General features: G+C 33.9%; 1 protein-coding gene across 2 annotated transcripts; it reads left to right on the forward strand.

Moving 5' to 3' along the window:
- Window positions 1-1,928: 1,928 nt before the first annotated feature.
- On the forward strand, window positions 1,929-32,652 carry LOC132734008 (uncharacterized). Of its 2 annotated transcripts, XM_060720711.1 has the most exons (9): window positions 1,929-2,176; window positions 14,251-15,470; window positions 15,531-15,728; window positions 16,063-16,120; window positions 18,132-18,275; window positions 19,754-19,813; window positions 20,400-20,494; window positions 26,424-26,538; window positions 27,166-32,652. In XM_060720711.1, exons 1-9 carry the CDS (start codon window positions 1,960-1,962, stop codon window positions 27,228-27,230), a joined length of 2,172 nt encoding a protein of 723 aa, XP_060576694.1. In that variant the 5' UTR covers window positions 1,929-1,959; the 3' UTR covers window positions 27,231-32,652. The 2 variants fall into 2 exon arrangements, with proteins under 2 accessions (XP_060576694.1, XP_060576693.1); XM_060720710.1 differs by having other exon boundaries at window positions 14,251-15,728.
- Window positions 32,653-58,568: the final 25,916 nt, after the last annotated feature.

The following is a 58,568-nucleotide window of genomic DNA, read 5'->3' on the forward strand; positions in this document are numbered from 1 at the left end:
GCCTTTTTCTTTACTTAAAAATTTTTACCTTTTAATCAAGGCACTAAGAATAGTCGAGCATTGCTGTCCTACCGACAGCTCTTGTTAGAAAATGTAAAAACAGTGTGATTATGTTGAAAAAAAAAAACAGACACAAAATCAAGTCTAAAATTTTCCCCATTGCTGTATGGACAAATGCATATCTACCAAGCAGCGTCTAACAAGACACTTTAGGAAGATATATCTCAATCGGTAGATGTGCAGTGCAAAAGAACCATAACTTTGCCTTCCCTAATTTTGGACTTATTGCCCTTTTTTCATTTTTATATGCCCGAAAGAATTTCGAATGTCGGGCATATTATGTTATACCCCCTGGCGTTCGTCTGTCCATCTGTCTATCCATCCCGACGAACATTTGATATTTATGAGTCCGTCCATCCCTTATCAATTTGGTTTTCAGAGCATAACTTAAGTTTCATTTGGCCTACAATATTCAAACTTCATAGGATGATTGTCCATATTAGGTAGAAGACCCCTATTGAATTTGGGGTCACAAGGTCAAAGGTCAAGGTCACTATCACCTTAAAACTGAAAACAGTTTCCAGGGCATAACTTAAGTTCTGTTTGGCCCAGTGTTTAAACTTCATAGGATGATTGTCCATATTGGGTAGAATACCCCTATTGACTTTTGGGTCACAAGGTCAAAGGTCAAGGTCACTATTACTTTAAAACTGAAAACAGTATCCTGTGCTTTACTTAAGGTCTATTTGTCCAACAATATTCAAATTTCATAGAATGATTGTCCATATTTGGTAGAAGACCCCTATTTATTTTGGGGTCACAAGGTCCAAGGTCAAGGTCACTATTACCTTAAAACTGAAAACAGTTTCCGGAGCATAACTTAAGTTCCATTTGGCCCACAATGTTCAAACTTCATAGGATGATTGTCCATATTAGGTAGAAGACCCCTATTGATTTTGGGTCAAAGGTGAAGGTCACTATTACTTTAAAACTGAAAACAGTTTCTGGGGCATTACTAAAGGTTTATTTGTCCCACAATATTCAAACTTCATAGGATGATTGTCCATATTGGGTAGTAGACCCCTATTGATTTTGGGTCAAAGGTCAAAGTCACTATTACTTTTAAACTGAAAACAGTTTCCGGAGCATAACTTAAGGTTCATTTGGCCCACAGTATTCAAACTTCATAGGATGATTTTTCATATTGGAAAGAAGACCCCTATTGATTTTGGGGTCACAAGGTCAAAGTTAAAGGTCACTAGTACTTTAAAACTGAAAACAGTTTCCAGAACATAACTTAATTTCTATTTGGCCCGTAGTGTTCAAACTTCATACAATGTAGGATGATTGTCCGTATTTGATAGGAGACCCCTATTGATTTTGGGGTCACAAGGACTAAGTTCAAGGTCGCTATTACTTTAAAACTGAAAACAGTTTGCAGAGCATACCTTAAGTTCAATTTGGCCCACAATATTCAAACTTTATAGGAGGATTGCTATTTTAAGGAGGTAATACTTTATCTAATTTATGTAATGTCTTCATCCTTACTAAAAAAAACACTTTCAGGCATATAATGCTCCGCCTAGTGGTGCTCTTGTTACACTTTGAACTTTGTCCGGGGCATAACTCTGACAATACAAGAGGTATTCTTTTGTGTGTCCAAAACCTTTTCGGGGAGCATTGACCCGTTCAGCCGGTTCTTGTTTTCATTTGTTTATCAAATTATAATGTATTCAGATTGCACTTTTGTTGTAGCATAAGCTGGAAAGGTGGTAATCTACATTTCTCAATACAAGCATACAATAATTTCCATTGGTCAGTTTGCAACAAGACATTCAACCACTCAACCACTGGTCACTCTAACTCATGCGGCTTATTCAGTTATAACTTGTAGACAAAACTTTATTTTCAAGATTTGTATATTTTTCAGGTGAAACAAAGATCACTGCTACAGTTCTTATGGAGAAGGTTTTAGAGGTTGAGGAATCAGAGGATTGCTCACAGACTGCACCACAAGCTACTGCTACAACAACAAGCTCAGCAACAGCAGCACAAGCCAACACTGAAACAGATAAAGAAGTGACAAAGCCTGAAGAAAGTAAAGAAGCTACAACTAAGAGTAAGGCAGAACAGAAGACAGGGAAATTTGATACATCTAAAGGAAACAAAAGCAAAGGTATTGTTTGTTTGAACAAAATTTTAAGGAGACATATTGTTTTTGACTTCGCCATCTGTCCGTTCTTTTCTTCTACATTAGGCTTGTCCTGCTTTCATATGTCAAACTACTGGTGGGATTTCAAACAAACTTTACAGGAGTGATCAGTACCATCCCTAGTTGTGCACGCCACCGGCAGGTTCTGCATCGCTGCACAATATGGCCCCAGAGCTAAAAATAGAAAAATCTTGTCTGGCTTTAACAGGTCAAACTTATGTTGGGATTTTAACCAAACTTTACAGGAGTGATCAGTACCATCCATAGTTGTGCACACCACCGGCACGTTCCGCTTCAATGCTCAAAATGGATGCCAGAGCTAGAAATAGAAAAATCTTGTTCGACTTTCTGGCTTTACAGGAGTGATCAGTATCATCCCTAGTTGTGCACCTACGTTATACATATTTTTAGCTCACCTGTCACAAAGTGACAGGGTGAGCTTTTGTGATCGCTTTTCGTCCGGCGCCTGTTCGTCCGTCTGTCGTCCATAAACTTTTACTTTAACCTTTTCCCTTATAGAAGCGAGAATCGCCGTCTTTTACCATTCCCTGATAGAAGCGAGAATCGACGGCTTTATCGATTACCGCATGTAAGCGAGAATCGCCGACATGCGTGATCTCAATGGAAGCGACTTTCGCCGACTTCAATATTTACCTGTCCAAAAATCAACAATTTTCCCGGAAAATAGACCTGTAAATTGTGTTATCGTAAAGATCAACATTTCATGAGGGGATTCCGTGCATAAAATTATGGTGTTACTATTTAAAGTTTTTGTATAATTAGCGACCAACCAGGTGAGGGGTTTTCCTTACGTCACGCAGTTAATGAGTGCGCGGGTCAATGAAATAAATATAGAACGTATCGTAAGACAGGAACAAAAGTGTCTAAAAATAGCATCTAATGAATAAATAGTATTTATATGATCACGGGTCGTTCACGTGCCAGGCATGGTATAATGGATTTGATGTTTGTTTTGGTTTATGATAGCTGACATGTGTATATACACGGATTAATTAACGTCCTGACTAGGGGTATCTCTCTGGCCCCTGCAATAAAATATTTCCGGTAGCAGCGGCGATTTTTTTAAGAAAATGACCGACAAAGAAATGTTTAATAGTTTAAATTCTTTCATGTGCGCTATTGTTTTCATAACAGACACAGCATGGGGCCGTGTATTATACGACATGATAAAATCATATCCCATATATCATCTTTGATGTCGGCAACATGAAAATGCCGAAAAGGCCGTGGAACTCGAGGATGTCTTTCCTTTATCATCATTTGATCTAAATTAGATCGATAAATGATAAAATTTAATTAAATTAATAATTCATGAAGAAAATATATGACCATGACAGCAGAAATTCTGAAATGTTTCATTCAACAGTTATATACATGTATTACAGAAATGACAGTTACTACAGTATTATGAAATAAATTATAAAAAAAACTGATAAAATAAATAAAAAAAAACAAAGTGAGATTTCTTTTTACTGGTATTAAAAAGGTAAAAAAAGAACTTGTTGTTATTTATTTCACTAAAAATGAATGCTGCATAAACCAAAAAAATTAATAATAAATTAGCCATATTTCCCTAATGAGAGAAAAATTATACATCATTTTATTGTTTATAACTACTGTAATTATACTGTTATAAAGCCCACAAATATAAAATTTATACCAATGGAAAGATAATTCAAATCTCTACAAATCTTACATTGACATATATATTGTCAAACTTGTAATTAAACCATTAAACATTAGTTAAAACACATAAGTAGCCTAATTTATCTGAAACGATGGAGAAAAAAACACCATCAAGTATATAGTTTATTACTTTATAACTCATGTAGACATATTTGTATAAACCCAACAAATATGATATTTATACCATTGGAAAGGTATTTCAATTCTCTACAAACTTTTTATTGATACAAAAATTGTCAAAACACAACTTAATACTTTATTTTCCAGTTAAAGTATATAGGTATCTAATTTGCCAATTTTTACCTATAATTTATCATACCCTATATGGAGATAGTGTGTGACTCCTTATCAGTAGGATATTGATTATTGATTATCTATCTGGCTACTGTATTATGGGGTGTAAAGCAGTAAATTAAGGGGGCTGTATCAGGGAAAAGGTTAAATGACATCTCCTCATAAACCACTAGGCCAGTTTCATCCAAACTTCACAGGAATGTTCCTTTGGTGGTCACCTTTAAAATTGTTCAAAGAATTTTATTCCATGCAGAACTGTGGTTGCCATGGCAACCGAAAGAAAAAAACTTTAAATATCTTCTTTTAAAAAACCCAAAGAGCTAGAGCTTAGATATTTGACATGAAACATCTTCTAGTGAGTGTCTACCAAGTTTATTCAAATAAAATCCCTGGGGTCAAAATTGGCCCCGCCCCAGGGGGTCATTGATTCTCCCTATATGCATATAGTAAAAACTTAAAAAATCTTCTTATAAAGAACCCAAAGAGCTAGAGCTAAGATGTTTAGTCAGGATGGTTGTTTTGATGATTTCTAGGTCAAGTTTGAAGATGGGTCATATCCGGTCAAAAACTAGGTCACAGGAGCTAAAAATAGAAAAAGGTTGTTAACACTCTAGTTGCTGCAGTTTTGATGCAAATATTCTGAAAATTTGTCAGGAAGGTAGTTTTGATGATTTCTAGGTCAAGTTCGAAGATGTGTCATCTTCAGTCAGAAACCAGGTCACAGAAGCTAAAAATAGAAAAATCTTTTTTATACTCTAGTGGCTGCAGTTTTGATCCAAATATCCTGGAAATTTGTCAGGAAGGTTTTTTTGATGATTTCTAGATAAAGTTTTAATATGGGTCGTCTCCAGTCAAAAATTAGGTCACATTGCCCAAATATGGAAAACCCTTTTAACACACTAGAGGTCACATTTTTTACTCAACTGTCATCAAAATTGGCCAGGATGCTTGTCTAAGACATTGGTTGGATGCGGTTGATGGGTCAGGGGAGCGATCCAGGGCCATCATGGCCCTCTTGTTTTAATTATTGCCCTTAAGCGGCGTTTATAAATAACCTATATTTAAGAAGAAAATGCCCAAGTGACAGCTTGGCTGTTCACAATGCAACACATCCGACTCGCGGAGTTCTAGTTCATTTGATGGAATATATAGTGAACAATTCTTTCTGTGTACAACTTCTCTTTTCACTCTCAAGGGAATAAGATATTTTAATTAAACTTAATGTATAGCAAGCATATGAAAAGACCTTACTTTGGATTGCTATTGGACCCCTAAGGGTCAAGGTCATTGTTACTAAAAAATAGAAAATCAGTTTCAGGTCAATAACTTGAGTTTGAAATGAAATATTTCAATAAAACTTTGTGTATAGCGAGGTGATGTAAAGACCTCGCTTACGGTTGCTTTTGGGTTTCTGGTTCAAGGTCAAGATCATTGTTACAAAGAATAGGAAATCAGTTTTGGTTCAATAACTAGAGTTTGAACTGAACTATTTCGATGAAATTTGGTGTTAAGCAAGGTTATGTAAAGACATCGCTTACAATTGCTTTTGGGTCTCCTTGGTCAAGCTCATTGTCACTAAAAATAGAAAATAAGTTTCTGGACTTTGTGTCCAGTCATGAATTACAGGATTTAAAAAATGCATTGGTAGACATGACCTTGTAAACTTTTCATTAGATATTTAAACCATTGCACCTTTCATATGTGACTCAGTGACCTATATTCTGTATTGTAAATATTACCTTTCTAGTAAATGGATCAATAGATGAGTGATTTAGGCTGATCATGACCTTTTTCTTTCAGTTATTGATCATGCTCCATCTGATACAAGTAAAAAGATACACAAAGAAGGTTAAAATCAAATTATTGTTTTATGAGAAAAAAGTGTCTTGTCAGTTATTTTTTGATCGTTGTTGAATCTTTGTTAAGATTGTTTAAGAAATTTGTATTTTAAGAAAGATATCTTCAAGGATGTGACTCTATTTTCATAAAAGTGTTCTACTTTCTCACAGTAAATCCTTTGGTATTATAGGTCATCTTAACCCATTACTTCATGAGCATTTTGTGAAAAATGGCTGTTTTCATTGAAAAGTCTCTTGTTACAAGTTCAAATTGCTATAAAACTATAAAAACTGCTTCAATACTAATGAAACATGGCACAAATGTTGACTGGACTATTGCCTTTGTAACAACATGCTCAGTAGAGTTGGGTACCGCCAGAAAGAAAATACCACGGTATACCACGTTTTTTTCCTAAAAACCACGGTATAAACTGCGGTAGATCACGTATTTTTATTGTACGCTATAGGTTAATTTTTGGCCGGGTTGCACATGTGCAAACCTGGGTTATAGTATGGTGAATGTTGGGCGGCGGGCAGTTTTCTCAGCAACTACTTATCACAGCCTTTTAATATTTTGTATTCAGCATCAACACATGGTCCCATACTGTGGGATTTGATTTCAGGTCTGTCGCACATCTACTTCCTGTTTGCTGACCTAGTTAAATTTTCAACATTAATGGTCAATAGCAGGAAATTTTCGTAACAGTTTTCTCAGCAACTACTTATCACAGCCTCTTGATATTTGGCATACAGCATAGACACATGGTCCCATACGGTGGGATTTAGTTTCAGGTCTGTTGCTCATCCACTTCCTGTTTATCCACTTAGTTAAATTAGTAAGATTTTTCGACATTGATGGTCAATGGTAGGAAATTTTTGTAAGAGTTTTCTCAGCAACTACTTATCACAGCCTCTTGATATTTGGCATGTAGCATTGACACATGGTCTCATACCGTGGGAATTGATTTCAGGTCTGTCGCTCATCCACTTCCTGTTTATTCACTTAGTTAAATTAGTTAAATTTTTTGACAATAATGGTCAATGGTAGGAATTTTTTTTAAAAGTTTTCTCAGCAACTACTTATCACAGCCTCTTGATATTTGGCAAACAGCATTGACACATGGTCCCATACTGTGGGATTTGATTTCAGGTCTGTCGCTCATCCACTTCCTGTTTATCCACTTAGTTATATTAGTTAAAATTTTCGACATTAATGGTCAATGGTAGGAAATTTTCGTAACAGTTTTCTCAGCAACTACTTATCACAGCCTCTTGATATTTGGCATGCAGCATTTACACATGGTCCCATACCGTGGGATTTGATTTCAGGTCTGTTGGTCATCCACTTCCTGTTCACATTAATGGTCAATGGTAGGAAATTTTCGTTACATTTTTCTCAAAAACTACTAATCACAGCCTCTTGATATTTTGCATACAGCATTGACACATGGTCCCATACAGTGGGATTCGATTTTAGATGTGTAGCTAAACCACTTCCTGTTTACCCACTGAATTAAATTTTCAACATTAATGGGTCAATGGTAAATTCTTTTTGTAACATCACAGCCTCATGATATTTGGTGTACAAATTCAACCCGGCCTTTTCTGTCTTTGACCCATTTTTATCTCTAAAATAAGTATCAAGGTAGGCTGGTATAGAATTTCAAATATTAAATTTAAGCAGATCTATAAAATACAGATTAATCAAAGCATCATTTAACTTTTTTTCAATCAGGTACTTTCGCATGTTGACAATCATAAATTAATTGATGGATCAGTTCTTGTTTTGTTAACCAGGTTTTCAACGAAAACCGGGTTATTGTAATGCCGAAGTCGGCGGGCGGGCGGGCGTCAACTTTTGGTTTCCGCTCAATAACTTTAGTTTGCTTTGGCCTATTGACACCAAACTTGGTGTATGGATAGCTTATATCAAGAGGCAGCTTGGATTGCTACCCAGGTGTCTGTGATCAAGGTCAAGGTCACTGTTACTAAAAATAGAAATTCAGTTCCGCTCAATAACTTTAGTTTGCTTTGACCTATTGACACCAAAAACTTGTGTATGGATAGCTTATATCAAGAGGCAGCTTGGGATTGCTACCCAGGTGTCTGTGATCAAGGTCAAGGTCACTGTTACTAAAAATAGAAATTCAGTTTCCGCTCAATAACTTGAGTTTGCTTTGGCCTATTGACACCAAACTTGGTGTATGGATAGCTTATATCAAGAGGCAACTTGGGATTGCTATCCAGGTGTCTGTGATTAAGGTGCTTACAATAGAATTTTCAGCTTCTACTCATTAACTTCAGTGTACTTTGACCTATTGATTGCTGTCACATCAAAATTTGGTCGTTGAAAACCTGGTTTTCGTCGCATTGCGGCGCTTCTTGTTTTTTTATTATTATGCCCCCCTTCGAAGAAGAGGGGGTATATTGTTTTGCTAATGTCGCTCTGTCTGTCGGTCTGTCCGTCGGTAGACCACATGGTGTCCGCTGATTATCTTGAAAAGTATTTATCACAAAGTCTTCATATTTCACATAGTGATTGGTCATAACTAGTAGATGACCCCTATTGATTTTGGGGTCACTAGGTCAAAGGTCAAGGTCACAGGGACCTTAAAATGTCAAAATGGTTTCCACTGATTATCTTGAAAAGTATTTATCACAAAGTCTTCATATTTCACATAGTGATTGGTCATAACTGGTAGACGACCCCTATTGATATTGGGGTCACTAGGTCAAAGGTCAAGGTCACAGGGACCTTAAAATGTCAAAATGGTTTCCACTGATTATCTTGAAAAGTATTTATCACAAAGTCTTCATATTTCACATAGTGATTGGTCATAACTGGTAGATGACCCCTATTGATTTTGGGGTCACTAGGTCTAAGGTCAAGGTCACAGGGACCTTAAATGTCAAAATGGTTTCTGCTGATTATCTTGAAAAGTATGTATCACAAAGTCTTCATATTTCACACAAAGATTGGTCATCACTAGTTGATGACTTCTATTGATTTTGGGGTCACTATGTCAAAGGTCAAGGTCACAGGGGCCTTAAATGTCAAAATGGTTTCTGCTGATTATCTTGAAAAGTATGTATCACAAAGTCTTCATATTTCACAAAGTGATTGGTCATCACTAGTAGATGACCCCTATTGATTTTGGGGTCACTAGGTCAAAGGTCAAGGCCACAGGGACCTTTAAATGTCAAAATGGTTTCTACTGATTATCTTGAAAAGTATTTATCACAAAGTCTTCATATTTCACATAGTGATTGGTCATAACTAGTAGATGACACCTATTGATTTTGGGGTCACTAGGTCAAAGGTCAAGGTCACAGGGACCTTAAATGTCAAAATAATTTCCGCTGATTATCTTGAAAAGTATGTATCACAAAGTCTTCATATTTCACACAAAGATTGGTCATCACTAGTAGATGACCCCTATTGATTTTGGGGTCACTATGTCAAAGGTCAAGGTCACAGGGGCCTAAAATGTCAAAATGGTTTCCGCTGATTATCTTGAAAAGTGTGTATCACAAAGTCTTCATATTTCACATAGTGATTGGTCATAACAAGTAAATGACCCCTATTCATTTTGGGGTCACTAGGTCAAAGGTCAAGGTCACAGGGGCCTTAAATGTCAAAAGGGTTTTCGTTGATTTTTATGCCCCCGCCATGTAATGGCCGGGGCATATAGTGTTACCCTGTTCCGTCATTCCATCCTTCCGTCCTTCCATCCTTCCGTCATTCTGTCATTCCGTCATCATCAGTTTCTGTTCATTATCTTATGAACGGTTGCACACAATCCAACTCAAATTTGACATATGGATATGTCATGAGAAAATACAGGTCAAGTTCGAGTTTGGTCATGGTTCGATGATTTTTGGTAGAGTTATGCCCCTTTTACTTTGAAAATAATATGAAATTTCAGTTTCCGTTCATTATCTCCCCAACGGTACAACACATTCAACTCAAACTTGACATATGGATATGTCATGAGAAAATACAGGTCAAGTTCGAATTTGGTCATGGTTCGATGATTTTTGGCAGAGTTATGCCCCTTTTACTTTGAAAATAATATGAAATTTTCAGTTTCCGTTCATTATCTCCCCAACGGTACAACACATTCAACTCAAACTTAACACATGGATATATCCTGAGAAAATACAGGTCAAGTTCGAATTTGGTCATGGTTCGATGATTTTTGGCAGAGTTATGCCTCTTTTACTTTGAAAATAATATGAAATTTTCAGTTTCCATTCATTATCTCCCCAAAGGTACAACACATTCAACTCAAACTTGACATATGGATGCGTCAAAGGAATGCGCAGGTCAAGTTCAAATTTGGTTATGGTTCAATGACTTTTGGCAGAGTTATGCCCCTTTCACTTTGAAAACAATATGAAATTTACAGTTTCTGTTCATTATCTACCCAATTAAACATCACATTCAACTCAAATTTGACATATGGATATGTTTTTGGAATGCCCAGGCCAAGTTCGAATTTGGTCATGGTTCAATGATTTTTGGCAGAGTAATGCCCCTTTCACTTTGAAAATAATATGAAATTTACAGTTTCTGTTCATTATCTACCCAACAGTGTTACATATTCAACTTAAATTTGACATATGGATATCTCAAAGGAATGGGCAGGTCAAGTTGGAATTTGGTCATGGTTTGATGATTTTTTGGCAGAGTTATGTCCCTTTCACTTTGAAAATATTATAGATACATCTTAGGAATAAGCAGTTTAAGTTTGAATTTGGTCGTGGTTCAATGGTTTTAGACAAACTTATCTTTCCTGAATGTTGGAAAAATTTTGAACTTTCAGTTTCAGCACTCGTACTTTAAGCCATTATTTTGGCTACAAATATGCAATATGCTATTTTTAAAAGGTTAAGACTTAATAATTTCAGTGCCTTGAACATTGTATGAAAATGGTTTGTGTTAACATTGAAAAGTTTTAAGGGCTTTGAACTAAAATGAAAAAAATAATTAATGCACCATCTGAAATTTTGGCTTCATGCGGGGGCATCCAGGGCATGATGACACATTTCTAGTTCCATATTTGAACACTTCCATGTACCCATTTTTGGCAAGTTTCTGTAATAAAATTACCAATTATGTGAGTCAATGGCTAGAAAGTGGGGTATATGTGTCGTTCGACATTCTTGTTTCATATTGGTCTCTTTCAACATTTAACAACTGTTTTATAAATTGCATAGTTAAAATGGAAAAATAAATTTTTTTTATTGCTTATTGATTAATAAAATAATAGGTCAAATGCACATTAGCCGATGACATATATTTATTTGTCGGTTAATTTTATAACAGAATCCCAGCTGCTATTGAAATTTTTTATTGCAAGAGCTAAGTATTTAATTAATCTGTGTCAGAAACCAAAACAAACATGTACCCCAAAAGCAAATTTAAATCATCACATAGAAAACAGCTGACTATACTGCTTAATTAATATTCATTAGTTGAACGAACATTACTTTTAATCCAGTTTCTACGCCGTTCTATAATTAGTTAATTGCCATGCGCATGCAGTAAGTGTGTGACGTAAGGAAAACCACTAGCCTGATTGGTCGCTATTTATATAACTACTTAAAATAGTAACACCCTAATTTTATGCAAGGAATGCCCTCATGAATGATCAATATTTACGATTAGTTTTCGTATCAAATAAGCGATATTTGGAAAAGTAAATGTAAGTCGACAATTCTTGCTTCTTCAACTGAGATCATGCAAGTCGACAATTCTGGCTTACACGCGGTAATCGATAAAGCATTCAATTTTTCGCTAAGAACTATCGAAGAATGATAACAGTCGGCAAAAGTTGTTTACAAAAAGGTTAATTCAAAGAAATATTGACATATACAACAGGAAAAGTTATTTAATTTAGTACATTTTACGGATCTGTAATTGCTTTAAATTAGAGCTAAAAGTACCAGTTTTCCAGGTCTGTACCGCGGTACGTACCACAGATGTCTTGGACCATGGTTTACCGGTATACAAGTTAAACCGCGCACCTCTAATGCTCAAGCTTAAATTTCCTGTTACCATGCAACAAGGGGACATCTCAAAATAGCCTTAAATCACTATTTTGCGTTGATTTTTGTGCCCCCACGTTAGTGGCGGGCATTTAGATTTACCATTATCCAGCCGTCCATCTTTGAATCCGTCCATCCGTTCTTTTTTGTGTCGCACGTAACTCAAAAAGTATTTGGCCTAGAGTCATGAAACTTTACAGGAATGTTGATCAGCATGTGTAGTAGTGCACCTGGGTATTTTCTTCTGGATTTATTTAGTATTTTTAGAGTTATTGCCCTTGACTTAGTAAAATTTTGCAATTTTCAACTTGTGTCGCATGTAACTCAAAACGTATTTGACATAGAGTCATGAAACTTTACCTTATTAGCCTCTCACAAGTCAAAAATTTTCCTAGGGATGAGGGGGACTGCCGCCTCCTTCAAACCCCCAAACAGAATGGGGCGCAACCCCCTGATGTATTTTTTGGTTGGGGGGCTGTGCCTAAAAAGTGGTAACTTTTTAGCTAACCTGTCACAAAGTGACAGGGTGAGCTTTTGTAATCGCTTTTTGTCCGGCGTCCGTAAACTTTTACTTTAAATGACATCTCCTCATAAACCACTTAGCCAATTTCATCCAAACTTCACAGGAATGTTCCTTTGGTGGTCACCTTTGAAAATTGTGCAAAGAATTTAATTCTATGCAGAACTCTGGTTGCCATGGCAACCAAAAGAAAAAACTTTAAATATCTTCTTCTAAAAAACCCGTTGAGCTAGAGCTAAGATTTTTGGCATGAAACATCTTCTAGTGAGTGTCTACCAAATCTGTTCACCTAAAAGCCCTTGGGTCAAAATTGGCACCGCCCCAGGGGGTCATTGATTTTCCCTATATGCATATAGTTAAAACTTAAAAAATCTTCTTTTAAAGAACCCAAAGAGCTAGAGCTAAGATACTTAGCATGAAACATCTTCTAATGGGTGTCTACCAAGTTTGTTCAAATAAAAGCCCTGGGGTCAAAATTGGCCCCGCCCCAGGGGGTCATTGATTTTCCCTATATGCAAATAATAAAAACTTAAAAATCTTCTATTCAAAATCTCAAAGAGCTAGAGCTAAGATATTTAGCATGAAACATCTTCTAATCGGTGTCTACCAAGTTTGTTCAAATAAAAGCCCCAGGGTCAAAATTGGCCCCGCCCTAGGGGGTCATTGATTTTCCCTATATGCATATAGTAAAAACTTAAAAACTTCTTTTAAAGAACCCAAAGAGCTAGAGCTAAGATATTTAGCATGAAACATGTTCTAATGAATGTCTACCAAGTTTGTTCAAATAAGAGCCCTGGGGTCAAAATTGGCCCTGACCTTGGGGTCATTGATTTTTCTTATATGTGTATAGCAAAAACTTAAAAAACTTCTTTGGAAAAAAACAAATAGCTAGAGTTTAGATACTAAGCATGAAACATCTTCTAGTGAGTGTCTACCAAGTTTGCTCAAATAAAAGCCCTGGGGTCAAAATTGGCCCCGCCCCGGGGGACATTGATTTTCCTTATATGTGTATAGCAAAAACTTAAAAATCTTGTTTGAAAAAACCCGAATAGCTAGAGTTTAGATATTAAGCATGAAACATTTTCTAGTAAGTGTCTACAAAGATTGTTCAAATAAAAGCCCTTGGGTTAAAACTGGCCCTGCGCCAGGTGTGTCATTGTTTTTAACTATATGTGTAAAAAAAACTTTAAAAAATCTTCTTTGAAAAACCCAACGAGCTAGACCTTAGATGTTTGGCATGAAACATCATCTAATGGGTGTTTGCCAAGTTTGTTCAAATAAAAGCCCCGGGGTTTAAACTGGTCCGCTCCGGGGGCCTATATACAGGTGAGCGACTTCAGGGCCATCATGGCCCTCTTGTTTTAACAACATTTCTCAAACGAAAACATGTGTTTGGGGCCCAAACAGGACATTTTTTTCAAATTTTGAGGCTTAAAAGGGGGGGGGGGGGTCGAAAGTGCATTGTTTCGTGTATATATGAGGTAAAGGGTTATTAATGAAAATATTTCAAATACAAATTACAACAGACTGTACAATGATTAATTTTTCTTTATCATTTTTCTTGTAATTAAATATTCATTGAAATGTAGAAGTTTCCTTTTTATGTAGTGATAATAACTTTATTCCAGCTCATGTTGAAGGAAAAGTTAAACTTGGTGATACAGAGATGGAACCTGAACCTGATGAAAATTTGATTATGCAGTGTCAAAAATGCCAACAGGTTGATACTTTGGAAGCACTTTTAGACGACGATACTGAGAAAGATTCTTTCCTAGATCAGCCTACTGTATGTTTGGAACACCCAGACACTAAAGAATCCATGGAGCATTTAAAAATCATTGAAGAAGATGTAGAAGATCCAGTTATAGAAACTATAGAGAATATACAAAGTATCTTGAATGAATTAACTGAAAATTTAAATAAAAATGTGTGTGCAGAAGCTAAAATCCAGAGCAATTTGAATGAATTAGAAACATCTTTAAAGGTTTCTCCTGGTTTGAAGATGATAACACCACAAGAAAAAACTTGGTTAAACTTAAACAATTTAGGATGTTTCTTTAGAAAGCAATTGAACTCATTTTTTGAACATTTTCTAAAATACCAAAAATATGTTTTTAATCCAGTTCATTTGAGACCAGAGAAACCAGTGTTATTTGTGTGTCCATATATATATAATGGTCCTGTGTTGGTAATTCCTTGGTGTATGATGAATGAGATTTACAGACTTCTTAGTCTCAGAAATGCAAACATTGAGTCTGAACATCCCATTACAACACGGCTAGCTAGCGATGGATTTTTTAGTGATAATAGTGGGATTGTTTCTTGTGTTTTCTGTGGCAGTATCATATGTGATAACCTTTTTTTGTCACAATCCCATGAAGAACTTACCACTTTCTTGGACAGTCATTGTATACAGTGCATGCTTTTAAGAAGAAATAATATACCATTGGACAATTATGGTAGTCATTTTAATTTGGCAGATCTAATGGCCTCAAGCGATATGCAGTTGATTTATTTAGTGCCTTCTGGAAGCTCGCATCCTGCACATGGAGCCAGGTATACTTGTCCAATGGCTAGATGGTTTCATGATCATTTTCAAGAAATAGTGCCTTCTGGGAGGCGTCTTCCTCAAGCATCATCAGCTGGACTACCACAACCTGATCTTACTCAAGCTGTGATTGTTCAACAAGGACCAATACCTAGTGATGGACAGTCTGTAACCAGTGGAAACATCCCGGCTGTATCACCTTCAACGGTTGAGCAAGCTGTTGTACCTGCCAGTAGAACAATTGCCTCAGCTGTAATACCAAGGAGTTATGTTAATCCTCCCCCTCAGTCATGTCACATGGCTGAGGGGGAGTCACCGCAACAGATGGAGGAAATAAATGGTGACATGGCTGAGGGGGAGTCACAGCAACAGATGGAGGAAATCAGTGAGGAGCAACCCCTAAATGGTATAGGAACTGGGGCTGGAGAAGAAATTATTAGAGGAGAGTTATCTAGCAATAGTGATGCGCATGTTGGAGTGGAGGACAACACTCGTGTTGATGTTGGAAGACAGTTACCTGAACCAAGAGTGGAAGGAAATTTTGATTTTGCAGAAAAGGTATGATATTATTTTCCAATAACTCATTGTTGTAACTAGTTTTCTGTGCTGCTGCTTAATTTATTTTCAATTCATTTTAAATACAATATATTCTAATATTTTTCATTTAGATTTAATGTATGTTGATTTAATACTTTATCTGATATATAGTGTAGCAATTTTATTTAAAGTTATTGTAGTTTAATCATGTGGCAAAATATTTAAATTCTCCTCTAAATTGTAAGTGTTTACATACACATTGATTCAATAAATATAATTTTTCTCTCTTTTTTTTCTCCCAATCATGTAGGACTTGATTATTTGATTACTGTTTCCCTTTCATGTACTGATGCAGACAGGAACAAACAGGGCTGAGGAAGACAATCGGATCATAACTGACATTTGTAGAGATCGTAAGATAATTCTTTGTTATCACAATGTTAACAACGACAAAATTACAAAAACTTTAGAAATTGAGAGTCTTGATATTCTTCATTTTTAGAGACTGGATATTTTAAAATTTGATCTCTAATTTTACTATTCTTAGCAAATTTTGCTGCTTGAACCAGATTTTTCTACTTTTAGTTGAAACTGACAGTTGTTGATGCATTTTTTAGCTCATCTGTCACAAAGTGACAGGGTGAGCTTTTGTGATCGCTTTTCGTCCGGCGTCCGTCCGTCCGTTAACTTTTACTTTCACCTTTAAATATTGTTCAAAGAATTTAATTCCATGCAGAACTCTGGTTGCCATGGCAACCGAAAGAAAAAACTTTAAATATCTTCTTTTAAAAAACCATAAGAGCTAGAGCTTAGATATTTGGCATGAAACATCTTCTAGTGAGTGTCTACCAAGTTTGTTCAAATAAAAGCCCTGGGGTCAAAATTGGCCCCGCCTTGGGGGGTCATTGATTTTCCCTATATGCATATAGTAAAAACTTAAAAAATCTTCTTTTAAAGAACCCAAAGAGCTAGAGCTAAGATATTTAGCATGAAATATGTTCTAATGGGTGTCTACCAAGTTTGTTCAAATGAAAGCCCTGGGGTCAAAATTGGCCCTGCCCCGGGGGGGTCATTGATTTTCCCTATATGCATATAGTAAAAACTTAAAAAATCTTCTTTTAAAGAACTCAAAGAGCTATGGCTAAGATATTGAGCATCAAACATGTTCTAATAGGTGTCTACCAAGTTTGTTCAAATAAAGCCCTGGGGTCAAAATTGGCCCCTCCCCAGGGGGTCATTGATTTTCCCTATATGCATATAGTAAAAACTTAAAAAATCTTCTTTTAAAAAACCAACAGAGTTAGAGCTAAGATATTTAGCATGAAACATGTTCTAATAAGTGTCTACCAAGTTTGTTCAAATAAAAGGCCTGGGGTCAAAATTGGCCCGCCCTGGGGGTCATTGATTTTCCCTTTATGCATATAGTAAAACCTTAAAAAATCTTCTTTTAAAGAACTCAAAGAGCTATGGCTAAGATATTGAGCATCAAACATGTTCTTATAGGTGTCTACCAAGTTTGTTCAAATAAAGCCCTGGGGTCAAAATTGGCCCCGCCCCAGGGAGTCATTGATTTTCCCTATATGCATATAGTAAAAACTAAAAAAATCTTCTTTGAAAAAACCCAAATAGCTAGAGTTAAGATATTAAGCATGACACATCTTTTAGTGAGTGTCTACAAAGTTTGTTCAAATAAAAGACCTGGGGTCAAAATTGGCCCCGCTCCGGGGGTCATTGATTTTCTTTATATGTGTTTAGCAAAAACTTAAAATCTTCTTTGAAAAAACCCAAATAGCTAGAGTTTAGATATTAAGCATGAAACATCTTCTAGTAAGTGTCTACAAAGTTTGTTCAAATAAAAGCCCTGGCCCGGCCCCAGGGGTGTCATTGTTTTTAACTATATGTGTATAGTAAAAACTTTAAAAAAATCTTCTTTTAAAAAGCCCCATGAGCTAGAGCTTAGATGTTTAGCATAAAACATCTTCTTATGGGTGTCTACCAAGTTTGTGCAAATAAAAGCCCTTGGGTTAAATTGGCCCTGCAACGTTTGGGGGGGGATGGGTTGGGGGGGGGGGGCTATATACAGGTGAGCGATCTAGGGCCATCATGGCCCTCTTGTTAAAATATATTTCAGGCTTTATTTTGTGAATATCAAGACTTCTTTAGGTGCTGTGACTGTAGAAATACATCCCATAAATTGTAAAAGCACATGTGCAAAAGTCCAGTAAATTTTAACTTGACCTATTGTATGAAAAAATTAGAGCTTTTGCTACAGTTAGGTTGTCATTCCTTTGCCATTGCCGTCCAAAAATTTTAAAATTGGCCATTAATATTTTGTTTCTTAATGGATGGTATTCATACTTGTCCACAACAACCTGTTGACAAGACCTTCAATTAGACCAGACAAAACTTGAAAAATATTTTCAGATGGTACTGGCGCTGAAGCTACAGCTAGGATAAGGGTTCCTGAGATGAGTGACTTTGATGCGAGAATGGCTTCATTTATTCCATGTCGTCACCAGTTTAACCAGACACCACAGGCGTTCACTATAGCTGGTCTCTTTTATACAGGTAAGTATATAGATTATAGACATATCATGGTACAGTCTTATCCATGCTGACTAAATGTAGACATAAGAGGCTTTGGTAACAATAGGTTACAGATGCTGTTAATGCCATTCATCCTATAGTGTTAGAAAATTGTATTACTTGACTAAATAGACATTTGGTGGAGAACAAGGAAGTAACTATTTAAGTACCTGTCTGTCTGTTCCTAAAGTCAAGGTCACCTTTTAATGTCAAGTGCCACTCAATTGCTTGTTCACTGCCAATTGGAGACTTTACTTCAATCTTGGCCCAACTGTTCATATCAGCAAGATGATGTGCTGAACCCTGCACTGTTGCTTCAAGGTCAAAGGGACACTTGAAGGTCAAATTTCATATTAGCTCCATAGATCTTACACCACTGAAAGGCTTTACAAACATAGATCAGATATTTACCACAACAAGGTGATGTGCAGAACCCGTGCCTCTGCTATGTTAGCTAAAGGTCAAGGTCACCTATTAGTGTCAAATGTCAGAAATGTCATATTGGCACTATAAATTCTATATTCCTTGAAAGACTTCCCTCACACTTTGCTCATAATATTATGTTCACCTTCAAAAATAACGATAAATGGACCTACATAAAGTTGTTGGTCATACTGATAGTGGCGGTATTTGTCACCCAAGTGACAGCTTTGGCTTTTGAAATATTTTCAGTCTCTTACGCTGAAAAATGAAAATAAAATGTTTTATAGTTTCTTTAAAAAATAATTTTGATTTAAGGGCAGATAACTTTAAAACATGATGGATGACCCTATCTTCATTTTACTTAAAATGTCTTGTTATCATGTTCTGAGATAATGCAAAGTTTAATTAGATTCTTATACAATAAAATATGTATATATTATCTGATTGTGAATAATGTATTTGTCTTATTATGTCCATAAATATGTCTTCCTTGTAGTACAATGTTTATAAAAATCTGTACACCTTTAATTGACATAACATTATAAAGATTGTCTGAAACTGCATGCATTGAGCTTACATATTCTAATGGATTTCTACAAAATTTATAGAAATCATATCATATGGATCATAATAATATGGATCTGCCTTTGGGTCAGTGTTGTTGTGTCTACCAGCTGAGTTCAATAGGGAGAACATCATTTTTGCTTTCTAGGGGTCTTTGGTTCTTAGGGCACAACAAAATTTCTCTGGAACAATTTCTGAGACATCAAGACCAATGGTCATTTGTCTTGCACTGCGGATTTCATGTTTAAATCATGTGGAATTAGTAGTCAGTCACTTACAGAGAAATTGCTATTTACTGGTTAGTAATCCAGGAAAGCTGATTAGGCAGGCCAACCACTGAAATATGACCAACAATATGTTAAAATTTGCATAAAGACCAGACAAACACACAAGTTTAATAGTAAAAAATGATACATTACTTTACCAAGAGCTTAGATAATTGATGATTAAAAGGATATAAAATTTGATTTCAGGTGACAGAGATCAAGTCAGATGTTTCATGTGTGGTGGTTGTTTAGACCAATGGGAAGAAAGTAATTTTGTCTTTTTAATTGTGCTATTTACATATTTGTAACTATTGTAATTCAATTGTGATTAGATCATGGAATTTGAAATAACTTGACACATTTGTTTATTAGGAATGTGCTGTGTACCTTGTATAAGAAATTAAGTGTGTTGCTTTAACTCTAGCTGAAAACTGCTCATCTTCACCACTACATAATAATAAAAGCTTGACATTGGTATAAAAACAAAAGATGATTATGGTCATATTTTGGCATTACTTGAATTATTTGTAATTTCATTGTTAACTCATTACTGTACAAGCATTTTTTTGAAAAATGGCTGTTCTTAGTAATGTCGACAAAATCATAATCTTTTATTACTGGTGACATGCTACAGTATTTAAATTACAACACATTCAGCTTACGGAACGTCGGCGGTTCTACTCAGGTGCCCGTTTAAGTGCCTGAAATAATGCACGGAAAGGCACCTGAGGTCTTCCTCCACCAGTAAAGCTGGAACGTCCCGATATGACCTATACTGTGTCGATGTGACGCAAAACCCAAAAAACAAACAAACAACACATTCAGCCATTTTACTCTTTTCTTTCTGTTATAGTGGATAATCCATTTTTGGAGCATGTGAGACATTATCCTCAGTGTGAGTTTATCTGGAACTTTGTCATTGACTTACAGATGCACAATGATCCTTTGGTGAGTTTTATCTTTACCTTTTATAGCATGTTACTGTACTATTGATGATTGGTCACAAATTTAAAACCTTCAAATTTTATTTACTTTGATTGGTTGTCCAAATTTTCTGTACTTTGAAAAGTTGCTCAAATTTTCATTGGTTTGTTACATTACTCTTTTAAAGCATATAAAGCAATATATCTGCTGTTGGTAATTTCTAGCTCACCTAACCACAAAGTGGTCAAGGTGAGATATAGTGATGTAGTTGTGTGTTGTCAACAATTTGGGTTGTTAACACTTTAGCATCATAATCATAATCAAACTTTGTCAGAATGTTTGTGTCAATGAAATACAGGTCAAGTTCGAATATGGGTCATCTCGGGTCAAAAACAAGGTCACAGGAGCTAAAAATAAAAAAAGATTGTTAACACTCTTGTGGTCCAAATATTCTGGAACTTTGTCAAAAAGGTTGTTTTGATGATTTCTAGATCAATTTGAATAGGGGTCGTCTCCGGTCAAAAACTAGGTCACAGGAGCTAAAAATAGAAAAATCTTGTTAACACTCTAGTGGCTGCAGTTTTGATTCAAATGTCCTGCTGGAAATCAGAAAGATTATTTTGATGATATCTAGGTCAAGTTCAAATATGGGTCATCTCAGATCAAAAACTAGGTCACAGGAGCTATAAATAGAAAAAGCTTGTCAACACTAGTGGCTGCAGTTTTGATTGAAATATCCTGGACATTGGTCAGGAAGGTTGTTTTGATGATTTCTGGATCAATTTCAATATGGCTCGTCTCAGATCAAAAACTAGGTCACAGGAGCTAAAAATAGAAAATTCTTGATAACACTCTAGTGGCTGCAGTTTTGTTTCAAATTTCCTGGAAATTAATCAGAAAGATTGTTTTGATGATATCTAGGTCATGTTCGAATATGGGTCACCTCGGGTCAAAAACTAGATCACAGGAGCTAAAGATAAAAAAGCTTGTTAACACCCTAGTGGCTACAGTTTTTATCCAAATATCCTGGAAATTTGTCAGGAAGGTTGTTTTGATGATTTCTAGGTCAAGTTTAAATATCAAACATCCTGGTCAAAAACTAGGTCACAGGAGCTAAAAATAGAAAAATCTTGTTAACACTCTAAGTGGCTGCAGTTTTGATCCAGATATTCTGGAAATTTGTCAGGAAGGTTGTTTTGATGATTTCTAGTTCAAGTTTGCATATGGGTTGTCTCTGGTCAAAAACTAGGCAACAGGAGCTTAAAATAGAAAAAGTTTGTTAACACTCTTTTGGCTGCGTTTTTGTACCAAATATCCTGGAAATTGATCAGGAAGGTTGTTTTGATGATTTCTAGGTCAAGTTCGAATATCGATAATCTCAGGTCAAAAACTAGGTTACAGGAGCTAAAAATAGAAAAATCTTGTAAACATTAGTGGCTGCAGTTTTGATCGATTCAGAGTCAACTCGTCCCCTGGTCAACTCGTCCTCTGGTCAACTCGTCACCTTTTTGGTCAACTCGTCCCTTGGACAACTCGTCCCCTGGTCAACTCGTCCCCAACTCGTCCCCTATATTTTATTATTATTTGTTTTTCATATATTTCATAAATTATTATAGACTGTTAAAATAATATATTATAAAATTACTGAATTGGACATATTTTGACGCTTTTTGTATGCGAATATTTGGAGTTTTTTAGCTCACCTGTCACAAAGTGACAGGGTGAGCTTTTGTGATCGCTTTTCGTCCGGCGTCCGTCCGTCGTCCGTCCGTCCGTAAACTTTTGCTTTAAATGACATATCCTCATAAACCACTGAGCCAATTTCATCCAAACTTCACAGGAATGTTCCTTTGGTGGTCACCTTTAAAAATTGTTCAAAGAATTTAATTCCATGCAGAACTCTGGTTGCCATGGCAACCGAAAGAAAAATCTTTAAATATCTTCTTTTAAACAACCCTAAGAGCTAGAGCTTAGATATTTGGCATGAAACATCTTCTAGTGAGTGTCTACCAAGTTTGTTCAAATAAAATCCCTGGGGTCAAAATTGGCCCCGCCCCAGGGGGTCATTGATTTTCCCTATATGCATATAGTAAAAACTTAAAAAATCTTCTTTTAAAGAACCCAAAGAGCTAGAGCTAAGATATTTAGCATGAAACATCTCCTAATGAGTTTCTACCAAGTTTGTTCAAATAAAAGCCCTGGGGTCAAAATTGGCCTCGCCCCAGGGGGTCATTGATTTTCCCTATATGCATATAGTAAAAACTTAAAAAATCTTCTTTTAAAGAACCCAAAGAGCTAGAGCTAAGATGTTTGGCATGAAACATCTTCTAGTGAGTGTCTACCAAGTTTGTTCAAATAAAAGCCCTGGGGTTAAAATTGGCCCCGCCCCAGGGGGTCATTGATTTTCCCTATATGCATATAGTAAAAACTTAAAAAATCTTCTTTTAAAGAACCGTAATGGCTAGAGCTAAGATATTTGGCATGAAACATCTTCTAGTGAATGTCTACCAAGTTTGTTCAAATAAAAGCCCTGCGGTCAAAATTGGCCCGCCCCAGGGGGTCATTGATTTTCCCTATATGCATATAGTAAAACTTAAAATATCTTCTTTTAAAGAACCCAAAGAGCTAGAGCTAAGATATTTGGCATGAAACATCTTCTAGTGAGTGTTTACCAAGTTTGTTCAAATAAAAGCCCTGGGGTCAAAATTGGCCCGGCCCCGGGGGTCATTGATTTTCCCTATATGCATATAGTAAAAAACTTAAAAAATCTTCTTTTAAAGAACCGTAAGAGCTAGAGCTTAGATATTTGGCATGAAACATCTTCTAGTGAATGTCTACCAAGTTTGTTCAAATAAAAGCTCTGGGGTCAAAATTGGCCCCGCCCCCAGGGGGTCATTGATTTTCCCTTTATGCATATAGTAAAAACTTAAGATATCTTCTTTAAAAGAACCATAAGAGCTAGAGCTTAGATATTTGGCATGAAACGTCTTCTAGTGAATGTCTACCAAGTTTGTTCAAATAAAAGCCCTGGGGTCAAAATTGACCCCGCCCCAGGGGGTCATAGATTTTCCCTATATGCATATAGTAAGAACTTAAAAAATCTTCTTTTAAAAAACCGTAAGAGCTAGAGCTAAGATATTTAGCATGAAACATCTCCTAATGAGTTTCTACCAAGTTTGTTCAAATAAAAGCCCTGGGGTCAAAATTGGCCCCGCTCCAGGGGGTCATTGATTTTCCCTATATGCACATAGTAAAATCTTAAAAAATCTTCTTTTAAAGAACCCAAAGAGGTAGAGCTAAGATATTTGGCATGAAACATCTTCTAGTGAGTGTCTACCAAGTTTGTTCAAATAAAAGCCCTGGGGTCAAAATTGGCCCCGCCCCAGGGGGTCATTGATTTTCCCTATATGCATATAGTAAAAACTTAAAAAATCTTCTTTTAAAGAACCGTAAGAGCTAGAGCTTAGATATTTGGCATGAAACATCTTCTAGTGAATGTCTACCAAGTTTGTTCAAATAAAAGCCCTGGGGTCAAAATTGGCCCTGCCCCAGGGGGTCATTGATTTTCCCTATATGCCTATAGTAAAAACTTAAAAAATCTTCTTTTAAAGAACCCAAAGAGCTGGAGCTAAGATATTAAGCATGAAACATCTTCTAGTGAGTGTCTACAAAGTTTGTTCAAATTTAAGCCCTGGGATCAAAATTGGCCACGCCCCAGGGGGTCATTGATTTTCCCTATATGCATTTAGTAAAAACTTAAAAAATCTTCTTTTAAAGAACCATTAGAGCTAGAGCTTAGATATTTGGCATGAAGTCTTCTAGTGAATGTCTACCAAGTTTGTTCAAATAAAAGCCCTGGGGTCAAAATTGGCCCCGCCCCAGGGGGTCATTGATTTTCCCTATATGCATATAGTAAAAACTTAAAAAATCTTCTTTTAAAGAACTCAAAGAGCTAGAGCTAAGATATTTAGCATGAAACATGTTCTAATGGGTGTCTACCAAGTATGTTCAAATAAAAGCCCTGGGGTCAAAACTGGCCCCGCCAAGGGGGGGGGGGGGTCATTGATTTTCCTTTTATGTGTATAGCAAAAACTTAAAAATCTTCTTTGAAAAAACCCAAATAGCTAGAGTTTAATTGAGATATTGAGCATGAAACTTCTTTAAGTAAATATCTACAAAGTTTGTTCAAATAAAAGCCTGGGGGTCAAAACTGGCCCTGCCCCAGGGGTGTCATTGTTTTTAACTATATGTGTATAGTAAAAACTTTAAAAATCTTCTTTTAAAAAACCCAATGAGCTAGAACTTAGATGTTTAGCATAAAACATCTTCTTATGGGTGTCTACCAAGTTTGTTCAAAGAAACAAATAAAAGCCCTTGGGTAAAAATTGTCCCGGGGGTGGGGGGGCCTATATACAGGTGAGCGACCTCAGGGCCATCATGGCCCTCTTGTTTTATCTAATAATAAGTATATATATGCATAATTCTGATTAAATTACATACAGAAAAAAACCGACACGAAGACAATCAATAGCAATAACATATAATGTATTTATCAGGGCAACTTTTATATTGACAATTTCACAAGAAACAATTATCATATTTTTAATTGACACGATCCTTCTGTTAATCTGTCGTCAGTCTTTAATCCATTCAGGGAGGCGGTAAAAATCAAAGAGTTGGATTAATTATCATTAAAACTCCGATTAATTAAACACTAATTGAATGTTTGCAAACTTACCTGTCTTTGTAGTTTTCATCAAAGCTATGCACGTGCGCTTAGATAAAGATCATTAAAATTTAACGTAAAAAAGACGTTATTTTATTAATATTTCGATATCAATCAAATTCATTATTAATTTTACATAAAAGAACTATTTAAAGACATTGATTTACAACATAATAGTGACGAATAGATAGAAAGTAGGAGACGAGTTGACCATATTAGGGACGAGTTGACTCTTTCAGGACGAGTTGACCAAAAGTAGAGGACGAGTTGACCAAAAAGGTGACGAGTTGACCAGGGGACGAGTTGACCAGGGGACGAGTTGACCGGATTGCGTTTTGATCAGAATATCCTTGAAGTTAATCATGAAAATTGTTTAGATGATTTCTAGATCCAAGTTCAAATATGGGTTGTTTCCGGTCAAAAACTAGGTCACAGGAGCTAAAAATAGAAAAATCTTGTTAACACTCTAATGGCTGCAGTTTTGATCCAAATGTTCTGGAAATTGTTGATGATTTCTAGGTAAAGTTCAAATAAAGGTCACCTTGGGTCAAAAACCAGGTCACACTGCCCAAAAATGGATAACTCTTATAAACACTCTAGAGGTCACAGTTTTTATCAATTGTCTTCAAACTTGGTCAGGATGCTTGTCTAAGACATTGTTCGGATGAGGTTGATGGGTCAGGGTAGCGATTTTGAAAATAGAGTAAAAAATTGCAAAATGCCTTTATGAAAGAAATATATTTGCATTTTTGTATTTATGATTGAATAATGGTGCATGCAAAAAATATTGCTAAAAGGTAAAAAAACTACTAGAAATAGATGCATAATATATTGTTCCAGAACATTTTATTCTGTGTAAATGCAATATTAATGTTTGTTAAATGTCAAAGACATTTTATCTTAGAACTCTTCCAAAAAATACATTTACCATTATGAGTTTTATAAAGATTTAAGATTTTTCATGAGTTATAGCTTTATAATCTTTACATTATTAGTTATTGAGGTTTTTTGACAGGTTAAATGGCCCCATATAAATGGTTCTTTGTTCAAACAGCCATTTATATATATGGCCATTAACCTCTTAAAATTCTTAACTTCCTTTTTTAGAGAAAGAAAAAATGTATCTCTTCATAAATTAAGAGCAGCTCTGCTGTGTATATAAAACCATATAAAACTCACTATTACCTACAAATGTGCAGTATTGTAAATGTTTATTGTTTACTTCAGTTGCCACATGTGATAGATGCGTTTGTTATGTCAAGTGCTGGATCGGCAGCTGCAGCAGATGGTTATACACATCGGCAAATATATAATGCTGTGGATCGTCTTATTGTCAACAGAGGTAAAACTAAAATTAAGTTTTTGTATTATTGTATTGTTACTCAAAAGGAATGAAGTATTGAAAATAGCAAGCTTATATGGAGACATTGCTTGGGATGAATTTTGGAAATCCTAGGTCACTGCTTTTTAATCCAGTCAATAACTAAGTTTGGAATTAGATATTGTAATTAAACTTGGTGTATAGCTTATGTGGAGACCTTTTGTAGTTTGGGATTGCTATATAGTACCCAGGGTAATATTTTGGAAATCAATCAAATTATTATTTATTGAAGGATGTGATTGATACTTTGACAAAATGGACATAACCATCATACTGAGTATTAATTCAAATACATGTATGACCTTGATTTTGAATTAACTTAACCCAATAAAACATAAAGTACTGAAGGTGCAGCCCCATTTATCATGACTCTTGTTGCAAATATTGTTTCATGGTACTGCCATGTTCCTTGTTAAAAAACTAAATCTGATTTTTAAATTGCATGCGTAAGTATTTCAGGATTATTTCTGTTTTTAAGACTCGTTACAGCCCTTATCCTCTATATATACTTTGAAATAATATGCTTTATTTGGTATGTCTGATGTTTTTAAAACATTATAGAACAATTTAAATTTGTTTTATTTTCAGACTTCATCACATATGAGAATATAATTGGGATGCTCAGAGACATGGGCGAGTCACCAAGGCGTTAGTTTGTGTGATAATTTAGCGGATGAGAAGTTTAAGAGTAGAACATTTTGAACATTTCCTAAAGAGAACGAAGAGAATTTTTATCAAGCACTTCTACAAGTGGAACAAAAACTTTGAAGGATTGAGAAAAAGAAGACAGATTATAATTGTATACATAAATAATAAAGGAAATTATTCACAAACATTATAAGTGTAACTTCTGATAGCATGATTGTATGGCTTGTGTATTTTAACGTAAAGAAAAGCTTATCTATAGGAAAATGGATAAACTTGAGAATATTCATAATTATAGCCCCCCTGGGCAATTTATTTTGTTAAATTTCTTCTAAAATAGATTATTAGAAATTTAAGTGATTGGTTACAGTTATAAAGATTCACAATACCAAAGTTATTCAAACATTGTTATGATCTATGGTTATTGGAGATTTTTTTTTCTGAGATTATGTTTTTTTATTACAGCTGTTTTTATTTATTTTATTTATTTTTTTATTTATTTATTATTAATTTTAGGCATCAGGACATAAATTAAAATCAATTTTAATCATGGAAATAGCATTCTTTATCTGATTTTTTTTAAGATGAGTTTAAAATACTCACAAATTGAGATTAGATTTTAGCTTATGGCAGCATGCCTTTAGGTTCATGCTTTTCCTCATGTAAATTTTGAAAATGTATTTAAAAGTAAAAATATTGTAAAGTGAACAAGGAAGTTATTTACATTTTGCAAACAGCATTTACATTCCACATTAATCTCCAAAATGAGGTCAAAATATGCAAAAATAGCCTTGATTGCATTAGTCCTGCAGTAGAAAAATTGTGATGAATACTGTGATATAGCAATATGCTAACACCAAGAAACTAAAACCAATAATTTTGTTTAAGATTTTTATTCCAAACACATGACTGTGATCTTGAAAAAATAAATTGTGATATAAGTGTTAGTTCACTATAATATAGTGCTCTTTTAATCTATTTATTTTTATCATCTTTTACCAACAGCTATGAATTGTTGGCTTTTAAACTTCAAATGTGTCTGGTTTTTAAAAAGGGCTTTTGTTGTTGATATATAAGTTATGTTTATGTTTAACATAAATGCTATTTATACATTAATATTCTTATTTAAAATTTAAATAAAACAGTTTGTAAATAGACATAACTTTTTAAACTGTGAATTTGATATTATAGCTTAAGAGACAGTAATAACATACAAGGTAAAGTGTATTACTTGAAGTTATAAGTGTAACCTTGATTAATGTAGACAGTGTTTTACAGTAATACATTTTACTTATAATGTATATTAATTAGTGATAATGATTAAGTGCCATATGGTATTTTATCCCACCCGGGACTTTGGTTTCTTTCATGTTGCCATATGACCTTTACATTGTTGGTGCGACATAAAACCCAACCTGAAAAAATGTTTGTGACACTGGTTGTTATATCAGACCATGTTTTTGTTTATGAGCTGATAATGTATGTGTTTATTCATTAATAAGAGAAAGTGCTATTTTATCTTTGATACACAAAGACATCAAAATGTATTATGTCTGTGCTTGGTTAACATTGTTTCATATATGGTTATATTCTCTTTTATCATGGATATCAGTCATTTTTTTTTTCTAAATGATCAGAATTTATCTAAATAGTTTGTTAAACCATTAATAAATATTTTGCTTTTTTCTTATTCCAATAGAATTGTATATAATGATTTGATAGTATATTGATGATTAGAGATGTAAAGATTAATGATGTAATCATTGCGTTGGGATTTTCCTTATCCGCACATAATGTATACAGCAGAAAAAAATGGCAAATCATCACTATGTTATACATACAGAATTCACGTTGTATCTATATAATTATAGCAATACACAATCAATTTTTTTTTCTGATAAGAATAATGTGATGAATACAACCATTGTCATAGATAGTAGGAAACTTGACTTTTGGGTATTTTGATGTTGTTGTTTTTTTTGCTGTTGTATTTTTTACTGTCATACTGTCATAATGATAGTTTATTTTATATCTTAAAGCAGTTAGCCTGCTTAGCTCAATAGAGAAAGCATGAATGTATAATCCAGTGGTCGCTGGTTTGATTCTCCAGTGAGAAGGAAATTTGTCCATGAAAATTGATCCCAGACCTTGTGTCTAATGGCCATTTGTCTCTCACCTCTGATTCAGAAATCATGTGGGATTAGTAGTCTGTCGCTTGCAGAGAAATTGGTCATTACTGGTTAGTTATCCAGGAAAACCTGCTAGATGAAATTAATGCGTTAAAGTAAGCGTAAAATTGAGAGAAAAAATATAAAAAAAATTTAAAATTAAAAAAAAAAAAAATTATTACCAGTACATGTAGATGTGCTTTAATCTATGTTAAACTACATTGAGTGTAGAAATGTTTGCATAAATGCCATGAATACCATGACATTTGTTTTATAAAAAAGAAAGATGAGAGACAAATATATATGCTATAAGTATGTTCAAACAAGGAACCATGTTTTGTGCTCAGCACCAATGTGATAGTTTCAGAATTATTAAGTCATTGTACCTCCTGCTCAACACAGTAGGAAGGTGAGGGTTACATGCTGGAATCAGCTTGCATGTCCCACTGCTAATCTGTCTGACATTTGTTTTTGTTTGTCTTGCAGATATCATGTCAAATCATGTTAAGATTTTAGCTCGACTTTTCAGTAGTGGGACTGACCTTCTCATTAATGCATCTTGGTGAAACTTTGGTTAATGTTTTCCCTGCATATTTTTGTACTTCTTATTTCATGCTTTCCAGTGTTTTATTGTAATATATCAGATGATTATATTCTGATAAACCACTAGTGAAATTTATAAAATATAATTATCACAGTAGCCGGACTATATCTGAATGCGGATGAATAGAAAATCATAAAGAAATGGAATAAAAGGCAGAAATAAATGCTGTCATGCGTAAATTTTGATCCTTTAGGAAAAGAAAGTCGATGTCACGATACATCATATTAAAAATGTAACAAAATTAGACAAAATTTAACAGAACTATATTTCAAAATTAATGATGTGACGTCATGATGTGATGACATCACAAAGGAGAATGCGCGACGTTACGCGGCAAAATAGGTAAAAAATACTTAAAATCACTTAAAAAGCATGAAATAAAAAGAAAATATATTTGTTTTACATATAAGATTGAAATATATTTCATTCGTGAACACCAGCTATTATATTTTCACTCGTGGCTACGCCACTCGTGAAAATATTTCATCTGATGTTTACTCAGTGAAATTATATTTCAGTCTTACATGCAAAACAAACAAATATCCTCTATATATATATCATGAAGCCTATCGTATAGTACATTGTATTATCTAGGCTGAAAGATGGTTTTTTTTCCTCTTATAAAGAGGTGTACATGATGTAATTTGTAAGTAAACAAATTTAAGATTATAGTTTAAGAGGTCACTATTAGTGTCAAGGTAGTGGACTAGAATTAGAACCGACCTTGTACTAATTGTAAGTTTGTTACTTAAATTGGTTATACCAAAGACAATTTTAAAGTTGTAGTTTGATCTATGACCGGTATCAGTATAATTAGACTGGTTTGAGAGTTATGTCAATGTGTCTATGACGTGACTTCAGAGCAGTACTGTAAACAGGGTTCATACAGACATGGAAATATGGAAAATTACACTAAATATGGAAAATTACTCTTTGCATGGAATTATCATGAAAAATCATACTTAGCATGGAATTATCATGAGTTTTATAGAGTGAAAGTTAATTATGGATCTTTTAAATTTATATATGCATGTAATATTAAACTAAAATTTCCTGAATTTCATATAATCATAAAAATTCAATTTCAAAAGATGTTTGTTCATTACCAATGGTGTATTTTCTTCTGGTACAAATTTTGAAGATGAAATAGATTAAAATGAACATTACACAATTTTCACTGTTATATTATTACTACAGGTACCTTTGTGGAAAATATTGTATTATGAATATGTAATTTTGTGTCTTAGAGGTCATGGAAAATTAATGGACATCATAGAATTTGAATTATTACATGTCTGTATGAACCCCTGTTTAACACTGTTTGCCTATATGAGAATAGAAAATGCTGTCATCTCTTCTACTCAATCATTTGATGCACAGATGTCTTCACTTTGTAAATGTGCTTGTTTATGATATATTTTTAACTCTTTAAGATAAGATACGTAAATATTTATTGAAAAACTTAACGGAGAAAAAATAATTTTATTTATTAGAATTTTGATATGTTGAAATAAGGAAGAGGTCATTATATGTTTATAGAAAAGGTAGCTGCATTTTCGGCAAGATTTGAGAAAATATTTAAAAAAAAAATAATTGGTTATTTGTTACTTAATATTATTGTTTGGTTTTTTATTAAAGTATTGTCTTTCAATTCAATATTGTGAACAAGCATGTATTGCCTGAATTAAACAAGCATTTTTTTTTCTTTTTGTATGGTCAAAACAGGCATTTGAAGTTAGGTTTAGAGTAACTCTTATTCTTTCTTGATATTTTAGAGTGATATGAATGTACATAACAGCTTGTCTTTCTGCATAATTTAATAAAAACAGGAGTGAAAGATCTAGGAATGGAGAAAAAACTAACAGCAAAACTAAAACTGAATTGGTGTTTTTAATTTCCTGAGCTTTGAATTTTGAACAGTCCATATGAAAACTCATTGAATTCAATATCAAAATACAAAACTTGAGCTCCAACTTAAAAAAAAGTTCCTTGGCCTCGTCAGATTGCATGAATGTGTGGACTGACGACGCTCTTTACTGGTGACAAAGGATGTTAACTTTCAGTTTGAGAAGTGTAACAATTAGAAATAAAACTGACATCTTGTCTGTGATATGCAGGCTTCATAGCCTCTGATCCTCTTTCAAAATTCCATTTTATTTAGTTCCGCCCATTGTTTTCTCGTTTAGGGCACACGCATTCTATTACTTAGGGACCATACACCTCTTTTCATGGAATAGTACAAATGTGTCACATTGAAGGTTTCATGAATATGAAAACATCTCCAGATGTTTCTAAATTCAAAATTTCACCATTTTCGTGTTTAAATGTTGAATTCTGCTTAAGTCTTTGCTAGGGGGCGTGGACGGTAACTTGCACTTTCCAGTACTGTCCATGAACAGGCTCAATCAAACCGAGCCTGCAATATTTTCAATTTTGCAGTGTTGGGCTTTCTTTAGGGATTCTGTTTTTCTCTATTGTAACATAAAGCAATGTTTAGCTATATTAGTTGATTGTCAAAGAAGTGTTGTTCATGAAAGTGGTCATACAAGAGTTTTAGAATGTTTTAAGTAAAAAAAAATTCCTTTGTCATTTTATCATATCAAATGATGAAGCTGATTAAAGCTAGATATGTTTTGATAAATTTGTTAGTTTTTTATCTTAATAATATAAAGTGACATTATGCTCATATTTTGATACTCAAGTTGAGCTGAATTGACTTTTTATTTCAAAACATTGACTGTTAAAATGGTGTTTGACAAACAGTTTATTTTGGAAAATGTTTAAGGTAAAATTTAAAATCTGCCTTAAATATAAAAAGACTGCCCCACTCTTTTTATAAACTGAACGTTTCATGGAAGTTCTAATTGAAATTTACGAACATTCAGTTTACGATCCAGGGGTTATTTATTGTTTATGTAAAGTAGATTATTAAATTAAAATGAATTATTGCAATATAAAAACTTATTTTGACTTTCACCTGTTAACTCGCTGTACATACCCTTTAACTCCCTGTACATACCCTAAATGGGCATAATGTCACTTTAAGTAAATAAAAAATCAATTTGTTTTTATATACATTGTGTTTATATATAGAGAGAAATTTTTGATCTTTGTATCTTATCTTAAGTAAAACATAAAAAATGTGTTTTAATATAGAGATTTCTTTCTTTGTTTTTTTATTTTCAATTGCTGCTTTATAGAAATCAAGACTACCTTTTATTTGCACAAAGAGACGCTATTATGGTAAAGAATGATTTTACTTTCCTTGCATGCAAGATTTTAGTATTTTATATTGTACATCTTTTTTATAATTTTAATTTTTGATACTTATGTAAGCCATTGAACAAAAGTTACCAAATCAAAATTATTAAAATAACTTTCAGAGTCTTGATGATTAAAAAAATGAATGGATTCTTAGCTCAACCTTTTCGAAGAAAAAAATAAGAGATATTGCTAAACTTATGTTGTCAGTTCTCGGTGTTATTTTTTCCTTTATAAAACATTGGCCAATTATTAGTCTTTTTATCTTTGCCTAGTGGACTTCTTACCACTAGCCCCTTACCACTGTGAGTTTGAATCCAACAAATGACTTTGGATTCTGTCATGATAGAAAACTATCCAGGTAGCTTACGGAACATTGGTGGTTCTACTCTGGTGTCCATTTCTGCCTGAAATAATGCACAGCGGCTGTGAGCGGCGCACCTGGGATCTTGCTGTACCTGTAAGCTGAAATGTAGCCCTATGATTTTACAGTGTTGGTGCGACCTAAAGAAGAAAAATTAATATACTAAACTTTTTATGCCCCCACAAAGTGGGAGCATATAGCGTTGCACTTGTCCGTCCGTCTGTCCGTCCGTACGTCTGTCCGTACGTCCCGAAATCTTGTGAACGCAACTCCTCTTAAACCGGATGGCAGATTTTGCTTAAACTTACAGGGATGAACAACCTTAATGTGTAGATGGTAGTAAAGGAAGGAATTTTCACTGCGACCAAATTTAACAGAATTATGGCCCTTTGTTGATTTTTTCACTATATACTATAAAGAAATTTTGTGAACGCAACTCCTCTTAAACCGGATGGCAGATTTTGCTTAAACTTCCAGGGATGAACAACCTTAATGTGTAGATGGTAGTAAAAGAAGGAATTTTCGCTGCGACCAAATTTAACAGAATTATGGCCCTTTGTTGATTTTTTCACTATATACTATAAAGAAATTTTGTGAATGCAACTCCTCTTAAACCGGATGGCAGATTTTGCTTAAACTTACAGGGAAGAACAACCTTAATGTGTAGATGTCAGTAAAGGAAGGAATTTTTGCTGCGATCAAATTTTAAGAGAATTATGGCCCTTTGTTAATTTTTTCACTATATACCATAAAGAAATTTGTGAACGCAACTCCTCTTAAACCGGATGGCAGATTTTGCTATAAACTTACAAGGAAGAACAACCTTAATGTGTAGATTGTAGTAAAGGAAGGTATTTTTGCTGACATCAAATTTAAGAGAATTATGGCCCTTTATTAATTTTTTCACTATATACCATAAAGAAATTTTGTGAACGCAACTCCTCTTAAACCGGATGGCAGATTTTGCTTTAACTTCCAGGGATGAACAACCTTAATGTGTAGATGGTAGTAAAGGAAGGAATTTTTGCTGCGACCAAATTACAGAATTATGGCACTTTGTTGATTTTTAGTTTTCAACTTGTGGCACATGTAGTCTAAAAAATATTTGACCTAGAGTCATAAGATTGACAGAACAGTGGCGTGTGGGGGCATCCGTGTCCTATGGACACATTTCTAGTTTTAAACTATTATCTACCTTTCAAGTAATGTCCCTGCATGTTTACAACATACATAAAGCATAAATTTGGCTAAAGTATTTTAAATGAAATCAGTCTGTATCTTGCAAATAAAGTTTAATAGTCTAGCAGAGATTGATGCAAATTTCTTGCAGGAAATGAAAATTAATTTTAAAAATAATGTCATTTCAAATAGTATAGATAATACCAGATTTGGGACAGTACTGTCTGAAGGTGAAAGTGTGCACCTTTCCATACATCTGGTATTTTTTAATAGAATCAAATTTAGTGAAATTGAGCTTGACAAAATCTATTATTACAATTTGAATTGATTTAAAAAATTAACATTACATTTTTTTTGTGAAGTTGGATGGATAGACTTTATTGTTTTTGTTTCAAATTGTTCATTGTCATTGTGGATAAGAATGTTGTCATGATTTTAGATTATTTCATGTAAGGTAGTTGTAGCTTGAAAGTTATGATATGACAGTACGGGACTTAGAAATCCAAGTTAACAACAGAAGTATCAGGTTTTAGAGAAATATATTATAATAATCTTTTTTTTGTTACAAGGTGATTTTAACTTCTCCTGTTGTTTTTAGCTCACCTGTCACAAAGTGACAGGGTGAGCTTTTGTGATCGCTTTTTGTCCGGCGTCCGTCCGTCCGTAAACTTTTGCTTTAAATGACATCTCCTCATAAACCACTGAGCCAATTTCATCCAAACTTCACAGGAATGTTCATTTGGTGGTCACCTTTAAAAATTGTTCAGAGAATTTAATTCCATGCAGAACTCTGGTTGCCATGGCAACCAAAAGAAAAAAATTTAAATATCTTCTTTTAAAAAAACATAAGAGCTAGAGCTTAGATATTTGGCATGAAACATCTTCTAGTGAGTGTCTACCAAGTTTGTTCAAATAAAAAGCCCTGGGGTCAAAATTGGCCCGCCCGGGGGGTCATTGATTTTCCCTATATGCATATAGTAAAAACTTAAAAAATCTTCTTTTAAAGAACCCAAAGAGCTAGAGCTAAGATATTTAGCATGAAACATGTTCTAATGGGTGTCTACCAAGTTTGTTCAAATAAAAGCCCTGGGGTCAAAATTGGCCCCGCCCCTGGGGGTCATTGATTTTCCCTATATGCATATAGTAAAAACTTAAAAATCTTCTTTTAAAGAACACAAAGAGCTAGAGCTAAGATATTAAGCATGAAACATCTTCTAGTGAGTGTCTACCAAGTTTGTTCAAATTAAAGCCCTGGGGTAAAAATTGGCCCCGCCCCGGGGGTCATTGATTTTCCCTATATGCGTATTGTAAAAACTTAAAAAATCTTCTTTTAAAGAACCATTAGAGCTAGAGCTTAGATATTTGGCATGAAACATCTTCTAGTGAATGTCTACCAAGTTTGTTCAAATAAAAGCCTTGGGGTCAAAATTGACCCCGCCCCAGGGGGTCATAGATTTTCCCTATATGTATATAGTAAAAACTTAAAAAATCTTCTATTAAAGAACCCAAAGAGCTGGAGCTAAGATATTTAGCATGAAACATCTTCTAATGAGTATCTACCAAGTTTGTTCAAATAAAAGCCCTGGGGTCAAAATTGGCCCCGCCCCAGGGGGTCATTGATTTTCCCTATATGCATATAGTAAAAACTTAAAAATCTTCTTTAAAAGAACTCAAAGAGCTAGAGCTAAAATATTTAGCATGAAACATGTTCTAATGGGTGTCTACAAGTATGTTCAAATAAAAGTCCTGGGGTCAAAACTGCCCCACGCCTGGGGGGGGGGGGGGGGTCATTGATTTTCCTTATATGTGTATAGCAAAAACTTAAAAATCTTCTTTGGAAAAACCCAAATAGCTTGAGTTTAGATATTAAGCATGAAACATCTTTAAGTAAATATCTACAAAGTTTGTTAAAATAAACGCCCGGGGGTCAAAACTGGCCCTGCCCCAGGGGTGTCATTGTTTTTAACTATATGTGTATAGTAAAAACTTTAAAAATATTCTTTTAAAAAAACCAATGAGCTAGAACTTAGATGTTTAGCATGAAACATCTTCTTATGGGTGTCTACCAAGTCTGTTCAAATAAACAAATAAAAGCCCTTAGGTAAAAATTGGCCCGGGGTGGGGGGGCCTATATACAGGTGAGCGACCTCAGGGCCATCATGGCCCTCTTGTTTTATCATGATATAGTATATTGTTTGTTATTAATAGACTAATAATATTAGTGAATGATAGGTACTTACAGTTGATAATCTTATGAAATGTTTCACATAGTGTGGATCCTTGATTGATTTACAAGAGGGTGGTTGCAATATTTTGAAAAAGGGTACACATATATTAGAGGAGATTTTGCATTTTAAAAGGGGGTGATGAGTCAGCTTTTAGCTGTTTTTCTAAATAGTTTTTGCATGATTTTCACTGTAATAAACGTAAGGTTGGAATCTCAGTAAAGTTCTTTTTAGGTGCAGGGAGGGGGTGGGGGATAATATTGATCTCTTAACTATTCACTGGATCTGCACATGTTTCCACATGTTCTTAACACTTGTGATAGTATAATTAATGTGTTTAAAGGTATAAATATGTAGTTTTTAGTAAAGTATTGAAAAAAATGATCTTTAAGTCTACTGATAGATAAATTGAATCTGTTGTATTAAAACACATGGGTAAGTGGGAAAGATATGGTGACATTTGTTGTGATACATAATTATATAGCAATACCACCTAGGTTTTAAGGTACATTCTTAACAAAAATAGCACTTTTGAACTAAATTTTTATGGCATAAAAATTGATAAGAAAGAAAAAGGAATGTTTATGCATGAATATATTTTTTTACATTTGAATAGAGACAAGATGTTGACTTGTGTGGGTTAAGTCTTATTTAATGAGTAGTAACTGTTGTGCTTTAAAAAAAAATGATGATAATGTGTTAATGGAGGAATTTCAAATTTAAAACAATAGAAATTTGCAAGCAGTATAAAAGCACAGACCATATTATCTTGTCCTTTGATGCTGGTGGCAATGTTAAAAGTATCTTATTCACAAATCATTTAATCATGACAGTGATTAATTTTGGACTTAAACAAGTTGGAGATCCTTATAGAAACTGATATATTTATACCTTGACACTGATTTATACATATGTTAAGTATTATGAAATAAATATAAATCTAAAGATTAAATTGTTGACTTAATTTTTTGGTAATGTTACCTTCAATTCCAATACACTGAAAGATGAATGTTGTATTACATATTTAGTTTACATGGACTTTTACAGTAAACCTGTCTTTGAAAAAAGAATGTAATGCTCAGAGCTTTATTGGCATATGACATTAGCCAATGGTCTTGTACAATAGTGAAAACCAAGTCCTGTCAGTAAATAGTTTTTCATGGTTTTAAATTATCTGTAAGAATGTGACCAGGACTCCAACAGTTTGCAATATCTGTTAAGAAATACAAGGGGGCATCTCTGCTATGGCCTTAATCTTTGCAGGATCTATTCTTAAAACTTGAGCAGTTATTAGATGGCAAAAGAAAGGAAAGTCCCTTTCTCTTATTATACCCCCGAAATGAAGTTGGGGGGGGGGGGGGGTATGTAGGAGTCACCTGGTGGTCGGTCCAGCTGTCCGTTGCATTGTCCTTGTCCGGAACATAACTTGAAGACTAATGTTTAGAATTCAATATAACTTCATACAATGGTCAAGCTCATTGAGAGGAAGTGCAGTGCACAAGAACCATAATTCCATCTTGACTAATTACAGAGTTATTGCCCTTTGTTACTTTTCCTTGTCCGGAGCATAACTTGAAAACTACTGGTTGGAATTCAAAACAACTTCATACAATTGTCAAGCGCAATAAGGGGAAGTGCAATGCACAAGAGCCATAACTCTAAGTTTTTACAGACTTATTGCCCTTTGTTACTTTTCCATTGCTTTCTTTTGTCCGGACCATAACTTGAAGACTAATAGTTGAAATTCAATATACTTCATACAATGGTCAAGCACATTGAGAGGAATTGCAGTGCAGAGGAGCCATAACTCCATCTTGACTAATTACAGAGTTGCTGCCCTTTGTTACTTTTCCTTCTAGGGAGCATAACTTGAAAACAACTGGTTGAAATTCAATACAATTTCATAAGTTGTCAAGCATTTTAAGAGGAAGTGCAGTGTACAAGAACCATAACTCCATCTTGACTAATTACAGAGTTATTGCTCTTTGTTACTTTTCCTTGTCCGGAACTACTGGTTGGATTTCAATACAACTTCATAAGTTGTCAAGCATATTAAGAGGAAGTGCAGTGCACAGGAACCATAACTCCATTTTGACTAATTACACAGTTATTGCCCTTTGATACTTTTCCTTGTCCGGAGCATAACTTGAAACGTACTAGTTGGAATTCAAAACAACTTCATACAATTGTCAAGGACAATTAGAGGAAGTGCAGTGCACAAGAACTTTAACTCTGTCCAAAGTAATTATAGAGTTATTGTCCTTTGTTACTTTTCCATTTCTTTTTTCTTGTCCAGAGCATAACTTGAAAACTACTGGTTGGAATTTAATACTATTTCATACAATGGTCAAGTATATTGAGAGGAAGCGCAGTGCACAGAAACCATAACTCTTTCTTGACTCATTTCAAAGTTGTTGCCCTTTGTTACTTTTTATTGTCCAGTGCATAACTTGAAAATTATTGGTTGGAATTCAATGAAACTTTATACAATGGTCAATGGCAATGAGATGAAGTGCAGTGCACAAGAACTATAACTCTGTCCAAAGTAATTATAGAGTTATTGTCCTATGTTACTTTTCCATTTCTTTTTTCTTGTCCAGAGCATAACTTGAAAACTACTGGTTGGAATTTAATACTATTTCATACAATGGTCAAGTATATTGAGAGGAAGCGCAGTGCACAGAAACCATAACTCTTTCTTGACTCATTTCAAAGTTTTTGCCCTTTGTTACTTTTTATTGTCCAGTGCAAAACTTGAAAATTATCGGTTGGAATTCAATGAAACTTTATACAATGGTCAAGGGCAGTGAGATGAAGTGCAGTGCACAAGAACCATAACTCTATTGGACTAATTACAGTTATTGCCCTTTGTTACTTTTTTGTCCAGTGCATAACTTGAAAACTAGTAGTTGGAATTCAATAAAACTTCATACAATGGTTAAGGGCAATGAGAGAAAGTGCAATGTACAATAACCATAACTCATCTTCAGTATTTATAGAGATATTGCCCTTTGTTATTTTTCTTTGTCTTTCTGGACTTACTTCATCAATGGTCAACCACATTGAAAGAAAAAGCAACATACAAGAGCCACAAGTATCTTTAATTGCCCACAACCATAACTCTATTTCATTTCTTTTACAAGGTATTCTTTTACTAGCAACATCCTCATTTCCTCTTGCAGGGGTATTAATTACATTTAGTGATAGTTCTAGTTTATTTTTGTTGGTATTGATACCAGTCCTGTTGGTCATCATCTTCTCAAGAGTCTGTCCATTTATTTGTCATGTTCTGTCTTGTCTTTGCCCTATACTACAATGTCATCAGCATGTTGCCTTATCCCTGGCAAATTTTCAATAGACACTGTTCCTTTTTTTTGCGCAAAATGTATCATTTGCATTCTTCAGACCATATAGGAGTCTTAAGAATCTGTATCATGCAAAACAACTGTTAAAAGTTGTCCCGTAAGATGACTTTTCTGTTAGTTGGATATACCACGTATCATTCCTTGCATCTAATTTTGAAAACTCGGGCAAAACAACATTGATAGTTCAATATGATCTTTTGATTAAGTCGGATCAAAACAGCCATGAGAAATTAGGTTTTTCTACTACAACAAGACTATTTACGCAATCTATAGTCTGTCCCATTTAAATGGAAATGAACTTTTGCCTGGTTTGAATTAACAAAACGACTTTGAATAAAAAATAAAACTTTTTTGTAAACTAAAAAAAAGTCACCCTCGAGATTTTTTAGGATTTTACTCTGAAGTGTCTACTTTTCTTGCGAAATCAAATTTTGATTTCTCTATGGTAAATCTCTGTTGTTTATTTTCCGTAGCCATTGCCGAGGTACTCTTCATTTGTAGGTATTGCAAGAGCTAATTTGGTGAAATGATCTGTTGCTTCTATGATATTTATTGATGCTGCTGGCATTACTTCTATATAAGGATCTTCTTGTATGCAACCACAAATAGCTTTCACAGTGTTGTTTTCAAGTTTGATATAATCACGTTCTTCATCCTTTGCCTTTTCATGGGGATAACGTGACATTGCGTCAGCATCAATGTTCTTGTGACCTGGTCTATAGATAATGTTGAAATCATATGCACCTAATGCGGAAGCCCATCTCTGACCTGTTGCGTCTAATTTAGCACTAGTCAATATGTGATTAAGCGGATTGTTGTCAGTGTAAACAGTAAAATGATTTCCTTGTAAATAGTCACTAAATGTATCTGTTATAGCCCACTTCAATGCCAAAAACTCAAGTTTGAATGCTGGATAGTTCTTTTCAGATTTTGTTAAACTTCTGCTTGCATAAGCTATGACTCTATTCTGATCCTCATGCTTCTGGTATAATATTCCACCAAGCCCGAACCCACATGCGTCCGTATGTACTTCAAATGGTTTAGAAAAATCTGGATAAGCTAAGATGGGTGGTGAAGTTAAAATATCCTTCAAGTGATCAAATGTTTTCTGTTCTGTTTCTGTCCATTTCCATTCTTTTTGTTTAGATTTACCATTTTTCTTTGACGAAGTTGGAGGAAGAAGTTCATTTAGTGGTCTAGTTATTTTTGAAAAATCTTTTACAAAACGTCTGTAATATCCAGTGAAAGCTAAAAATGATCTGAGTGAATCTGCATTTGTCGGTACTGGCCAATTCTTTACTTTTTCTATCTTATCAGGATCAGTCTCAACTCCAAATTCACTTACAACATGTCCGAGAAATTTCACTTTCTTTTGAAGAAAATAGCATTTATCTGCTGATAGTTTTAAATTACATTCTTGAAGTCTTGTTAGAACTAGATCCAGTCTTTCTAAATGTTGCTCAAAACTATTTGAAAATATATCTAGGTGTATAACACAGATTTTCATATTGTAGTCCCCAAGGCATTCCTCCATAAGTCTCTGATAAGTTGCTGGTGCGTTGCAAAGACCAAATGGCATTTTGTTGTAATGAAAAAATCCAAGGCTTCCAACTGTAAAAGCTGTTCGTTCTTTGTGTACTTGATGATATCCACTTTTCATGTCTATTACACTGAAACACTTTGACGAGCCTAAACAATAAAAAATTTCTTCTATTCGGGGTAGAGCGTATGCATCTTTTATTGTCCTTTTGTTTAACATTCTGTAGTCGACACACATTCGTAGTTTTCCATTTTTCTTTCTAACTAAAACGATGCCCATGGAGATTTTGATTTAGAAATAATTCCGCTAGCCAATAACTGTTCAAGATATTTTCTCACTTCATCAATCATAGCAGGAGGTATTCTACGATGACGTTGTTTGAATGGAATGTCATTCACTTAATCTATGCGATGTTTCATCATTTCACAATTGCCAATGTCTGAATCGTCTTTTGAAAAAATATCTATGTGTGCTTCTAGAAGGTCATATATGTGTTTTGTTTCATCTGCTGTCGGTTTCAATTCGATATGAATTTCATCTAATATTTTTGATTTGTGTTCATTTTCCAACTTCTGAAATATTGATTCGTCTATGGTTACAGGTTGTATTTCACAAATGATTTCTTTCGGAGACATTGTAACAGAACTACACGTGATGTTTGATATGTTCACAAATATTTCATCATTCTTCTTGTAACTGTAGTTTATCACTGATGGTGTAATGTCAATAAAGTCTGGTAAGTTTGTATCATCGGTTTCTTGTAATATTGCACAGGTATCATGGAATTTCAGTTCTTTGTCTGTATATCCTCTCACATTTATCGACTGATTAGGTCCAATAACAATCAAATTCGGTTCTGCTGATCGTACGATAGCAATTCTGTTTTTGTTTCGTTTCAACTCCCTTTGTTGTATTTTAAGACATCGAAAGGTCAGATACCAAGGCGTATGTAAACTTGACTTTTGTAAGTACATTTCTCCAAAGTTGTCTTTACATTGTTGAAGTAATTCATTCAAAATGTTTGTGCCTAAGAGTACTGGTGTCTTTTCACTGTATTTAGTTTCTGGTGTTATCAGGAATAAACATTGTTGTTCTTTTGATTGTGGAATTCCAAATGTTGATAGAGATGCTTCGATGTATCCTAAGTATGGTAAGTTACTTCCGTCAGCACATTCTACCTTTAATATTTCTGTCAGAGGATTAAGTGGTATATCTTTCAAATGTTCATCATAAAAACTTTTACTTATGCTGCTAATACAACTTCCAGTGTCTAGTAATGCTGATGTTTTTATCTTATTTATTTCTATTGAAGCTTCTGTTGATGGTCCGACTAATTTAGGATCTTCCAAATAATATTCCTTGCCTCTATTCGATCCCACAATTGAGGCAGTCACTAGTTTGGGCAGTTCCTGGCTATATGACCCTTTTTGTTGCATTTATAACAAGTAGGTAGCATGTTCTGTGCACCAATAGGACGAGTTGGCTGATATGATCCACGACCTCTACCTCTATCATTGAAGTTTCTTCTGAAATTTCCCCCATATCCTCTCTGTTGATAATTGAAACCATGTTGTTGATGTTGTTGTTGTTGTTGTTGATAATGTGGCTGAGTATTCTGTTCTTTCTCTTTTTCTAACTTATCTATTCTAGCATTCATCTTCACCAATAATTCTTTCACTTCACTTAACTCTGATTTCTGCTCAACTCTCATAGCTACGTTGCATTTAGTTCTACTGTCATTTTCTTTTTCTTCTTCTAGACTACTTTCTATTTTCCGTAATTCTATTTTAAACTTGTCATAATCCTTCACTGTTTCAAATTTGTAGTTTGCTGCTTGTTTAAGTTTTGTTCGAAGTCCATTGTATAACACATTCATCAATATTTCCTCTTGTGTTCCTGTCAATGCCTTTAATTCCACGGCTTGTGAGAATATATCTTCACATCGAGCAGCGTATACTGATATTGTTTCATTTGGTCCTTGAGTACAGGCGTAAAATTTTCTCAGAATAGATTCTCCTGTCTCCAACATGGAATATGTAGCTTTAAATTTCTTTAGTACGTCAGTTAATGATGCATGAATTCCTATTCGCCGTAAAATATTTGCAGCCTCCCCTTTACATGATCTTCTAATTCCATTCAGAATTTGTTGTTCAGAGTACATGCCTTCAATCATTAAACAGTTCACTTCATATTGCCATGTGAGGAAGTTGACTTCACCTTTATCACTTTCACCATAAAATATTGATATCCTTGGTACTGAAGTACTCTTAGATTTATCTTTGTCCGAGGCATGATCCATTTCTGTGACATAGAATTTCATGAAATGTTCGAGATCTTCACCTTTTTCAATATTTGTTGGAGCTTTCATTTTCAATCCTTGGAATGCTCCGAGTAATTTCAAGTCTTCATCCGTAATATCCTCTTTCTTAACTGTTTTCGACATTTTGATGAATACTGAATAAACACACTTCTATGTTCTTAAAACTGTATTCAACTAAGAACTGTCACTATAAATTTGACTTTTCCACAATTAAAAAGTTCAAATATATCTAAGAACCATTTCTTCCTTTTGTAAAATTTCAACAATGTTCAGTTAAATTCTTTTTCAAGTATATAAAACTTCCTGGTAATTTCAAAGTTCAAAGTTCATATATTCTTGATGTCTATATCTTTTCAAAGTTGTATTCACAGCATCAAATAAATTAAATTCAATTCTAATTGATGAATACTTTCAACAATTATCTCCCTTTGTTTCAAATCCTTCAGTTGTAGAGAAGTTTTCCTTAAAATTCTATTTCAGATGAATTATCTCCCTTCCGTCATAATCATATTTCTTCCAAGTGGTGAAGTATAATTTCCGATGAATTATCTCCCTTTTGACATATATCTGTTGTTGATCTATATATCTATTAATTCTCTCCTCCGTGAACTAAAGTGTAATCAAATAGTTATCTTTGTCGAGTTGTAATTCAGATTTATGTGTGTTTCCAATTGTAGCTTTGTTATATTCTAAGTGTAGATTCACCGTAGAAATGCTGTATTTTAATTTTCAATTCCTTTACGAAGATTTCAAAAGTATAGGTTGATGTTCCTTTCAAATTTTTTTACAACTGATTAATGTATTTCTTTTCCAGAATTCTTGTAGTGTTGATATACTTATGATGTTCAATTCATGTAAATATTAAATAAATTTCAGTGTTGTTCCTTCAATTCAAATTCAATGTTGTTTCTTCAATTAAATTTCAATGTTGTTCCTTCAATTCAATTTCAATGTTGTTTGTTCAATTCAATTTCAATGTTCTTCCTTCAATTCAATTTCAATAGTGTTCACTGTCCATTTTCATTTTAAAAGTTTTTCTATGTAATTCACTTTCTATATTATAATCTTTCCAGTTCTGTTCAACTTTTTACAATCTCTTATTCACTTCCGTTTATTATTTTCACTATTATTTCACTTTATGTTGATTATCGCAATTTCAAATTCAGACGCGACCTTAATATATTTTCTGAAAAAAAATTACATAGGCATGGTACATGTTATTCAATAATTTACCTCAATCTATGCAACCACCGATCGAAAAATGCAACCCATCATGCCTCAAATGCCAACAATCTCAACACCGAATGTAAAGGGCTCAAAACAGCACCATTCACTTCGTCTGACACCATCTCCTATCAGTAGTCCTTATCGGACACCTCAAAAGAACCTCACTAAATCAAAATCAACTGGTATTTAAAGTTCTGTATCTACAGCAATCTTTGGTCCATCTATAAACAGTGGGATGCTAAAACTTGGAAAAGAGTTGAAAAAGGCTAAGAAAACTGAGAAAAGAGGTGGGCAGAAGGTTTATTACCAAGAATTTAACAGGCAATTTACTATTATTCAACAAACTGGCAAGAAACCTGAACAAAAGCTTCACAAAATTGGACAGTTGAATACGCCAATGAACTATAAAAAATATTACAAAAAGTATTGAAGAGACAGCAGTAAAATCAATCTCATCTTACTCTGATGAAACATTGCCCAAAAAAATCCTGCTTGAAAATGAATTGCCCAATGAAACAAATTGCGCCAAATATGAAGAATCTGAAGCAAAGCAGCAGTATGAAGATCTACAGCGGACCAATGAATTTGATTGTAATAAATACTTGTCAAAATATTTGATGCTTGAAAAATCTACTGATCTGATCTTCCACATTATAAAATGCGACACAGCAAGCCAGTGTGATTTTGACAATAAAACAAAAATTGAATATGCTGAAGAACAATCAAAACAGCTATCATCAGCATATAACAAACTTGAAGCCACAAAAGAAAAATTGAAAACTGCTGTTTTACAACTAAAGAAACAACATGAAAATCATCAGCAGAAAAAAATGAATCTAAAATCTGAAAATGAAAAACTCCAGTCAGCAAACAATGACATCAGAAATAAGCTCTCAGCAAAACATATAACTGAAAACTATGACCTTAATGCCAAAATTCTTACTTTGGAAGAAGAATTTATTATGACCAAACTTAGAAATATCAACCAGTCATTAAAGAAAGAGAACAAGACACTACATGATAAATTGTCTTCAAATCAAAATCAACAGGAAATTAATGACCTACTCCAGACAGAAGTAACTTCTATAAAAGAGACAATTGAAAACCTTGTAACTTCAGTAAATACTGTACAGAATAGAATTCAAAATATGGCGTCAAGTACAGACATATGTCTGCTTCAACATGAGATGTCTTTGCTTAGGAATAATCTAAAAAACAGCCAAACAACTGAAAAGCAACAAGATATTAGACTAAGTGATACCAATCATTCAATGCCAACGCAAAACCAAAAACCAATCAGGAAACAGAAAATGAAGATAGAAATAATAAGAATCAAAAAAGTATAGGAAAAGTACTTATCATAGGGGACTCTGTCACAAAAGGTCTCAATAGACAAAAAATGAGTACAGATAAAGTGTCTGTAAACATCAAATCAAATCGAGGTTCTACAGTGAATGACATAAATAATCTTGTTACAGAACAGAAAACACGTCCAAATACATTAGAATCAGCAGGTATCATCATTGTACATGCAGGAATAAACAATATTTCAAATGCAGATAAACCCTCCAGCATATGTGAAGATTTTACTAAACTGACCGACAAATTGAAAAGTCTAAACAAAAGTGCCAAAATAGCAATTTCCTCTATTCTTCCAAAAAAGAGAGACCTGCTATCAAAAGATAATATTATAGAAACAAACATACAGCTCAATACATTATGCAAAGAGAAAGGATATATCTTCATTGATACCTATAAAGGTTTCACTAGCAATAGTAAAGTTAACCAAAATCTTTTCTATGATGAGGTGCACATAAATGCTGAAGGCTCTAGAACTCTAGGAATGATCCTGAACTCTGAGATCCGAAATCTTCTTGGTTTGGTTGACTCTTCATTGAAAAAACCAGTAAATTTTCGATTTGCCAGCAACAGACAAAGAACAGACCACCAGCATCACTTTCATGGCCAACCTTCACAGGGTTACCAGAAACTTAGGAGTCGATGGCCTCAGAATTACTGGGTACTGCCACCATACTAGGAAATAACACTCCACAGCCAGAAAGTAATATCAATGACACTGCTCATACAATTAATGAAGAACTTGACTAAAATTGAGATCAATAAAAATCCAAATATACAACCATTCTTCAATAAACAAGGATTAAACATTTTTCATTTAAATATCCATTATCTCTACCCTAAATTTGATCAGATGAAAATTTTATTACATTAACACAATGAAATTGATCTACTTTGCTTATGTGAAACATTTTTAAATAGTCATTTCGAAGACAGTGAATACCAACTAAATAATTACAATATGTTTCGAAGAGACAGACAAAGTAATGGTGGAGGCTTAGTTTTATATGTAAATTGTAAATATCATAGTGTTCAAAGGCATGACCTTGATTGTGACATGCTTGAAGCCATCTGGCTTGAAATAAAGTGTTCTAAGCAAAAGCCATTCATATTTGGATATATCTACAGACCTCCATCTTCAAATTGTGCCTGGAATCAGGAATTTGAACAAATTTTAGAGCAAGTATATTCAGAAAACAAAGAGGTTATCATAACTGGTGACTTTAATTATAACATGAAAAATTTAGATTCACTATAAATGCATTTAATTTGACTCAAATGGTTGAGGAACCCACCAGAGTCACCCACCAAACTTCTTCCATCATTGACCATGTCTATACAAATATGCCATGTAACATAGTTGAAATATGTGTTCCCCACATTAACCTTAGTCACCATTATCCAGTCTGCTTCACACGAAAACTGTCATCACAAAAGGACTCAGGACCCACACATAATATGATTAGATACAGAAATGTTACAAATTTTGATGAACAAAATTTTATCAATTCTCTAATAGCACAGCCATGGCCTGTAATTGATATTTTTGATGACATAGATGATTCACTTGAGTACTTTCTCAACCTATATAATGATTCGTTAAATTCACATGCTCCTTTAAAACAAAAAAGGGTAAAACATAAGAATCTACCAGACTGGTTTAATACTGAAATATCCAATGCTATGATGAAAAGAGACCATGCCAAAAGGTCAAGTAATGAAGTTTCCTTCAAATACTGGAGAAATAAAACAAAATCACTTATAGCGGATGCAAAAAAGTCATTTTATACAAACTCAATAAATAATAATCCTAACAACCCTAAAAAGCTATGGAAAAATCTAAAAGACATTTCAGGTAAATCATCCAAATCTCAAACAAACTTTATTGTTGACATATCAGGTAACCCCATACAGGACGCGCACACCACTGCTGAATATTTCAATGATTTTTTTGCTAATGTATTTAAAAAAGCTCCCGAAAATTGTTCTCTACTTTCAAATGAAGACAAAACAACAATTCACGAGTTCACCACTAAACACATAAGTGCAACTTCTTCCTTTCAGATCCCACAAATACAAGAAGAATTTGTCATCAAGCAACTAAAACCCCTTGACTCAAATAAAGCAACAGGTTTAGATGACATAGGAGCAAAAATTTTTAAAATCTCAGCTGAAGTAATAGCAAAACCACTCACGTAAAATATTTAATCAAAGCATTTCTACATCTGTATTCCCTTCACTTTTCAAGAAAGCAAAGATAATTCCAATTTTCAAACAAGAGGGCCATGATGGCCCTGAGGTCGCTCACCTGTATATAGGCCCCCCAACCCCCCCCCCCAAAGTTTGCAGGGCCCAATTTAACCCAAGGGCTTTTATTTGCACAAACTTGGTAGACACCATAAGAAGATGTTTCATGCTAAACATCTAAGCTCTAGCTCATTGGGCTTTTAAAAGAAGATTTTTTTTAAAGTTTTTACTATACACATATAGTTAAAAACAATGACACCCCTGGGGCCGGTTCCAGTTTTGACCCCAGGGCTTTTATTTGAACAAACTCTGTAGACACTTACTAAGAAGATGTTTCATGCTTAATATCTAAAACTCTAGCTATTTGGTTTTTTTTCAAAGAAGATTTTAAGTTTTTGCTTATACACATATAAAAGAAAAATCAATGACCCCCGGGCGGGCAAATTTTGACCCCAGGTCTTTTATTTGAACAACCTTTGTAGACACTCACTAAAAGATGTTTCATGCTTTAATATCTTAACTCTAGCTATTTTGGGTTTTTTCAAAGAAGATTTTTTTAAGTTTTTGCTATACACATATAAGGAAAATCAATGACCCCCGGGGGCGGTGCAAATTTTGACCCCAGGCTTTTATTTGAACAAACTTGGTAGACACCTATTAAAACATGTTTGATGCTAAATATCTTAGCCATAGCTCTTTGAGTTCTTTAAAAGAAGATTTTTTAAAGTTTTTACTATATGCATATAGGGAAAATCAATGACCCCCCCCCCCCGGGGGGGGACCAATTTTGACCCAGGGCCTTTATTTGAACAAACTTGTAGACACTTATTAGAACATGTTTCATGTTAAATATCTTAGCTCTAACTCTTTTGGTTCGTTAAAAGAAGATTTTTTAAGTTTTTTACTATATGCATATAGGGAAAATCAATGACCCCCCGGGGCGGGGCCAATTTTGACCCCAGGCTTTTATTTGAACAAACTTGGTAGAACACCTATTAGAACATGTTTGATGCTCAATATCTTAGCCATAGCTCTTTTGAGTTCTTTAAAAGAAGATTTTTTAAGTTTTTACTATATGCATATAGGGAAAATCAATGATCCCCCGATGCGGGGCCAATTTTTTGACCCAGGGCTTTTATTTAAACAAACTTTTGTAGACACCCATTAGAACATGTTTCATGCTTAAATATCTTAGCTCTAGCTTCTTGGGTTCTTTAAAAAGAAATTTTTAAGTTTTTACTATATGCATATAGGAAAAATTCAATGACCCCCCAGGGCGGGGCCAATTTTGACCCCAGGGCTTTAATTTGAAACAAACTTGGTAGACACTCTCACTAGAAATGTTTCATGCCAAAATATCTAAGCTCTAGCTCTTATGGTTTTTTAAAAGAAGATATTTAAAGTTTTTTCTTCCGGTTGCCATGGCAACCAGAGTTCTGCATGGAATTAAATTCTTTGAACAATTTTTAAAGGTGACCACCAAAGGAACATTCCTGTGAAGTTTGGATGAAATTGGCTTAGTGGTTTATGAGGAGATGTCATTTAAAGTAAAAGTTTACGGACGGACGACGGACGGACGCCGGACGAAAAGCGATCACAAAAGCTCACCCTGTCACTTTGTGACAGGTGAGCTAAAAAGGGAACAAATCTGATACAAATAACTATCGTCCTATCTCGATTCTCCCTGTTCTTTCCAAAGTACTAGAAAAACATGTCAGTAATCACCTTAAAACCTTTCTTGAAACACATTCGTTATTGCATAAGACTCAATCAGGTTTCCGCTCACATCATTCATGTGAAACAGCATTAACATCTATCATTGACACTTGGATTTATGCAATCAATGACAACAAACTAGTAGGCACTGTTTTTCTTGATCTAACTAAGGCATTTGATTTACTTAATCATTCCCTTTTAATTCTAAAAGATGACACAATATCAGTTTGCAGGGGAAACACTTAACTGTTTAAATCTATCTCTCAAACAGAAACACAACAGTCTCAATCCTCTGGCAAATTATCAATGCTAAAGAAAATATCATCTGGAGTCCCTCAGGGTTCTATACTTGGCCCCACTCTATTCATTCTATATATAAATGATTTGCCTTTAAACCTTCCAAATACATCTACTGACATGTTTGCAGATGATACAACTATCACCTCATTTGGATCATCTATTGACTCAGTCTACAGATCACTACAAAATAGCATTGACATCATCTACAACTGGTGTGCAAGAAACTCTATGCTACCAAATCCTCAAAAAACAAAAGCAATGATAATCTCCCCATCAAATATCATTTACAACACCATCAAATCAAGCAATGATTACGTTTTGAAAATGCAGGAAAAATGACATTGAATTTACTAACTCTGAAAAATTGCTGGGAATTCACGTGGATCATAGATTATCATGGAACTGTCAAATTGAACAGCTGATTAAAAATTGCAACTCATTACTGTATCTTCTCCTCTGTATTAAACAGTACCTTAACAAACAAATGAGAATAGTTTTTTATAATGCATACATATTGCCACACCTTGATTACTGCTGCACTATTTGGGGAAATTGTAATGATGAATTACTGAACAGCATATAAATTTCAAAAGAGAGCCGCCCTTATTATACTTGACAAAGACATTGATACACCTTCAGAAATATTGTTTCATGAATTGAATTGGTTAAAAATACATGACCGCATACATTATAAAAAAGCAATTCTTGTTTACAAATCCATTAACAAACTATTGCCACATTATATGTCTGATTTATTTTCACATACAAATCACACAACTCTGAGATCAAACACTCAACAGACACTACATATACCAAAACCTAGATTAGAATTTTGCAGAAAAGCCCTTGCTTACTCTGGACCTAAAATCTGGAACAAACTACCATTACATATCAGGCAATCAAACAGTCTAACACTATTCAAAAAGTCATATTTAACATGGTGGTCCTTTGGTGGAAACCTCTGCTTAGATGCTATACATGTATAAATATTTGTTTTTATATTGGTTGAATATTTTTGTTTTATATGTATGTAAATTTTCAATTTTGTTACCATCCAATTCAATGTTGAATGTATGTATATAATATCAACTCTTTTTTTTTTTTTTTCTTCTTTTTTCAAGGTTGATCTAAAGTATGTCAGTGTTAATGTATAATAATGAAATCTACTTGTGTTATTATTTTATCTTTTATTGATGTATTATATTTTGTAAATTGTTTTGCATATTGTTGAGGCCCACAGGGAAGACTGGGCTTGCCCAACTGTGTTGCCTCATTAAATAAAGTCGTTACTTACTTACTTACTTACTTACTTTGGCTTTATCTGTACTTGACTCAGTAACCCTTAAAACAATTTATGCATATAAATATCCGTATCTGTTTTCTGTAATCTGTAAATCTGTAATCTGCAATCTGTATTCTTATCTGTAAAAAAAAATGGAATCAAATATGTGCTGCAGAACACAGCTATTAGTTTATCAAGGTAACAGATATTAACTTTAATTAATTAATCACCATTTACTTCTAAATCAAATTGTAATCACAGACCACACCAGGTTGGTAGAACCAATCAAAATAAATAATCTAACAAAATCACTGCAAACACCTAACTACCAGTGAAATCCCGCTCGAAATGTAACAACACAATGAACCAACCAACCAAATAAGAGATTGACCGTAAAACAATAATTCGACTTAATTTGCTGAATATATTACACTCAAATATTACGGAGAAAATGAATGGATGATGAAGAATTAAAGAAATAGATATTTGTTAAAGAGAAGATAACTCCATGCAGTAAATACCTCAACCAAGTGCTCTGTTGTGAACTTCTCTTACAGATCTTTACATTTATTCTTACATAAAAAAATATACTCACATTCCTTTATAGCATTAACTAATACATACAATTATTATGTACTGGGTCACCAAATTAATTAATAAATAAATAAAATATCAATTACTTAAAATTCCTATATCTTGACTTGAAGCGAAATCTTATTTGTAATTAATAATTAAGTAACTTAATCTAATCTTGATATTAAAACAAATTCTAGCAAAATATATTCTCTGTTAAGCTTTATCTTTACACAACTTACAAAAGTAATAACATGTATAGTTACAGTATATCTTAAATCTTACTGAATATAATTGCTTAACTTAAAGACTTATAAATCAACAATTACATGATTAATTACATTCAAAATTCTGATAATTAATATGGAATTATCCTTCGAAATGTAAATTATAATTTACTTAAATTATATAAACAAATTATATAAACAGATAAAATATACAAGTATAGACCCAGGTAAATATTTACACTTAAACTCACCAATATACAATACTAACACCTAGGTAATAAGTGATTCACTTGACCAATTTCACACATACAGTCATACAGTTCCACAATGATGCTGCTCCTCTCACAATGATGAAATCTGTCCTCAGATTGATCCACGCAATAACCAATCAATCCACGTTCCAATATCAACGACACTGTACCACGACAATCCACACAACTATACCATGCCAATACACACAACTATACCACGACAATCCACACAACTATAACACGCCAATCCACACCACTGTAGCACGCCAATCCACACCACTTTACCACGACAATCCACACCTCGTATATCAGCAATCACAACGTTGGGCGCCAATCTAGCAGCTGTGCCTCTACAGTCTACGGGCAAAACAACACAATAGGGTTCTTTGCTAGATATTTATTCGGTGTAGTATTTACAATATAAATAACACAAAACAAAATGGGCCTGAAAAGAAAATAAGGCATCATAAATATATTACAACAATATCATTGTACTTTTATTAATATCAAATAAATCAATTTAAATAAGCATCTACATGTACTTATTTAAATGTGATTAATTACCTCCTTTTATATAAACAATTATAAATATTACTTGGTAAATGCCATTATCATCTTTCACTTTAGTAAAAGTACATCTCATTCATTAATCTACTACTATTTACAGTTAACATTACAATATGTATATAACCCTTACAACAATAAAAAATACAAAACATTAATTATATACCTTGTGAAGTGATAAAGTTACCCTCTTCTTATATTAATATATTATACATTCCTCCACAAACAATCACTACAACCCCAAAAAATTTTTTTCCCAGTGTATGTGATTTGTCTGCTACAAGTTAATCGGTTTATATTCATGCAAGGTGTTAAGAATAGGAGAAATAGATATTTTTAGGATCATCCATTACAAATTCTTACACCCAAAATCGCCAAAACAACCTCAAGAATTAGTCCAAGACATTAAAACCTATAAACACTCATAATAGAATTTAAACCATTCAATCTTAAGATTAGATAAAAACCAACTGTAAAAACCAAAAAGAAAAAATTTACCTTGTCCAATTCTCCTCCAAAACTTTATTATATTTAAAATTTAAACTTATCAAAGAGAAAGCAGAAATGACAACCTTTCCTTAACTCTAAAAACTTTTTAAACTATCCACACCAAACCTGGTCATTTTGTGATGCCACAATATAACAATACTCTTCATCTGATTGCGATGAAAACATTTACACCTTCAACTAATTATAAAAAAGGGTTCTAACTTACAATATATTGGGAATGTTGTGAGAAGGGTTCTCACTAGTATTTAAAACCAATGATGCCTGTAAACATTTATAAAGGCACATCATGACCAATAAAAATCTATAAAATATTTTAAAAAATGCATTTTTAAATGTTTAAAAATATTAGCCACTGGCTACAAGTTATCAAAGTGTCCCAGGGGAAACCTTTGAGATGGTCATTTTTCTGCTTTTTCCACCTTCCCTTTAAAAAACCTAAAGTATTTTTTAGAGTATTTAAATCTTTTGGGAAGGGGATCATTTGCAAAAAAACAATTTTACAGCCACATTTTAAAGGGCCCCAAAATGAATTTTACAAACAAAACCAAAACCCCATTTATTTTGGGATTTCACCCCAAAAGTGCAGTTTAAAATTTCCACTGTTTTTCCTTTTTTAGGGCATTATAATTTCATTTGGGAAAAATTTAAAAGGGGGTCAATTATGGGATTTTTATTTTAATTTTCACAATTTTTAAAATGTTTTTAAACTGGATTTAAATTTTGCACATTTTGTAAGTACCCGTTTTTTTTCCCCAAAAATTTCCCAAATTTTTTTTACCCCCCCTTGATTTGACAGTTCTACTTACTCTACACAACTTGATAAAATCCCTTACCAGTCACTTTTTAAAACTCCTTCTTTTGATAAACAAAGTGAAGGGAATGTTTTATGTGCACATTTGGGTAATTCCAACAACATTTTCATTTAAATTTTGAAAATTTTACTTTATAAAAAGGGGCGAGGGGCCACGAGCTTGGAGTTATGTGCGTGGTCCCCTCCGTTGATCCCGCACTTTTATACACCTTGTGTATTTTTAATCTTGCCAAAAACCGTTCGTCCCCAAATTTTTTGCATATTTATTACGACCTGGTCACATGTCTTAACAAAAACTGTTTTCCGCATTTAACAATGTTTAAAAAAAGTCCCTAAAATATCATAAATATTCATAAAGATAACAACGTACGCTTTTCCTTTGGATGTGAGACGACTGGAAATGAGTTTCGGCACTTGTTTGGCCTTTCATGTTTTCATGCCCGAAGAACCAAAAAACCCCGCAGCGGTTTATTTCCCCCTAATCAGTTTACAAGAAACCCCAAATCAAGAAGACTACAGGGAAAGGGCACCGAGGAGTTCGATTGGGAATTTTCTTTTTCCCAGCATTTTCCCGGCTGTAATATCGGGAAACATTTCCAGTCTCATTGAATTCCCGGAAAGAAAGCATTTGGACACTGGTTTAGGAAAATGTAATTTTAAATGAAAGCTTGGGAAGAAAAGGTACGATCTGAAAATTTAACATGCAATTCATTTATTAAAAGGAAATATTATGATAGACTTGATTTACACCAGAAATAAATGGCAATGCGATAACATAAATACCTGAAATTTATAAGGTAGGTCAGTTGGTTTACATTCGAAGCTTGGTATCTTCAGGAAATTGAAAAGCGTTGGAAAAAATTGAATTTTTTAATGATGTTTTTGAAATTCGGTTGAAAAATTTTTCACGTTTAACACTTAAATGTCGCATAAATTTAAATTTAAACAAAAATATTAAAAATTATTTTTTGTAATAGGGTAAAAACTTTTACTTTTTTTATTCAGGGGGGGGAGAAGGGGGAGGTTATAAATCCCAAAAGGGCTGTGGGGAGGGGGGCCCAAAAAAGAACAATTTTGTATTTTAGTTTACCAAAAAAACAATCCAAAAATTTCAAAAACTTTTCACAGGCAGATAACCAGTGCACAGCATTTTTTCAAAGATATATGACTTTCATTTTAAGAAAATAATATTTGCCAATTTCTCCTTCAAAAAATATGACAGCAATTTATTTTCCCCCACCCACCCAAAATCACACCCAAAATATAAACCCAAAATTTGGGGATCTTCATGAAGATGCAGATACTCCAGGAATCCGCCCATTTTCCTTAAAAAAATATCAGTAACACGCCAGTGCAAGTTATGGGCATTTTCAAAATGACCAATAAAGGTCTGTCATACGTTAATTTTTCACAAAATTTATCTTGAAATTTCTTAACTTTTTGGCCGCCAAACTGTCAAAGCTTTTTATTTTTAACTTTTTCACCTCCATTCGGGAGAGTCAGAAATACATACAAAAGCTACCAAAATGCTTGTTTGGGTTAAAAACCCAAAAATACTTCGTCATTTCCTACATTACAAACAAGAAAAATTACAATGACAGAAAATACAAATTATCATATACCTTAATCATTTTCGGGATTGTCCCCTGCCCCCAAATAGCACGAATTTACTTATCTTAACTTTTCAGGAAAAAAAATCAAACTCCTCCAAGTTGATTACCTCCCTTGGCAGAATTCTACGCCGAAAATTAAGGGGGAGATACTGTGTTGGAGTTGGAACAAAATATTTCCCAACAACTTTGAGTGTGAACAATGCACAGTCCTAAGCGCTTAGAGAAAAGAGCGAAAACGGACGATATTAGGATAGAGATGGGTTTATTTGGCGATGGTAGATCTAGCTTGATAATAATTTGGAATAATGGCACACGTTGTTTTTATTTACAATTTAAAATCTGTGATTTAATGGAGAATCTGATAAATTTTGGTATAGTGCTTTGAAAGAATTTTAAAAAAAAAAGATTTTGAAATTTTATTTCCCTTTTATTACTTTTATTATAAATACCATTTATATTTTAATGATAATTTCATGTTTTTATCTCCATTTATCCTTTCAAAAATAACTTGCTTCGAGATTTAAATTATTGCAAAAATTGGTTAAGGTAGTAAGATCTAGTTAGGACTTTTTAACGTCTTCATTCTTAAATTTATTCTTTAACGTGCATACAGTATATGTAGGACCACCGCGGACGAATATAGAAAAGTTAAACCTGGGGAAAAAAAAAAAGCATTAAAAGTTAAAATAAACACTGAGGCATTAGCAGTTGTAAATTTAATCTATTAGAGAAACGAAGTTTTTAATTTTAAACTTACTTACATTTTATAGCGAGTCACGAGCTGGGCCCGAAGGGGCCTGCTCGCTCAAAGCGAGCTTTACGGAACGCGAGTAAACCGCTAAGTGATGGTTTGAAAACTTTTCCAAGTACCGGGAATTGAACAATCGCAAAACCTTTCGAATTTTAAAATAACGATAAAAACTGAGGGAATTCTTACTGAAAAACGGAATGTGTAGACTGGCACCCCGCACGTCTATGGGAACCCCATAATTGGACAGGGAACCAGAATAAACGAAAGCTGTTGTATAAAAAATTGAAAACGAAAGGCCGCCATTTTGTTTGAAAAATTGATTTAAATAAAAACAAATTTTGTTCAATTTTGTTGTGAAAACTATCTTAGAATGAAAAGGAAAAATGGTTTAACTAAGAAAAATGAATCCGAAACAATATCTTTTTTTCAGTCGTTAACGGCTTGTACAGACGTTTAAAATTTATAGTTTACGGGACGCACAATTGTTAGCGCTCAAACAGCACGTGGAAAAACCAAAAAAAATTTCAAGTTACGCTTATTTTTAAATGTCGCAAACGTTTTTAAGTTTTACATTTATTTCCACTTTTAAATAATCTTTTATTTCGCTTGAAAAATTATGAGTGAAATAAAAATAATAAAGTTTTATCAACATTTTTCAAAAATCATTTCACGACAGGGGCGGTGGGCACCATATTTAACCGTACGTGTGACCTTACACCGCACTCTTACCTGCATTTGAAAAATAGAAAAATGACGATTAAATTTCATACGTTATTCACGTAAAAAAGTACATTCGAGGCTCGCTTTTGAGGCTTTGCCTTTTTCAATTATTTACATTTTTATTTTGCTGAAACAAACATTATAATCTTGTATGAAACGTTCTATAATG

Source organism: Ruditapes philippinarum, unplaced genomic scaffold (genome assembly GCF_026571515.1).
Source record: "Ruditapes philippinarum isolate M1 unplaced genomic scaffold, ASM2657151v2 ctg5404_1_1_1_1, whole genome shotgun sequence".
NCBI lineage: Eukaryota > Metazoa > Mollusca > Bivalvia > Venerida > Veneridae > Ruditapes > Ruditapes philippinarum.

What these genes read in the sequence shown, in the direction of transcription:
- LOC132734008 (XM_060720710.1), top strand. Translation starts at nt 1,960, where the DNA reads ATGGAGAAGGTTTTAGAGGTTGAGGAATCAGAGGATTGCTCACAGACT. An exon ending in TAAAGGAAACAAAAGCAAAG is followed by an intron (nt 2,177 to 14,250) that starts GTATTGTTTGTT and finishes ACTTTATTCCAG; the next exon opens with CTCATGTTGAAGGAAAAGTT. An exon ending in AACTGACATTTGTAGAGATC is followed by an intron (nt 16,121 to 18,131) that starts GTAAGATAATTC and finishes AAATATTTTCAG; the next exon opens with ATGGTACTGGCGCTGAAGCT.